This window comes from Pseudorasbora parva, chromosome 18, assembly GCF_024679245.1.
Source record: "Pseudorasbora parva isolate DD20220531a chromosome 18, ASM2467924v1, whole genome shotgun sequence".
In the NCBI taxonomy this organism is placed as follows: domain Eukaryota; kingdom Metazoa; phylum Chordata; class Actinopteri; order Cypriniformes; family Gobionidae; genus Pseudorasbora; species Pseudorasbora parva.
Window position 1 is genome coordinate 2078148 of NC_090189.1, and position 72089 is coordinate 2150236.

General features: G+C 40.3%; 4 long non-coding RNA genes across 8 annotated transcripts in view; all 4 read right to left on the bottom strand.

Moving 5' to 3' along the window:
- The window catches only part of LOC137045839 (uncharacterized), a 2010-nt gene extending 256 nt beyond the window's left edge, over positions 1-1754 (bottom strand). Inside the window, exons 1-2 of the long non-coding RNA XR_010898854.1 lie at positions 653-1754; positions 1-285 (exon numbers count right to left, since the gene is read on the bottom strand). The exon at positions 1-285 is cut by the window's left edge and continues 256 nt beyond it. This is a non-coding gene — a long non-coding RNA (uncharacterized lncRNA). The remainder of the gene's footprint in view (positions 286-652) is intronic.
- Positions 1755-4600: 2846 nt separating this feature from the next.
- Positions 4601-7111, bottom strand: LOC137046984 (uncharacterized). Its single transcript, XR_010899134.1, has 4 exons — positions 6867-7111; positions 5453-5506; positions 5207-5347; positions 4601-4876 (listed from the first exon to the last, which is right to left on the bottom strand). It is a non-coding gene; the product is annotated as an uncharacterized lncRNA (long non-coding RNA).
- A 25798-nt stretch (positions 7112-32909) lies between these two features.
- On the bottom strand, positions 32910-52527 carry LOC137045838 (uncharacterized). Of its 5 annotated transcripts, none has more exons than XR_010898850.1 (5): positions 52376-52524; positions 47214-47398; positions 39899-39923; positions 34367-34553; positions 32910-33046 (listed from the first exon to the last, which is right to left on the bottom strand). It is a non-coding gene; the product is annotated as an uncharacterized lncRNA (long non-coding RNA). The 5 variants fall into 5 exon arrangements; XR_010898851.1 differs by lacking the exon at positions 32910-33046 and adding an exon at positions 34145-34161 and having other exon boundaries at positions 52376-52527; XR_010898852.1 differs by lacking the exon at positions 39899-39923.
- A 16478-nt stretch (positions 52528-69005) lies between these two features.
- Positions 69006-72089, bottom strand: part of LOC137046247 (uncharacterized) — a 5419-nt gene continuing 2335 nt past the window's right edge. The window contains exons 3-4 of the long non-coding RNA XR_010898918.1: positions 70968-71017; positions 69006-69760 (exon numbers count right to left, since the gene is read on the bottom strand). This is a non-coding gene — a long non-coding RNA (uncharacterized lncRNA). The remainder of the gene's footprint in view (positions 69761-70967; positions 71018-72089) is intronic.

Here is a 72089-nt window from a genome sequence, read left to right on the forward strand (position 1 = left end):
TGCAACAAAATTTGAAATTATTCACATGTGAAATTCTTCTGTTTTACAAAAGAATAAGATCCTTTCATACACATTCATCTGATATACAGAGCCTGTTTTAATATTCATGATAAAAAAACATAATGATGAATATTTTGCAGGTTAGACAAATAGAATAAAAAAAGAGGAAACACTCTTTCAGAACTATAACACACACACGGCTCAATATAGCACCAGATTTCTGCATCAGCTGTACAGTTTTCAGTCTCTGTGAGTCTCACGTCTGAGTCTGTGACGCTTGAGAAACTGTGAATAAAGAACATGAACATCACATTATAGCATTCATGTGTGCCTCAAACAGCAGAACATATCAATGAGAACATCTGTCCAGCCGTGTTTAAAGGTACAGACACATTACAGAATCTGCTAAACGGGAACATGTTAAACAGAAATATAAGAGTAAGAATAACAGACTAGAACTGAATTCACACGCATAACAGATGTTAACATAATAACTAGATTATATGAAAGCTTTTGCGCACCGCTGTAAGTGTAAATGATGTTTTCCTTGAAAGTTATAGTTTATAATCTATTTCACACATTCATACACCAGACAACAGTCTGAAACACGATGAAATATAATAGTTTGATCTGAATCATCATAATTACTCACAGTTTGGTGTTCCACTATTAATGCTGCTGTGTCTGACTAGTCCAAGCCTCTTTTCCTGTTTTGGTTCATCAGATTGTAACTGTTTGTTCTTTTTTCTTGCCATTTTCTCTGTCTGTCTTCTCCATAACGTGTGTTTTATTATCTGCAGTCTGTCATATGTATTTGTTCTCCAGTGCATTAACCTGTACATTCTGCTATGGCATTGTCTGTTTCAGAAATGTGGAGGTGAGGTTTAACGTTACTTTTATACACTCAGTTGTAAACTCCTCCTCCTTTATTGTTTTGATGGATTGTGTACTTCTCTGTTATTGGTTTATTGGTTAAGAACTGTAGGGAAAAAGCAGAAACAACAGTGTGTGACATTGGATATTTCAACAGTAACCTCTCATAATCATAGCAACCATGATCGAAGTAAAATGTTATGTATGCTGACTATAATATAGGCATGCAAACATTATTTACAGGCATATCCACACTGACCAAAGTGTGCATGAGTGTTTACGGGCTGCTGAAGAAACCTAGTTCACGTTCACAACATTGTGTGACATGATGGTTGAAAACATCAGAACGGAGATCTTTTTAGGCACATCTGTGTAAAAATGATTGAGGCTGGTAACATCAGATAGACTTACCAAAGAGCTGATGAACAGATCCGTGTGCACTGGGGATGCAACAAACGGCTGTAGATATTACCTCAGTTATTGGAGAATAATTAGAATAATGAAAATTGTGTGTAAACGAGTCTGAGAGAAGAGGTTTGCTCATGTCGTAAATATCTTATTATAAATTTTGATTATAATTTTGCCCAGTTTATAGTGTGACCACTTTAATTAAAGTGGTAAATAAACTGATATGTTGTTGTTGTTGTTGTTGTTGTTGTTGTTGTTGTTGTTGTCCTCATGGTTGTGTGTTTTTGTGTGAGAATCAGGCTCCTGTGGTCATTGATACTCGTGTATTTCAACACACTCCTGTTAAACCCTCACACCGCAGTCTACTCAGTGTTGAAAGAGCAGTGTGTGTATGGATGTTTAAGTTGCTCTAGCAGCATGAGTTAGTGTTTTTCACAATATCAGCTGTGGCCATCACAAGATCAAGAATCACACAAAACACCAAGGACACTCCACAAGGAACTTTCCACAAAAAAAAAAAAAAAAAATGTTCTGTGTTTCTCATTTGCTCTTGCTTTTCTTCTAATCAGCTCTCTTATATTAGCCTCACGTGGTCGTACTCAGCTCTAGTCAGAATATAGCCCCGTTTCCACCGCAGGAACCCAGGATCTTTGGGTGGTACTCGGTGTGTTTAGACCGCAGGAACCAGGGTCTAAATGAAGTTCCGGGTAAATATTTCCCCCTCCAAACGGCCCTGCTCGCGAGCAGGGGCGTGTCTAGAGCATTTTCAGTGGGGGGGCCATGCTGGGGCACTGCCTCCAAACGGGGTGGCCGCCAGTGACCAAAAAAAAGGCTAAATTCTACAGTATATTATGTAAATCCTATTGATTTTATAATTTTTTTAACTTGAATAAAGTTAAACAAATGTAGTAATAAAGCACATTTTTGATTAATTTAGTTTTTTGTCATCCCTGTATCCATTAAGTTAAATTTGAGAGCCAGTGTTTATTTTTTTTTTTGTTTTCATAAAACTAACAAGTTTATAAAATAAAAGCAATTTTAATAATGAGCAATTTAAAAAACCCAGAGGCAGAAACGATGTTAACTTTTTCTTTTAATTAGTTTGGCCATTACAATATACAGTAGCAGTTTTATTCACAATCTCTCTCAAATAATAATAATACATAAATAAACAATTCCCCCCACTGTAATAATTCAAATGGTTTGGCCAAAACATCATTTAACATTTCTTTCAGATTAATTTACAAAGCTGAATAAAACAGTTAAAGTTTTAGCACTGTAACAGTTCAAATGAAAACACCACAGTTTAAAAATAAAATATGGAACCATTACATTGTGCTCTGCTAATACATTAAAGAGCAGTCTTTAGTTTAGAAACAATAAATACAGTAGCAGAAAGAGAGGAAAACAGTCGAAGAAGAAAGAAGGCAGACCTCAACTAGAAAAGCTGGATTCTTCTGTTTCGGTGGTGACTGGCAAACCGTCTAACAAAATCATCTAAGTCAAGACATTTGGCTCTCCTCACCTCAATGCTTAAGACTCCAAGATTACTGAGTCTGTCATCAGTCATGGTAGTGCGTAAGTGTGTTTTTATGAGCTTAAGTGCAGAGAAGCTGCGCTCACAACTTGCACTGCTGACTGGTAAGGCCACAGCTATGCAGCACAAACGAAAAAGCTGATAAAACACTTCTGAATGGCTCAAGGAAGATGGTAAACTCTAGGAGACTAGACAATTCAATTCCAGTCTGGAATTTCCTTTCTAACACCCTCCTCACTTGATGCAGTTCATGTTTTATGTCATTAGTATCACATTCATAAATCCCAGCAAAGCTAAAAATGGTCTCTTCATCCAAAAAGTTTCTGCTTTTAGGGTTCAGTGCTTGTATAACTTGCATTATACTGCAGTTTGACTTACTGAAACGCCTCTGCATCTCCCCACTCAGACAGTCCAGAATGGGGAAGAATATACCACTTCTGAACAGTTCCATGTCTCCTTCCTTACACCTCCGCTGTCCAACAGTGGATTCAACAATTGACCCGCTCAATCTAGAACTCATTTTTTGTGGTCTTTTCACCACAGTTTCTACAGCAACATTGGACTGCTTTCCAGTGTCTACAGTGTCTTTCCAGATTTCATCAAAAGATGAATCACTTCTTAGGTCTTGGAGGGTCTCTTGAAATGCTTCAACTAAGTCCACGGCCTTCGCTAAATCAAGAGACGTTGACTGAAGCATGTCTGCAAGGAATTTTGCCTCTCCAAGGACTTTTGAAAAGATGACAAGTGTTCCGATAAAGGTAAGATCAAGTTGGGCAAGTAAACCCCGTGCCTCCACAGAGCGTTCTCCTCTGTTCTCCACATCAATATCATGTAGCACACGCAATACAGCAGGCAGTCTGTCCTTAATGTTTTTGCAAGCCTGGTACCGACATGCCCACCTGGTGTCACTGAGCCTTTGTAGCTCTCTTGGGGCACCTTGATACATTTCCTTTTGTACAGAGAGCCATTTCTGGTGCACATAGGAGCCTGACATGTACACATACAATTTCTGTAGCAAAGAAAAGAAGGTTTCAGACTCAGGTACTGATTTTGTTGAGTCAACGAGAACAAGGTTAAGACAATGTGCGTTGCAGTGCACATAAAAAGCGTGATTTGTTTTAGCTTTAATCCTTGCTGCAACTCCAGAGTGTCTCCCTGACATGACTGAGGCCCCATCGTAACCTTGCCCCACTAGATTTGACCTGTACTCAAGTCCATACGTCTCCAGGCATTGTGTTATTTTTTGAGTGAGTCCCTCTGCATCAAGTTCAGTAGCTTGCTTGAAATCAAGGAAGCTTTCATGGACTGCACCATTATAATAGTACCTAAGTACTAATGACAGTTGCTCTTTCTTTTTTAAATCCTTTGTTTCATCAGCAATGATGGAAAAATATTTGTTTTCCTTGACTTCACTGATGATGCTTTCCCTTACCATATCTGACAGACATTCAAGAATTTCATTTTGGATAGTGTTACTTGTGTATTTTGCATTCCCCACAGCTTTTAATTTCTTGTCAATTAGTGGACTATGTTTAGCAATCAAATCCATAATGCCTAAAAAGTTTCCTTTTTTTGTAGATGCATCAGTCTCAAGGTGTCCCCTTTGTGAAATGTTTTGCGTTGCAGTAAACAAAAGTACCTCAGCAACTGTTTTAATGTAGGTACGATTTTGTTCGACTACTCCTTGGTGTTTCTTATCGAGGGCATTTAACATTTAAGTGTCTGTCAAGATTCTTTTTTTGTGTTCATTCCATGCTATCATGGCATTAACATGGTTTTCAGATTTTTCATGTCCCCTGAAACCTCCATCTTTATACATTGCCTTCTTCCAGTTAGAATAGCCCAGTGATGATGTGAATGAAGTCTCTTGAATACCAGGGAGAGAAAAGTGTCGACACGGAAAACAATATGCAGAGTCTCGGCTTACAGAATACTCCAGCCATTGGTGTTGTGTGTACCACATTTTGTTGAAAGCTCTTTTCCGGTCGCCCATCATGGTTCGAGGGAACACCTTCAAGTGCGGCTGTGTTGGTCCTGCTGCCCGAGACTGTGAAATGTCTGCAAATAAAGAGAATGGTCTTCTTATAGGGATGACTAGCCTACCAGGGGTCCTCAATCAATTTAAACAATGAGTAATAATAAAAATAATTATCAGTGCAGAAGGTGTAGTTTGTCAAATAAAATAAACCTATAATACATACAATTGATTCTGCAAATTAAGTTTAAATGAAAGTTAGTTACATAACCATAGACCCTCCAATAATATGAAGGAAATCAGTAATTTTTAAGGTTTTAGGAATTTAATTAAAATACACAAGCTCATCATTAACACCCATTTAGACAATACCTTCTAGAAATATGAACGTAAAAAAAAAAACTGGAGCATACCATGTGGTCCTGGCAGAATGCGATCTGTGGAGATGTTGCCATGTAGTGCCTGAGGTCTGTCACCATCACCCCCTGACCTATGCTGACAAAAATTGTCTTCATGGTCTTCAAATTCAGACAGGTCACTTACAGCTAAATTATCTGCAGATACAGTAAAATAATAATCAACAGAGTAGACATCAAACATCACTTTCTGAACATGTGCAAACAAAAGAACTTTCAGGTCTTAACTACAACTGTACATACCTTTGCATTCTATTGGGGATGAAGGTGCTTGTTTATCCCCACCAAACGTTGATCCTGAGAAATGATGAAATGTCACAAGTAAATATTGCATCAATGAGAAAAAAAAAACAAGCTCTGTGAGTACTATAGCAGAATAAATACACTCATGGTATTTTTAGGGCAAATTCATGTACATTCAATGATTACTACCATTTTAGTTTGTTTCATACAAATGAAATGTAATATTTCTCAAATATCCCTACAATTCCCTCTACACTTCACATACTTGAAGTTGAAGGAAGCACAGAGGAAAATGAAGGCCACTGCTGTCGGCTGGGTCCACTGGCATCACTGCCTGTCTGGCCTGTTGATTCCTTGCTGGCTGATTCTGTTACAGTGACTGTTTCTTGCTGCCTGACATTTCCTTCTTGGTGATGAGTAACATTTTCTTCAGTTGCTTCTGCCTCTACTACACTTGTTTTGTTTTGTTTTCTTTGAAAGAAACTCACTATATCTTTACTTCTTTTCATGGCTTGGCACTGCTCTCTTCCCTGCCTTCAAAAGAAACACTTATGTTTTATTCTCAATCTCAACAAAACAATTCTCAAATTGTGAATGAAATGCACAGAATGCATCCATGTCATTTCACGTGTAAATTACTAAGTTAGGCCTGACAATTTAACTGACTATCTATCTAACTGACTTACTGTCATGCATTAACAAGTAACGTGTCACCAGACAATTGTTATTATTATTATTATTATTATTTTTTTGGAACATTCTGTGCATATTGTCATTTGGTGCAATCTTGCTATGTGGTCACTGTCATAAAATAAACTGATACAAAATATGCAAATCACCATGACAGTGTTTATTGTTTGTTATTACATGGCTTGGTTGAATTCGAATGTAGAATGCGCTGCTTAGTATAACAGACCGTTGGCAAAAAAAACCAAAAAAAAAACAGCGCGTTGCTATGGACGCAGGATTCTAACCGCAGAGACGAAACGGACTATTTTCTTTAGCGGAAACAATACAAATCGTTTTTAAATGAATAAACTCCATTTTAAATCAATATTTTGTGTCAAATTATTGATTTATTTGGTAGGTTGCCATGTAATATGCGGTATAATGTATAGCGAGGCGGTTGTTATAGCGAATACAACCCCTTCAGGCTGATTAAGATCCCTCCGCTTCGCGTCGGGCTCCTAAACAGCCTGTCGGTGTTGTATTCGCTATAACAACCGCCTCGCTATACATTATACCTTACATAGCGCCCAGCGTATTTTACTTTTATTGTATTTTATTAAACGTTGACTGAACATTGACCACATCAACCACAACCAACGCGAGCAGAGCCTAACGGGGTAAAAACATTGATCTGAGTCTGAGAAAACCATACAAACATATTAAACCATACATAAAGGTTACCTACCAGCTCTTTGTTTGGTGTCTTGACTTCCTCACACTTAAATAAGCAAAAGTCCAAGTCCGCGACGTTGACGACCGTTGTTTCTCTGGCACTACACTTCTTTGAATCGCGAACTTCAGTAGAGTCTATAAACTGATTGGCTGTAAAATGAACCAATCGCAAGACATCTTGTAGGGGGGGCACCTGGGGTGGCCAATCGAATTTCGGGGGGGGCCGGTGCCCCCCCTGGCCACCACGTAGACACGCCCCTGCTCGCGAGGTACTACTTTTTCAAAGTTCAGGAACTTTCGAGGGCGGGACTTGGGCGCTGAACATGCTGATTGGTTGAGCTCACACAGCATTTTATTTCAACCGGCATTTTTAAAAGTCTTTTGCGAGGTTCGGTCTGCGTTCAGTAAATATCAGTCTTGCTCTCTGTCTGATGGCGCGCGTTCGTCTCAGCCATCTCACATTCAATGTCCGTAATAGCTGATAATAATATACATTGTCATTTTAAATCTAGCTTTACAAGCTTTCTGAATATGCTGCTGAATCTGCATATTAGTGCTCTTTTCTGTCGTTGTTAATTTCCTCTTTAGTAAACCTATACATAACCAGCAAAAGCAGCACAGCTTGAATCTCTTCCATACTCGTTATTACTTTTTTTTCACCATGTAAACGACCTGACCGATTACTTTTAAGTGTGCGTCCTTACATGACAAGACAGCATGCGCCGCGCCGCGCCCCGCTCATGTTGACAAGAGAGGAAAGCTCATTTTTCTGAGGGGTAAACTTTTTATTTCGTAAGTTATGAAGATAATGTTGGAGTAATGACACAGCGTATATTGCCCCGGCCAGTTTTTACTTTACCTGCGGCTGACAGAAGAATTTTTTTTTACTGAGATGATTATTACACTTTACAACAAATAGATAGCTTATATAATGCCATTAAGAGTTGCTATGGCCTCAGTTAACACATTCCAGCTGCTGTAGAAAACAGTGCGCAGTCCTACATCAGCGGACTAATCTGCCTAATCTTCTCGGAACTTTAGATCGCGGTCGAAACGCAGACAGCTGCAGGTCTGGGGGGGAGAATACGGGTAATTTTGGTGGAAACGGGGCTTATGAGTCTGATGCTCATTGGGCTGTGATTATGAGGCGTGTTTCAACCGAACCAGGAAAGACCTCAATTGGATAGACCTACAACCAATCAGAGCAACGAAGCGACACATTACGTTAGTTGTCAAATGTCAATATGGTTCAACTGCACTGTGTTGCCAAATCCAAAAACTGTGTTGGCCGTTTTTTTTCCCCACAGGTTGTGTTTCTATGTCTGCGGGTTGAAGGGACTGTTATGTGATATATAGACCCATGAGTGCGAATTTCAGCAGGCATCCTTGCTAAAATAACACACATTTTACACCCCAAATGCCATTTTCCCCCCGGAGAACCCCCCGAGAAGCTATTGTTTAGGGCTGGTAGTTGGTGGGTTTTGTTGTAAAAACTTGGCAACCCTGTCTGCACGCGCGCTGAAATCAGGCTGGAATTAACGATCTTTGCCGGTTTTGTAAAAAAAAAAAAACATTTAATGAAAAATAGAGTACTTACCCAACATGATCATCATTTCTGAGAGAAATAGTTAAGGTGATGCAGATACAAACAAGCTCTCCGTTTAGGATTCGAACAAATATAACCCAAGCCTCTTTGATGATGTGATGATTACGGTACTGTTGATCATCTGTCCGTCATCGGCTAAAGCCCGCCCTGATGATCTCATTGGTCAGAACAATTTCTGTTCGGGGATAATTACTCCTCAATGGTAGCCTGACAAGCCAGAGCCACATCCAGATGTTTGGTCTGGAAACTCTCCATTGACGGCTCAGTCCGAGGGGCGGATAAACGGCTGTCTGTCAAACTCCCTCTGCACGCGATAGGATAGCGCTACACCAACCAGAGCAACGAAGGTGAAGCAGAGCTCGCTGATAGATTAAACATTCGCCGTATCCGGTCGGCTAAACTCTGAACACATCTTCCCTTCTTCAGAATGACTTCAGTGCCGTTCTTTGTTCTTTTCTCAGAGAAAAGCTTAACTCCAAGTCTACCGGAGGCGCGGGCAGAACTGATTCGAAAGACCGCCTCCGTTCGCCAGTTTCTGTGTTTACTAGAAGCACGCAAACGCAACTCGGCCGTCGTCATTATGGCCCCGCCCGCCGACTCTATACACGATGTGATTGGGCCGTCCAGATTCTGAGGAATACAGCTCAGATAGGAATTGAGAGTTCCTAGACCACACTTGCGGGCAAATTAAATTTGCTGCCGCTAGGGTGCGTCTAGATTTCTAGGCTACCTCAATGGAGCAAAGCCAGACCGAACTGCCGACCTAAAAAATTTGTGGGCAAGGCTAAGTTCGTCTGGCATCCAGGCTACTCTTATATATGAATATTGTGGCTCTGTGACACATTGCTTGTGATATTCATTTTTAGTAGAGAAAAGCATCTGCTGAATTAATACGTAAATGTAAATCTCTTAGATTTGTATGTTAAATATCCTACATGTTTTTCATAGTGTTTATTTTATTCATAACCAAGTTTACTAGGCTATTTACTCAGTTGTTTCTCTTTTATCTGCAGGTCTGTGACTTAATTAACGTAATTCATTCAATTAATCCAATATTTGTTTTATTGATTATTATTATTTTATATGTCCCTGTTAAGAGGAGTTTTAGGAACTGTAGAAACTGCACAAACAATGAATCCGTTATAAACTTCCTCAAAGATCTTTCACTATCATTTCCCATTTCCTTTAAATGTGGTTTCTTTTATTATCACCAGAACATTGTCACTGTAGTCTGTAGTTTTGTAAATCTATTAAAGTTAAAGCTGTCTTTGTTCTGCATGACCTTTCAGTCGTTTTATCCAGTATTACAGTTTTTTTCAGACACTATAACCATTTCTCAATCCTTAGGTCACTTTTCCAAAACTCTTCACACAGTGAGCACAACAGAACTCTGTGGGCTAATCTGAGGATCAATCATCATTGCTTTGGCTCAAAATGCATTCAATAACTACATCTCTCAAATTTCATGAAATCTTTTCTCACTCAGACACAAAAACTGCCAGAAGTCTTTGTACATACAGGCCAAGTTGCACATGCTTACTGTTTTCAAAAGCTGTTCAAAACAATAACACAATACACAAATGAAGAAGACCGCCATTTTCTACATCTCTACTGTAATATTTTAATGAAATGTATTTTAAATCTTAATGCTATAAAGACAATTGGACCAACCACAGCTGATTCTCAGATGATCATCTACACAGGTGTTACTCTTTCAATTTCATTTCAAAAGGAGACAACTTCTGAATAGTTTTGTATCGTGATGCAAACATGGACCCAGCCAGAAATACAAGTGTCTGAAAGAGGAAGAAGTGTGTCTGAAAGAGGAAGAAGAGTGTCTGAAAGAGGAAGAAGAGTGGCTGGGAGGCAGGGATGGATCCGGAAGAGTCTTAGGTGTATTGCCCTAGATGACATAAGATGTGGATGAGAACCTGTGTCCAAATAGTGAAGACCGAGTAGATTAGCATTACTATTGTATCTGTATCAGTGGATGGCGTGTGTGTATATAAATTCTTGTATTTGGGAATTACTATAATAAAATAAATGAACAACATAAAATATTGACAAATTCTGCACCATGTCTGATTCCAGTAAAATATACTGCGGTTAATTACTACATAGATGTGTCCTTGTTTTACAGAAGAAAACACTGTAAAATGCTGCATGTTGTTAATGTTCTTAGGTCATTGTTTTGTGGGTGACAGTGTGTTTGACAGCTGTCAGCCTTTGCTAGTGTTCTGGAAGAATGAGTTGATTTGAGACCTGAATAAAGTGTTTTGGTAGTCGTAGTGCACTTTGAATGTGAATGTTGACAAGCTGAAAGTTGGTTAGGAGAACTGTGTGAAGAGTTTTGCAAAAGTGACCTTAGTATTGAGAAAAGTGTCGCATCTGTAAAAAAAAAAAACTGTAATCTCTGGTTTCATTACTGTTTTTTAAAGCTACATAAGTTTGCATTGTCTGCACTTTCATTTTCTCTAACGATAGCCTAACGTGCCTTACCTGTAAGTACACAATGCAACAACATAATCCTGTCCAAATCTGACCAAGCTCTAGCCTCTGCCATACGCTCAAATAAAATAAAGTATGTATCTGGATCTGACTCAAATTTAGGCAACAAATGGAGATTCTGTGAAACCTCAAACTGTGGTACTCCTTCTGGTCAACTGCCATTTCACAATCGCGCGATCTCCAACTGCATTTGCAACAGCTTCCTCTACAGCTCAGAAGTTAATGAAGGGCTGACCTGAAAACTTGCAGCCTTACTACTAGCTAACTGACCAAAACTCTCTTTAAATTTTTATCAACAATCTCAATCTGATAATGTTTTAGTATTTCAATTAACTGATCTTTAGTACACAAATCTAAGGCTAACTCTGAAGGAGCCTTAACAAAACTGCTCAGAATAGAAGACATTTTCCTCAACCCATACAACTACAAATGCCCAAAAAAACGAATCTGCCCAACTCGTCTGCTGCCAGTCTGGGCTTAAGGATAGGAGCCACACAGTGGCGCAACTGTTTAATGGAACAGCAAAATAGCTCCAGGGATTGTTTGCGCCGGAACACGCCTCCTTTTTTGCGCTGAACTGCCCAGGAAGCGCAAGTTCATTCACTAGTTTAGCGACGTGCTTCTGTGGAGGGAAAAGCGCGCTTTGCGCGGGTGCTAAATAGGAATGACACATGCGGCGGTGTACAAAGTCAATTACGCTGGGTGCAAGATAGGGCCCTTGGAGTTAAGCTTTTCTCTGAGAAAAGAACAAAGAATGGCACTGAAATAATTCTTAAGAAGGGAAGATGTGTTTTCTGTTTGACAGACGACCGTTTATCCGCCCCTCAGATTGAGCTGTCAATGGAGAGTTTCCAGACCAAACATCTTCATAAGGCTCTGGCCTGTCAGGAGATGGACTAGTGCCATTACAGTCCAATAAAGATGAATAAAAATGTGGTTTATTAAATTAAGCAAACATGGAATGCAAAAGAAACAGCATCAAAGAAACACGATACCGGACAATAAACAGAACAAACTGAGGGATTTTAACAGTAAAAGACTGTAAAAATGCTACAGTTAGAAACAGTGAACTGGTTAACAGAAAGTTTCCGTACTATATACAGTGAATAACTGTAATAGATCTAACCTTACCGTTAATGTACTTTTATGCCATTCAATTTACAGTTTTTGGAAGTGAAACATTTGTTGTGTAATGTACGGATTGGTTTTACTGCTTAGACAAAAGCAGAGCTGGACAGTCCCTCAGCTCATTTACTCGAGTCCTGTACTTAGGTTCACTTTTTGAGTCTCTGTGCTTTACTGGAGTATTATATTTTCTGTAAACGTATGACTTTAACTACATCTGAAAGACAAATATCGTCCTTTTTACTCCACTACATTTCTATCAAGGTCCTCGAAGTCGAAAGTCGTTTCTGTCGCAGCTTTGAAAGTCAGTGATGATTTTTTTCTTCTTTAAAAGGTGTTTGGGTTTTTGCAGAAAGCCTTTCAGGAATCACTCTTGTAGAGTCTCGTGAAGTTCAATGATTTCACAGCATTTATTAAACACTGATTTATAGTTTAGAGCAAAATGGAAGAAGACGGATGTCCAAATGCTCATTTAGTGGAGTATTCACATAAACAGGAGCCGTGCATTCGGCCTTAAAGTGACAGCAGCTTTATAAAGAGCTTTGTAACTTTTCTACAAGTATTTAAATGAGTTTAAGTTAGTCGTATGCTAGTATGTCAGATGGAGCGTCACTGACTGGCTTAAACCATGATGGCATAATGTGCATTTATACAACTATAATACAATAATGCAGCGACATAAAGATGGAAATTTACTTTTAATACTTAAGTACTTTTGAAAACAAATACTTCTGCACTTTTACTTAAGTAAAAATCAGTTTTTACAACTTTCACTTGTAACAGAAAGTTTCACTCTCACTCAAATAATGAAGTTGTTTACTTTGTTCAGCTCTGGACAAAATCTGAGATCCAAAACCCTGAAGTAAAACAACAAAACTGGAGGGAGAGTAGATCTCACAGAGAACTAGAGGTTATCGCCCGGACCAAACCTTCTCCTTCCTTCCTCCTCTTCCTTCCTTTGATTCAAGCCATGTAATGTGTAAACTTTTTTTTTTGTGTGTAATTAGATTTATTTTTGGAATCTATAGACCATTTCAGAATGTTTGTAAACAATCGCCTCAAGATACTTCTGGGTGACAGAACGCGAGCGGCTTCAACTGACACACTGAAGAGCTACTGTAGACAGTTATATAGTTAAGAACATTGACAGTTATATAGTTAAGAACATTGACAGTTATATAGTTAAGAACATTGACAGTTATATAGTTAAGAACATTGACAGTTATATAGTTAAGAACATTGACAGTTATATAGTTAAGAACATTGACAGTTATATAGTTAAGAACATTGACAGTTATATAGTTAAGAACATTGACAGTTATATAGTTAAGAACATTGACAGTTATATAGTTAAGAACATTGACAGTTATATAGTTAAGAACATTGACAGTTATATAGTTAAGAACATTGACAGTTATATAGTTAAGAACAGTGTTGATTAAATTTGAAACTATGACGAAAACGTGTTGTGTTTGGGGTTGTGCCGTCAGATATTCAGCAAAAGGTGTAGGATTGTATCGATTTCCTTCAGAAAAAAAGTAAATATATCCAGCAAAACTTGTGGATGAGGAGGCTAAAGCGAGTGGACGGCGTCAAAAGAGGCGCTACAGAGAAGTATTCTCAAAACGGTCCATCGACAAAATCACAGCAGAGCATAATTATCTTCAGCTGGGGAAATTCGAGACTAATATTAGTAAACTTTAGATCTCTTTTAAAGATCAAACTCATTGCCAGTCACTGCCTGAAGTAAAAGTAGGAAGAGACTGAACTTCTAGTGTCATGTAGGCTACTGATCGAATGTCAGTGGAAGAAATAGGAAAAGCAGAACATAGATGTAGGCTGATGGGTGATTGATGCGTGTGATTGATGATTGATGATTGAAACTGGCTTCATCATCACCGTGAGTTTAGTCTGAGTGAATGCCTAACGTTAGCGGAGTAGCGCTAGTCTACCGCACGCTATCCTTTACACCGTCAGAAGCTCACGTCTGTGCCATCTGATCCGACCCCGACCGAGCAACAGAAAGCCATCATAGCATTTTTTAGTCAGATAACACGGAATAGACCAACTACGATAGCCTTACATATTGTAATTCAAACAGCAACAGTCACTAAAATAACTACTCAATGTAGGCTGAGGCTCATTTAAAAATGATGGTAATAGACTAGCGCTACATCTACTGGAGCAAGGTATTGCTATCTCCTGAATTAATTAATCAGTCCCTCAATCATGTTAACTTTGTCTGAATCCCAAGCAGTTTACTAGCGTTGCCATAGGAACACTTCGGCTTCTGCCACCCGGAATAACGTTTATTACTGTTGTGACGTCACGGTGAACTGTCGTATTGTCTCAGTGTGATGGGTAAAATGGTCTCAATTTCACTGCAATCCCTGATAGGATGAGAAAGACTGAAGCGTTTGAGAACTGTTCTCCTGTTTGAGTGTTCTCTGGACGAGATCCAAGACCTCTCCCTCTAAACCTGGTGCTGTGCTGCAAATATTTACAATCCTTTGTTATGGTCTGAGTGTTTAAGGAAGGGAAGCAGATCTGAACATTGGGGAACATTCTGTAGACAGAAACCCCAACACAGTGCTGTCTCACACACACACACACACACACACACACACACACACACATATTTTTATGGCGACAGTTGTGTACCATGGATGTTGTGTTAAATTATGTTATTTAAAGGGGGGGTGAAACACTCAGTTTCAGTCAATCTCATGTCAATCTTGAGTACCTATAGAGTAGTATTGCATCCTTCATATCTCCGAAAAGTCTTTAGTTTTATCATATTTATAAAAGAAATATGGGCTGTACCGAGTCTTTCCGGAAAAAACCGAGCGCCTGGAGGCGTATCGAGTGGGCGGAGCTAAAGAATGACGAGCGCGCAAAGCGGTGACGTCCTCAAGTGTGGAGAAACCCATCTATCTCAGCTAATACAGATAATGATCCACAATCAAATCTGAGGGAGAAATAAATTGAACAGGAGAAACGGCAACATCAGGATGTCCGTCTCTGTGGTATGTACTGTATTTAGGGGCCTTTGTGTGTCTTTACGCGCAGTTTATGAGGACATGATTCGGTTTATGGACTATTGTATGTGACTAACGTTAGACCTTAGAGGTAGCAAGCAAAACGGTTTTGCACGTCAGAGTCAGAATAGTGTAACGTTATACAGAACAACAATGGAGTAACCGTTAGCGCATTTGAATGACGAAGCACGCGATCGTATCGTTTACTGATGTTTACTCACGCGACGGTAGCCAATAGCAGAGACATTTGATGTTGATTTACTCACCGGCTGCTTCCAAGGACCGAACCTTTATCACTGGGACCGCTCTGTCAAAAACACACTTCTTTGGTATGATTTGGTGAAGTCCTGTGACAGCAGTGACCGTGGAAATCCGCTTTGCGACGCGACTGAAGCGATGCCTTGAAGCTTCCCGTCATTTCTGCGTTCAAATCGGTTCAAATGCAGCGCTGCCTTCCCGGAATGCTGTGCTGAAGCGTTGAAGTCGCTCGACGTCACCCATAGGAATAAAGTGGAGCGCGGTGCGACAGAAGTGTTCACGGACGACTGGATCTGCAGCTGAGAGTGTTTATGCCGTGCATTTCCTCTCTCGCTCTAGTCGCGCGCGCACCCTTCCGGGAGAAGAGCCCGTACGGCCCATACAAGGACCTTTCGCTCTATTAACGTCAAGCCGACCCATACTCGAAAAAAACTCTCCGAAACTTGTGAGAAACCGGAAGGAGTATTTTTAACACAGAAATACTCCATCAAACGTCCAACATTAGTTTTTGAAACTTTGTCTATGTTTAGGATGGGAATCCAAGTCTTTAAAGGTGTAAAAAGCTCAGTATGCATGAAACAGCATTTCACCCCCCCTTTAAGTTCTGTTCCGGGACAGGTCATTTTTTGCCTCTTACCCTGATTTCGTGCTGCATGTAAACGCATGAACCTGCTTTCTGTCGGCTTATTGAAGAGCGCATGTGTGATGGGTGACAAAAACACAAACTTACAGCAGATTTAAGATTTAAACGCATCCAGACAGAGCGAGTTGGCGTTTTACATGAAATAAGGACATATATCACAAACGGAGACTCTTAAAGACCCAGAGCATTGTAAAGATGTGTTCTCATCTCATGAGGCAGAAGTAGAAGAGGTTCAGTCTAAACGCTGCATCTGGAGCTGATGAGGGATAATATGAGCCGTAAATCTCCAGCTCACGCTTTATTAACATCACAACTGACCAAACATTGTTGCTGGACCCAAACTCTGGAATAGCCTTCCTCCCTATATTAGAGTCGCTCCTTCTCTCAATACGTTTAAATCTTCTCTTAAGACATATTTATTTTCATTGGCTTTTAACACGGCTTAGTTTGCTATCTTGGCTCTCCTTGTTTATTATTGATTGGTTATTTGTGTGCATGTTCTTGTTCTTTTACTTCTTGTTTTTCTTGCTTTACTTCGTTTTCTTTTAAACCTTGTACAGCACTTTGGTCAACCTTGGTTGTGTTTAAATGTGCTCTATAAATAAACATTGATTGATTGATTGATTGATTGATTGATTGATTGATTGATTGATTGATTGATTGATTGTTTGATTGATTGGGAATACTCTGAGTCAGATACAGACATTATTATTATTTTTGACGTCACTACAAGGAAATAACCCGGTTTATTAATTAAGTCATGTAAACGCGGTTTACTTGCATTGTCAGTTTACTGGTTTGCATATAAACGGGGAAAACTGGTTATTTCAATAAGCTGATAAAATAAACTAAATAAACTTATGATCAGCTGTTAAGTTACAAACATAATGTATTTAATAAAGTCACATATATTTGGAGTCATATAACATGTATTCATGGAGCCAGATTTGAAATTCGATATCAATAAATGAAGTGAATTTAACAGAAATGCTGAAACGTCTTAAAGTCCTTCGACCAGGCCGTTAGATTCTGTGTTTGGGCTAACAGATGGACCTTACAGTAATTTACAGTGAAATAAAATGTAATTTGATATTCCTGGGTTTCCACTTCACATCTGATGTATTTTTGTTAAAATAACAGTTTCTTCTTAGTTTTTTCTAATCACTTATATACATTAGGGTTTTATTAGGGGTGTCCTCGACTAAGGATTCAGACATTCGAATCAGAATTGTCAAATCTCTCTGTTTGACTGATAGTCGAATCATCTCTGTGTGTGTGTGTGTGTGTGTGTGTGTGTGTGTGTGTGTGTGTGTGAATGGGTTGGGAGGGGCACGACACTGTCAGCAGAAGGGTAAAACTATTTTTATTTTCCTTTACACACTGCACACAGCAACAACTTTTAATAAAGCGACCAAAACTGCCTGCCAACTGACAGACGAACTGAGAGACGAACTGACAATGGCTTTCTTATTTAGGTTTAAATAGAAGATAATGTGGTGGATAAACATTCATAAACTGTTTTCTCATAACAACTAAAGACGCGATCGAAATACAGAACATTACACAAATATATAAAAGAACATTTTGATAAATAAACCTAAAAAAATACCTGCCTAGAGAGGGAATGAGCACTGAGTGGGTTTATATGCACGTTCTTAAGCCGATTGTGCCTAAAGGGGGTCTCACACCGGACTGAAGCTCAGCGCCGTCTCTCACACCAGACGTGCACATAATACACGCAAGCTCAATTTTGAATCGACCTCTGACAGAAGAGCTGCACGATGTGTGTATCTTGTAGCACAGGGGGAAATCAGTACATTCATGATTTGAGGGAAATATTGGCTAATATAAATTTAATCGCCGCGGACATGTGTGTGTTCAAATTTTAAAGGCGCGGTGCGTCCGGTGCGAAGCTCAGCGCCCTTAAAGGGATCGCTCAGCGCTGCACCACATGTTTTCAACACTGCCTGCGTCTCAATCAGCTCGTTCACTAGTCAGGGCACTGATCAGGACATAAGTCAATGGGCTGACTCCCTGATCAGTGCCCTGACTACTGAACTAGGGAGCTGATTGAGACGCACCCCATTAATATTGAGCACCCTCATATTGCAAAATGGTATGATCCTCGTTTCATAACACCCGCGAAGATTCGACCGTGAGATCGGTGGTCGAATCCGGTCTCGCACATCGATGCATCGAATCTTCGACTATTAGAGGTCACCCCTAGGTTTTATGTTACATTTAATTTAAATTAACGTTAATTGGATGCTTAAAATGTGTTACCGTGATGGTGTTTAGACACTGAGCACCTCCAGTATACGAGTACTGTCCTCCTGAGCTTTGATTCATCATGTGACTCTCATCTCCACTGTGATTGGTGGTTGTCAGTATATATCAAAGATACATAACAGATATTAGTATTTCAATAGGTTGGTAATTAAACATAATTTCCGTACATTAATTACGGTTATTTACTATAAATTTAACCTAGTTCTGTAAAAACTAAAATATTGCTACCCTATTGTTTTTTTTTTACTGTAAAGTGTCAACCACAGCTGCCGGTATTTTACAGTGAATTTTACGGGGTTTTTAACAATACAAACAGATTTGTTTATTGATGAAATTATGAATAACCACAGATATAGAACGACAAATGGTGACAAACAGAACAGGAAAAATAGATGAGCAAACTAAAAGTCCATGAGAGTGAAACCAAAACAGAGAATAATTGTGATGACTACAAAAGAGAAAAACACACACAAAACACATTGTATTTATGCAAAACCTGTTTTTGTGGATAAATAGTGTTTGTTTAGAAAAAACTATATGGACTGTGTCCCCCATCTCCTGTTATCTGTTATCACACAGATCATCATCACATGGAGAATTTCCAAAAACAGGAGTTACAAGTCAAGTCAGGACATGATTCGCATTCCCAGACGTGTTTAAAACTGAAAATGAAATGATACTGTTGACCTTATTCCTATGCCCTATGATTAGCATGAATTATGGTTGTAACTCCCGTTGTTGCTGTTAACAATCAGTGAAACTTTATGAACACGATAATACATTACTTTGAAACTGGGTATACAATAAGATGGCATTATTCCACTCACCCTTCAACCATTAAAGGACATTTAAAACCTGTGTAAAACCATCAACAGGGCACTTTCAACAGAACATAAATTACCCACAAGCATGATTCTTTCCACAGCAATATTACAGACGTGTAAAATATCACTTTATATAAATATATGTATATATATATATATATATATATATATATATATATATATATATATATATATATATAAAGTGATATTTTACATGTCTGTAATATTGCTGAACATTAAGAACATTATTATAAGCAACATATATATATATATATATATATATATATATATATATATATATATATATATATATATATATATATATATATATAATGTTGCTTATAATAATGTTTATTAGCTTTAGCATTGTGTGATACTGTTTCAAAGTGTCTATCTGTACTGTATGTTAGGCTCTTTCTGTGGGACTGTGTGCTACTGTACTCTTACCGTAAGTGTTTGTGTTCAGATTATGTTAAACCGCTGCGGAGGAGCACAGAGCACGCGTGACTCAGCATAGACTTAAAGGGGGGGGTGAAACACTCAAGTCAATCTCATGTCAATCTTGAGTACCTATAGAGTAGTATTGCATCCTTCATATCTCCGAAAAGTCTTTAGTTTTATCATATTTATAAAAGAAATATAGGCTGTACCGAGTCTTTCCGGAAAAAACCGAGCGCCTGGAGGCGTATCGTGTGGGCGGAGCTAAAGAATGACAAGCGCACAAAGCGGTGACGTCCTCAAGCGTGGAGAAACCCATGCTATCTCAGCTAATACAGATAATGATCCACAATCAAATCTGAGGGAGAAATAAATTGAACAGGAGAAACGGCAACATCAGGACGTCCGTCTCTGTGGTATGGACTGTATTTAGGGGCCTTTGTGTGTCTTTACGCGCAGTGTATGAGGACATGATTCGGTTTATGGACTATTGTATGTGACTAGACCTTAGAGGTAGCAAGCAAAACGGTTTTGCACGTCAGAGTCAGAATAGTGTAACGTTATACAGAACAACAATGGAGTAACCGTTAGCGCATTTGAATGACGAAGCACGCGATCGTATCGTTTACTGATGTTTACTCACGCGACGGTAGCCAATAGCAGAGACATTTGAAGTTGATTTACTCACCGGCATCTTCCAAAGCAGGACCGCTCTGTCAAAAACACACTTCTTTGGTATGATTTGGTGAAGTCCTGTGACAGCAGTGACCGTGGAGATCCACTTTGCGACGCGACTGAAGCGATGTTGTGAAGCTTCCCGTCATTTCTGCGTTCAAATCGGGTCAAATGCAGCGCTGCCTTCCCAGAATGCTGTGCTGAAGCGTTGAAGTCGCTCGACGTCACCCATAGGAATAAAGTGGAGCGCGGCGCGTCATAAGTGTTCACGGACGACTGGATCTGCAGCTGAGAGAGTGTTTATGGGCGTGCGTTTCCTCTCTCGCTCTAGTCACGCGCGCGCGCACCCTACCGGGAGAAGAGCCCGTACGGCCCATACAAGGACCTTCCGCTCTATTAACGTCAAGCCGACCCATACTCGAAAAAAACTCTCCGAAACTTGTGAGAAACCGGAAGGAGTATTTTTAACACAGAAATACTCCATCAAACGTCCAACATTAGTTTTTGAAACTTTGTCTATGTTTAGGATGGGAATCCAAGTCTTTAACAGTGGAAAAGCTCAGTATGCATGAAACAGCATTTCACCGCCCCTTTAAAGGATTAGTTCAATTCAAAAAAAAAATGTCCTGAAAATGTACTCGCCCCATCTCATCCAAGATGTTAATGTCTTTCTTTCTTCAGTGGAAAAGAAATACAGTTTTTGAGGAAAACATTACAGGAGTTTTCTCCACATATACCCCTTTTCCACCAGAATGAACCGGGTGCTAGTTCGGAGCCAGTGCTAGTGTCAGTTCTAAGTTGGTTCGACTTGAGAGCCTTCTAAGAACCGTTTTCTTTTCCACATGCTAAGAGCCACAACAGAGCCAGGTCTTACGTCATACCAGAGTCCTGCACGGGTCCATCCCAGACCCGTTAATATTTGCCCGTTACCCGATCCCTGCCCGCAATAAATCACACACACTAAAATCATTCCAATTAAAATGCTTTATTTTTTTTAATATTGCACTTCTCTCAACATCAACAGCATCATGAATGGGCTAAAGAAACAGGCTAAAGTGCCTTTATAGACTCGTTGTCAACAATTTTATATACTTCACTCACCAACTTTACTTTTACTTCATCCATTGCTTATCCTGCAACGCTCGCTCCATCTGGGCTACGAGTGGCATCAACAAAAGTCACAGTGGTGGTGACGTGATGGATCAAATGGCAAATAGTTGTTGCGTGTATGTGTAATGGTAAATTGGACCTAGAAATTGTAATACAGTATGTTTGGGGGGGAAGAAGGACGACCGGATCGTTTTGATCGTTTTTTCGAGAACCGGCGAACATTTAAAAGACTTAACCAAACAAAGCGAAAGTAACGCGGCCCCTCACGGACATCTGCCACGCACACACATAATAAAACAAACACAACTCAACGTAAAATCCAGGTCTGGTGATCTCTCGTCCTTAAATGCCGCCGAGCTCCCTCGTGAGAGGATTTGAGACCGGTGTGGCACACAGGTGACACTCATTCGCCATCACGCCCCGGTCTCGCTCGCTCCTCCGCCTTGCCACAGCACAGAAAAATATTGCACATATTTTTCATCCGCGCTTCTACCCGCTCGCACGGAATTAATTATCCGCCCGCACCCCGCCCGTGTATTTTATAATTTGTCACAATCCACCTGTTTAAGCCACTTTTATGCCCGCGGGTACCCGACCCGTTGCAGAACTCTTCTGCTAGCGAGGCAGCGGGAAACACACACACACACAATTTCCAGGCGTGTTCTATCTAATGCATTGACGCTGCGCAGACCATCCCACATATGATATCCAAATACTGCGCGAGCGATTCAAAAGCATAAGGGGTCGTTGGCGCTCGCTCTACTTTGATGTCATACGCAATCAGTCTGCACAGCGCGCCGATGCATCTCGAACAAGCCTTCCCTCAGTGGCTCATGGCTTTATGATCCTACATCAGCATTAAAACGCCGCAAATCCAACGCATTTGTGTAGCTCTCCATGATTTGTATAGACGGAGATTACAATCCAGCAGCTGTTAGCTTGATTAGCTGCTATTGAAAAAATGGCGGTCACAGGTTTGTGTTCATCTTGTTGATCACGGTAACGCCGCCCCCAGCCGGTGACGCAAGCGGTTCTTACTTCTAGCCCAGCAATGTTTTGGTGTTACTTAAGAACCACTTTTCCTGGCTCGGAGCTGGTGCTTTGGCTGTGGAAACACAAAGAACCGATTTGAAACTAGGCTCTGGCTCCGATTTAGCACCAGCACTGCCTTGTTGGAAAAGGGGTAATAATGGACTTCAATGGGAACCAGTGATGCTCGGGTCAATGTATCAACAGCCCTCACCCGACTGACGTCTTCAACTAATCCACCTGCAACTCGGGCCGCAAAAAAAAACAAGAAAATATTGAACCCGGCCCGCTTCCTGACCCGCATTTTTTAAATGTAGTAGATGCTCATCGTAGCGTCAATTTATTAATTTTTATCTTTACAATGTAGATGCTGCATGTGTTTATCCACCTCCGACTTTCCCAACAAAAATCCCACCCCTTTCAACTAATACATAAAACAGACATTACTGAGCTCTATGTGTTTAAAGTAGCGTATTAAAATGGTACAATGGCATTGCCCAGTTCAATGTGTTGGGAAATCGCCAATCGGTCATTTTGTCCCACGTCAGGAAAGGTTAAAAGGGCTATCAGTAATGGCCTAAAACAGATTAGCCTACTTTTGTTTAGCTTTCCTTGCACTGTTTAGAAATAATATTGAATTGACCGTCCCTGGGTTGAGCCGGTTTGATTCTCGCCTCTATGCCTCGACCTGCGGAGCTGAATGAGTGTCACCGACGTGCTGAATGCAGAGGATCCTCATGCCAATGGATTTCATGGGTAATTGTGTCTGGTACTATATAAATCCCAAAGGTTTAATTGGCATCTTTATTTCAAACGACCCAACCGACCGCAGGTGACGCTCATTTTGGATCAACCCGTGCATCACTGATGGGAACCAGCGGTTGAAGGTCCAAATCAATGCAGTTTCAGAGCTCTGATGATCCCAGAGGAATAGAGACTGATCCAGACAAACCATCACACATTTTCAACAAAAAAACAAACAAGAAAAAAGTATATACTTTTAACCACAAATTGCTCATCGTCTGCTCGGCGACGGCCATGGAGTGTGGAAGAGCCATCCTAAGTGCTCGTGTGAAGACTAATACAAACACCTTTACCAAAAAAACCTCCATCTTCAACTTTAAAATGGTTCCTGTATCAGTCTTCACATGAGCACTTTGTAAACCCAATCCCTCTGGGACCATCAGCGTTAAGTCAACATTATACATTAACAGTTAGAACCATGTGTTAATGTCCCCTAGGTTAATTTTTCACAGGAGTTGTCCTTTAAAGCTAAAAGTAAAATAAATAAGGAAACTTCTCACATCTGTAAATATACATACCCTTAAAAGACGTTCATTCAAGTGTGCTATTAGTAATACTTCCTTTAAACTAGTATAGTTTCAGTCTACTTTGTATGTATTTCTCAGAAATAAACTTTCTCTTCTCTACACAGTTCTTTCCAGGAGGCCCCAAATTAATTCATACTATTCCTGTAAACAGGAATGTTTAAACACAGTTTAAGCAGCTACTTGGAAAATGTAGTGAGCTAAGCTACCAGTTACTCTACATTAAATTAAGCTTCACTACACTGAAGCTAACCCCCTGGGAAATGTAGCACGCTAAGCTACAGCAACTTGACAAAAGTAGTTTACTACATCTAAGCTACTTTTTTTTTATTTAATTTTATATTGAACCCACTTCATTCCAATCAATGCTATTTCAGTGATCAATAAAACAACAAGACACACATTTTTTTTTTGTTATTCAAAAACTGTCCGAAATCAATTCGGCAACAAAAACATTTGATCCAAAATATTAACAAAACTAGGATATGGGATTAAGCCGTGATATCTTGGTGATATTGTCATTTTTATGCAAATTTTAGTACACAGCTGTAATGTAAACATACCCTGAAGGCAAACTCATACCAAGAACGATAATGAAAGATAACTGCATATTAGTGGATAAATTGAGCCAGGATCACCAAAATATCCCAGCTTCATCCCTTATCCTAGTATTGTGCAATCTACCCCTGGTGTCGAGAGAGAGAGAGAGAGAGAGAGAGAGAGAGAGAGAGAGAGAGAGAGAGAGAGAGAGAGAGAGAGAGAGAGAGAGAGAGAGAGAGAGAGAGAGAGAGAGAGAGAGAGTGAGAGAGTGAGAGAGTGAGAGAGTGAGTGTGTGTGTCTCCCACACACATGAAACAAGTTTCATTCATTCATTCATATCCAGAGGTGTCCAGGCTGGACCCCGATACTTTTAACAAGAGGTGTTCTCAAGAGACACAATAGATTCTAAAACTTTGCCGTTTCTATCTTGTCACCGCGTGGACGATGCACGTGCAACAGCGAATTGAGCGCTAGGGGAAAAAAACGTCAACTAGATGCGAATGTGAACACGCCTATCACGTCTTTACGCGCTCACTGCCAAATGAGTACTTTGAAAGGCTCGCGCGCGCATCTGTGCACGTCTGCGCGAGGCAGAAAGGGATGTAGAAAGTAAAGTATATCCGCGTTCTTATCAGTTGTGTTTCCAATTTGAGCTTGATCCTCAGAAATGCTTGGGAAAATGTAACGTTAGCCTGTGTGGACGCTACTGCGTGAAGCTACCACCACACTACTGAAAAATGTAGTTAAGCTAGTAGCGTCACTACTTGTAGCGATGCTGCTGCCCAACACTGGACGTGTTGCGCTGAGCCCCCAAAAGGCCTCAGGTGTCAGCATAAACTATCCTCTTTCTTTGGGGATTACAATGTGGATCCTCATCTGTTAATCAGTCGTATAGTTGCAATACAAGGTACTTTTGTAGGGTGATTAGATCACCCCAGGATACGGATTATCGGAGCTCTGGTCATCCGGTCATATGGTTAAATATTAACAGAATTAGTTAACCATCCGCCATTATCGCTACACTTGAATGAATGTCTTTTTAAGGGTATGTATATTTACAGATGTCAGAACTTCACCACTTTCAGTCATACGGTACTAATCCCGGTTTGCATGACTAAAGATAAACTGTGGAAAATAAAAGTGAAATAAGTCAATAGAGCGGTTATCTTCTCTCCATGCACAATGTGTAGTTTTTTTATTTAAAGTGCCTTAATTCTATTTCTGTACAGTTGATATTCTCGCCCATATAGACCTAAATCTACTGTAAACGCTAAAGATACAATGCTTTTATTTGTATAACTTTTTATTTTTTATTTAAAGGTGCTCCAAGCGATCCTGGGTGGAGTTACTTAACTGTTGATGTCTGAAGTGTTGTCAAACCAAACAGAGGCTAGACGACCCCCCCTCCCCTCCGTGCTTCCTGAAACGGTCACAAACAACAATCCTGAATGTTGCATAAGAAGCCCATCTGCCGCCCGTTCTCGCCACCTTTCAAAGGCTTTTCCGGTGTAAATGCGGGACATTGTGAATTTCTTCTCATTTTCCCTTTTCGTTGCAAGGTGTTCATCAGAATGTCGTTTCGCTGACTGCAGAAGTTTATTTTTGTTGCGGTTTGTGGAGCCTGTGCTGACTACAGAGACTGTGTTTTTTTACAGTGTGTTCAGCGGACAGACAGCTAGCGGATAGTGAGGAGATGTTGCTGTATGTGACAAATGTTTTGGCCTAAAAAACATGATATCGCTTACAGCACCTTAAACCCCTTTCGTGTCAAAGATCACAGACAGCCCCAGATTACTATTGTTTAAAGCTCCACTGTGTGATATTTTCCCCCATCTAGCGGTGTAAAGGTTTATGACCATCCAGTTAATATTAGTTTCTGTTCCTCTCAATTCTGATTCGTTTTAACTCCTACGGTGGCTGATTTAGACCAAGATTAACACGGCAATCCCCCTCTTCACATTCGACACGGTGCCATCGAGTGTTAAAACGGGAAAGGCGAAGCTTGAATTTACGGGTATGTCCCTCTTTGGCTACTGTACTTTCAAGATGGAGGGGCAACATGGCGACCGGCATTCAAACCCCTCACCCGTATGTATTTTCAATGGCATATTATAAACTTACGAGAATACTTTATTACTTGAAAGAAGTAAATATACTTTAATCAGCACATATATTATATAAAGAACTAAGTGTTTTTAGCTAAGAATAAACTAAAAAAGTTACACAGTGTAGCTTTAACAATCATTGCTCATTAAAACTTATATATTAAGACTATATTAAGACATTAAAACAGTATTGCCGAATCTTTCTATAGTCGACTGATAGTTGAACCGTTTGTGTGTGTGTGTGTGAATGGGTTGGGATTATAAGTGATAATGGCTTATTTAGGTTTAAATAAAAGATAATGTGTTGGATAAACATTCCTAAACTGTTTTCTCATAATATGTTAAAGCTGCGATCGAAATACAGAACATCACACAAATATATAAAAGAACATTTTGATTAAAGCTGCTGTCCGTAACTTTTTTTGTGTTCAAGATTTACAAAAAGGATTTAATGAGAATGTACAACATGAATCCATTTTCCAAACCGTGTTTTTGTCTTACCCTGAATCATTATGGTACACTTATGCTAAGTGTTTATATTGGGACTATTTCAGGCCAGTCCCTGCGTGATCCGCCATAGACATAAACAGAGAGAAGTAGCTCCGGCTGCACAGTTCTTCCACAAGATGCATGCAGTTCTGTTTATTGACCACTAGAGTACAAAAAGTTACGGACTGCAGCTTTAATAAACCTAAAAAAATACCTGCCTAGAGAGGAAAAGAACACTTTGAGTGCGTTTACATGCAGGTTTTTAAGCCGATTGTGAAGCTCAGTGCCGTCTCAGGATCTCAAACCAGACGCACACATTATATTCACATGAGCTCAATTTGGAATCGACTTCTGACAGAAGAGCTGCACGATGAGGGTGAAATCAGTATATGTACATTGACGATTTAAGGGAAATATAATATACATTTAATATAAAACCTTGAAATGGTGCACTGTGACGCAGCAGGATTTTAAACAACTTTCTGAGTCGCCGCGGACAGGCACCGAACGCTGCCGCTGGTGTGTGTACACTCATTGAAAACAATGTGTTCGAATTTTAAAGCACGTCTTTAAAATATTGAGCACCCCCATATTGCCAAAATGGTATGATCCTCGTTTCATAACACACACGACGATTCGACTGTGAGATCGGTGGTCAAATCCAGCTCCGCATATCGATGCATCGAATCTTCGACTATTAGGGGTCACCCCTACATCACACTCTTACTTTATCTGGACAAACTCGATATCATTAGAGAGATTAAAGACTCCAGCGTCGATATTTGAACAGTTTATGATAAAACTGGATTGCAGTGACATTAATTTCATGTCAGGAGTGCAAAATAATCTATCTGTTATGAACGATATTTTGAATGGAATATCACACACATTAATTCTCTCTCTTCTGCACTGGCTCAGTTGTGTTCACACAGCTCGCAAAGAACAGCGTTCAGTTTAGCTCTTAGTTCAAAAGTGCTCATATTTGGAGAAATATCGATTTATTATCACATGTATAATTCATTACATTTATATAGCGCTTTTCTAGACACCCAAAGCGCTATACACAGAAAGGGGGAATCTCCTCAACCACCACCAATGTGCAGCACCACCTGGATGATGCGACGGCAGCCATATTGCGCCAGAACGCTCACCACACACCAGCTGATTGGTGGAGAGGAGACAGAGTGATGAAGCCAATCAGGATATGGGGATTATTAGGAGGCCATGATGGACAGAGGCCAAATGTTGCCAGGATGCCGGGGTTACACCCCTACTCTTTATCGAAGGACATCCTGGGATTTTTGACGACCACAGAGAGTCAGGACCTCGGTTTAACGTCTCATCCGAAAGACGGTGCTCTTTGTCAGTATAGTGTCCCCATCACTATACTGGGGCGTTAGGACCCACACAGACCACAGGGTGAGCGCCCCCTGCTGGCCTCACTAACACCATCACTATACTGGGGCGTTAGGACCCACACAGACCACAGGGTGAGCGCCCCCTGCTGGCCTCACTAACACCATCACTATACTGGGGCGTTAGGACACACACAGACCACAGGGTGAGCGCCCTGCTGCTGGCCTCACTAACACCATCACTATACTGGGGCGTTAGGACCCACACTGACCACAGGGTGAGCGCCCCCTGCTGGCCTCACTAACACCATCACTATACTGGGGCGTTAGGACCCACACAGACCTCAGGGTGAGCGCCCCCTGCTGGCCTCACTAACACCATCACTATACTGGGGCATTAGGACCCACACAGACCTCAGGGTGAGCGCCCCCTGCTGGCCTCACTAACACCATCACTATACTGGGGCGTTAGGACCCACACAGACCACAGGGTGAGCGCCCCCTGATGGCCTCACTAACACCATCACTATACTGGGGCGTTAGGACCCACACAGACCACAGGGTGAGCGCCCCCTGATGGCCTCACTAACACCATCACTATACTGGGGCGTTAGGACCCACACAGACCACAGGGTGAGCGCCCCCTGCTGGCCTCACTAACACCATCACTATACTGGGGCGTTAGGACACACACAGACCACAGGGTAAGCGCCCCCTGCTGGCCTCACTAACACCATCACTATACTGGGGCATTAGGACCTACACAGACCACAGGGTGAGCGCCCCCTGCTGGCCTCACTAACACCATCGCTATACTGGGGCGTTAGGACCCACACAGACCACAGGGTGAGCGCCCCCTGCTGGCCTCACTAACACCTCTACCAGCAGCTCCTGGTTTTCTCAGTTGGTCTCCCATCCAGGTACTGACCTGGCTCAGCCCTGCTTAGCTTCAGTGGGAAACCAGTCTTAGGCTACAGGGTGATATGGCTGCTGGCAAAATATTTCGTCATACAGAATACCATCTATTCATTTCTCACTGAATTATCCGATCTAAAAGAGCTGAAACCTGTACAGAGATCTCTCCGTGTCTCCTCTTCCTGATTTGTGTCTGATATGAGTCTTCATGTGTTCATCTGCCCACTGAGCTGTCAATAATCTTACGTTCTCAACAGGGGTGTTCGATTCCAGGTTTGGAGGTTGGAGTAGACTCAGATTCCGGACTCCCAATGTAGGAGTCTATCGAATCAATTCCTCGACTCCATTTACTTTACATCAAAACAGGGTTAGAAATAAGACAAAATTGCTGTTGTTACACACTTAATTTATTTCCCCCTGACACAAAGCCCTTATTAAAACAGCACACTTTCAGCGTGATCGTCCAAATTAGTCCAATTAGCGATGACTTGAGTCTATCAACGTTTCTACCTATCAGTTGCCAATACATAATTTTACAGAAGGAACCGTCACGAAAAAAGCTGTTGTCGAGTGATGGTGCTAAACGCACATGATTGTGGTCTTAAAAGGTGAGTTAAAGATATTAGAGCCTACATAAAATAATGTACACTTATTGATTGATTTAACGTACATTAAAGTATTTAATTATGATTTATGGTTAGTTGAATGATTATGATCACAAGGTTAACCATGGGAAACCGAATCTATATTTATTTGATCTCCATAGACGTGTCAATTGTTGACGGAATTAGCCTCGTAGTGACCTTTCAGATCTGGCACCAGCTTACCCAGAACAACAAGTCCAGCCATTCTTAGGGAGTCCATTGTACACCATTCTCAACCCTGACCTGTGACACAGAATACTGCGCACATACACAGATACACAGTCTCTCCAAGGTTGGAGTTGGTTGAGCTCTGGCTCGAAACAGAAAGTTATATATAATATACACAGTATATACTACTACTACTAATAATAATAATAGATTTTATTTACAACGCACTTCATTATGAAGAATCTCAAAGTGTAACAATGGAAAAAGGGAAAAACAACAAAAATGAATAAAAAGTAAAAATATAGACCCCTTCAATGTTTGTAAACATCGTAGTTGCGCGCGCATCATGGGGTCAGAAAAGCAACGCAATCTACTGTAATCATAGTGAAAGCGCTAATGTAAAGACAGTGTGCAGCATGCCACAGGTCAAGATGCCAGATATCAAACTTCACCTAACTATTGAATCAGTCTATAGTTTACAGAAAACATTTTGTTTACTTACCAGGGCTTAACTCTACCATCGTTGTCACAATGTTGGCGCTAGCCTGCGGCTAACTACTAACGTTAAATTACCACTTTTTTTTTTCTACCTTGGCTAAAGTCAGGTAATGGACCAGCTGGTTCACTACAAAGGGCAAGTATTTATAATGCACATATAAAACACAGAAAATGACTATAAACGTACCAATTTATATTGTTTGTGCTAGATTAAATGAATATACAAAAGCATCGCTAGCCAAAAGCATTATTAGTTTCATTGTTATCAACATACTTCGAGACTGTTTCCCGAAATCATCGTTCGAACGAACAACCATAAACATCATCGCAAACTTGTGTGGTTGCAACGAGCTCTCGACCTGTCCAGCAGATTGTCTTGTTTGCAAGACATATGTGGACTAGACATAAAAAGATCTTATCTTGAGCAAAATAAAGCAAGCTGACATTCAGTACGATCATATATTTTATTTTGAATACATACAAATGTCATTTATGTCTTTTAGTTTGTCAATGCATCTTTTTTGAAGAGTCCATGTGCGTACATTAATTACGAGCTTAAACGAATCTGGAAATAAAGCAAAATAACGGAGAAAAAAAAAGAATTAGTCCTCAGATGCCATGTCTATAATTTATAGCAAAAAAATCTAGCATGAATTCGATCTCAAGCTAATTCATTAAAAGCAGTTATTACTCCACCACCTGCGTGACATCATTAACACACCCCAGCTCGTTATAGCTTGCAGCCACATATCTCGTTAATGTTAACGGATGAGATCCTGTGGAAAACCTGAAAAACTTGAATCCACAACTGGTGCGATTTTCACAGTTCACGATGCAAGTAGGCATTTTGTTCTTGATGAGAAATTCTCTGGTTACCATACAATTCAATGGGATGGAACGAACTTTCTGACCCCGACATGCGCACTGCGAACTGTGAATTTTCCTGTGACGTCACCCGTGAAGGGGTCTATAGAATAATACAAACAATAAACACATAAAAGCCTTTCTGAACAGAAAAGTCTTCAGTTCAGGTTTAAACTGGTCCAGGCTCGTACTCCTCTCAGCTCACTGGGAAGGCGGTTCAAAAGCTGCGGTGCAGCCGAGCAGAAAGCTCGGTCCCCCATCACACACACACACATGAAACGAAGCCTGGTGGTGGGGACTTGAAGAAGCAGGTGGCCTGAAGATCTGAGGGTGCAGGTGGAGGATTTTAAAGTGATGAGTTCCTGTAGATATGGAGGTTCATGTCCGGTGATGCATTTATGTGTGAGCAGGAGCACTGTTCTGGATCTATTGAAGCATCTGGATATTTCTGCCAGAAAGCCCACAGAAAAGTCTGTTGCAGTAGTCCAGCCTGGTGGAGACAAAGGCATGGGCAAGTTTCTCTGCATCTGGAAAGGTTAAAATGGGACAGAGTTTGGAGATGTTTCGAAGGTGGTGGAAGGAAGTTTTACAAATGAGCTTAATGTGGTCATTGAAGGTCAGCTGTGGGTCAAACCGAACCCCTAGATTAGTGACTGAGGAGGAGAAAGTGAGGAGAATGAACAGTCATTGTGATCCTGAATCAGCTGTCATTAGAAGGTCCTTTGTCACCCTAAGCAGAGCTGTTTCGGTGCTGTGGGTCGAGCGAAAGCCTGATTGAAAAATCTCAAATAAGATGGTTGTGGAGCTGAGAGGCGGCTTCCTTCTCTAGAGCCTTTGAAGGAAGGTGAGGTTGGAGATGGTCTATAATTAGCAAGGGTTTCTTAAGTATAGGACGGATGACAGCAGCTTTAAGGGCAAGAGGGACGTGTCTAGCTTTGAGAGAGAGATGAACAAACTGGGTGATGATTGCGCTGACAATGGGAATGAACGGCTTGAGCACAACAGTCGGGATGGGATCCAAGGTACAGGTGGACGGCTTCATTTTTTTGATGGTTTCCTCAACGTGGCTCTGCTGAACCTCAGTAAAGTGTGGAAGGGATGGCAATCTACTAGGCAAGTGGTTGGAGGACGGTGGAGACAGGGAGGAAGAGCCAGATATTGAAGAGCGAATGCTATTGACTTTAGATCTAAAAAAGTCTATGAAGCTCCATCGCTCCACTGTGGTTTCAATGGATGAAGATGACTTCAGCTTCAGGAGATTATTTACTGTGGGAAAAAGCTGCTTAGAGTTTCCAGTGTTTTTATTGATGAGGTTGGAATAGAATTGAGAACGCACCCTTCAAGGACTTAAGATAAGCTTTATGATGGTCACGGAAGGCAAGCTTGTGGACAGTTAGACCAGACTGTTTACAGCGGCGTTCCAGGATACGGCCCTTCCTGTGTGATCCACCCGTCTGTCCGCTGTTGCAGATACTGGGCAGTTGATGTTTTGTTGAAGGTCTATGTAATGGTCAATTTGTTTCCATTTCGGAAAGATATTTGGCGCTTGGGTCAAATAACTGGTGCCGAAAATGTAATGGCCATAGAGACCAACTTGTGGTCAGACACACCCAGATCGTTTACCTCCAGGCTGTTTATGGGGGCCGCGTCGGTGATGACCAAATCTAGGGTGTGGCCCTTGATGTGCACGTGGGAGCCTTCACATGTTGCTGGAGACCAAGACGGTCAGTCAAACTCAGGAACTCTGTTGCAAGATGACAGTAGGGTTTGTCAATATGGATATTAAAATCACCAAGAATAACAAGTCTGGTTGACATGGAATAAAGTGATGTGAGAAGATCATGAATTTCAGGGAGAAATGAGGAGTTTGGTTTGGGGGGACGGTATATGAGAAGCACTGTAATGGAGTATGGGGTTAACATTTGAAGGCTAAACATTACAGTGAGGTAAGATCAGGCAGTGGAAAAAGTTTGAGTTCATCCCGATGAAGGACAGCCAAACCACCCCTATGACCAGAGCTACGGGCTTTTCCATGTAGCCATAACCCTGGGCCTTCATTGAGCATTGAGTGATCTCCTGCTGTGTGCCAAGTTTCCATTAGGCACATAAAGTCCAGTCCTCAATGGGTGAGCAGAGATTTATTGGTGAGGGATTGTGTGTTGAATAAATCAATAGTGTCAGGAGACAGAGCTGATGGTGGAAGTCTCTGTAAGCTCCTCAGTACACTGTGGTCCGCTCCATGTTGTTATTTATGTATATATATATATATAATATAGGCGGCAGTGGATTTCAGAATCCCCCTTTCAGTCGGGTCACAAAGGCCACAAAACATCTCTGTCAGACATGTATAAAGTTAATGAAGAGAGTAAAGCATGAAGGTTATCTGGACGGGAAATGCCAAACTCATGTGAGATTCACTCTAGAAAACATATTTTATACTGTAGTTCACTTTTATTATTAAAATGACATTTATTACTTTCAGAACATAATTTACAGAAATATTGACTTCATAAAATCATAACAGCTTTACATCTTCACACAGTGATTCCTGTACAACTAACTGTAAACATGTCGTATATTACATGTTCATCTTTCATATTATTTACTGCAACACTGCCTGTCTTAACTATGTTTTATGTTAATATTGCATAACTTTACATAAGGAAACTAATATTATGAATATATACATGGTAGATAATAAGAACTATAAAGCACTGGAGAATATTTGAAAGGAGCCACTGCGTTCTGGAAGAAGGAGAAAAGAAAACACTTTCAACATGAGATCTGTGCATCAAATTTACACCGTTTCTATTTCATAATGATCAAAATCTCACCTCAAACCGCAGTCTTCATGAGAGACTGATGAACACACACACACACACACACACACACACACACACACACACACACACACACACACACACACACACACACACACACACACACACACACACACACACACACACACACACATTACTGTCATATTAAATAAGACGAAACATACAGAAGATGAAACTGTTGATGATGAAATGTATATTTAATATGAAACATCATATCTACTCACAGTTGGGTGTGCCACTATTAATGCTGCTCTGTCTAACTAGTGTCTTCTTCATTTTTGCCTCATAAGGTTGTATCATGTCCTTTTTGCTGACATGTTTCTCCTTCTTTCTTGTCTGTTGTAGTTTGTGATGGTCCAGAAATATTCCTGCCCTGCATTCAGTCATTTTATATTCTGCTTCTCCATATATCTGTTGAAAACACAGATAATCTGAGTGAAATGTTACATTTGATTGTTCTTGTACAGATTTATCTGTCAGTTTCACTATAATACTGTACACTAACATCACTGCTCAAAATTAATAATACAAATATTCTTTATGCAAAAGATCAAAATGTTTTATTTCCTGGAGATGAGCAGGAATGAGGGAATCTCCACTGCTTAAAATTGAGATGTGATATTTATAATATTAGGATGTTGTCCAGACTTGCTTTATATTTATAGCCGGTGGCGTAGGCAGAATTTATTTTTGGCCGGGCCTGGGCAAAAGCGAGCGGGCCCTTTCACGTAGGGTCGCGACTCCCTAACCGACACATTACTTAGTGCCGAAACAAACCCAAAAGCAAACTAACAGTTATACGAAATCGATAAGATTACTTTAGTGTTTTTATATTTTATTTTTTATCATTATTGTTGTATTATATAAACTTCAGTAGAACACACAGTAGCCTACAAAAAAAAAAAAAAAAAAAAAAAAACACGATCGCGTCTCCATCAGAAACTCGTTTTAATAAGTAAAATAAGCATTTCACGTATATTGCATTGATATGGACTTTTTAAATCAATTATAATGCATTTTACCTAAAAATGGAAAATTTAAATTTGATTAAATAACACTTATTTAATTAATTAGTTCAATACACATAAAAAAAAACATTTATCGCCAATGAGGCAGTTTTCACAACACGATTGTTCGGAAAAATTTTAATATTTAATCAATTGGTTTATCAAAGTTATCCATAATCAACATTCAAATGTTTAACAAATTTAAATCACACATAAGGCAGGTTTTATATCAAGTTTTTTATAGAAACATTTATGGAAATACGAAAATAGCGATTATTTAATCAATTAGTTAAGCAAATTAATGATTAATCAACACAAATAAAACTTAGCAAAATTAATGACATAAGACAGTTTCATATCAAGTTTTTAATAATAGTGTCGTGTCTGCCGGCAGATAATAATCAAGTCTACAGTGTGACTCACGTTATTCTTTTATTGAACTGGAACTGAACTTGATTTCCTGTGCAATACTACAGGTCACCACAAGAGGACAGGCTTATCACAAACTATGATCCCCAATAGAACATGCATTACAAATAGTTAGTACAAATAGGCTGTTTCTACACCATTCAACCTTTTAAATGATGGCTGCTTTTGTTAGCCTATTTAAACAGACTACAGGCTATTACATAACGAAGACATCATACAGTTTAGATTTAAAAAAGAAATTGTGTGTGTCTTTATAGCTAACAAGGACGTATTAGAAATTGTTTTATTGACGTCTTTTGTTTGAAACACGGATTGAATTTCAGTCCTCATAATGTTAGGACGTATTAAAGGGAACCAAATTGAAAACCATATGTTGTTAACTTATTAATCATATATTTTTTTTACAATAAAAATATTCTGAGATTTAAGAATCCATATTTATTTTATTTAGGCTTATTTCTGTAGCCTATATATTTTTCATGCATCACAGTTAAACCATTTAATATGTACATCAGACAGCTACTGTACCTGTCCAGCCTCCACAAGATCCACATACAGCCGTAAAGAAAGAACTGATTTCCACAGCGGACATAATTTTCATTGACATGGTTTTCAAGCTATTGTTATCTAATTTTTTGGCCTTCAGATCATCTTAAAATACACATATGTAGATCATAGAAATCAAACTTTTCTCGGGGGAGCACGCCCCACAACCCCCCTAACAACCTGGCTACATTATTGTATTAATGCATGTACAATATGGCCATGAAATAAGGAAGTCATATTTGCTTTATAAGTTATAGTTTAAAAAAAGAGAAGGGGGGAGCAAGATATAAATCTTGCCTAGGGTGCCAGAAAGGCTAGAGATAGCCCTGCTCCAAGTTCACGTTCCATGGATTATAGCGAAAGGTTGTTGTGCCTGATCGAGCGTGGACATCTACGACCTTAAGCTTAATGATTCGGATCGCGTGTCAAACGGCTGAAATCACGTGACATTGGCGATCCGAATCATGAATCGATTCGCTGATTCATAACCGTTTGAATCTTTATCTGAGGATTGAACACAAACCCGGAAGAGAAGCCAATGCTGAATAAAGTCGTAGTTTTTGTTATTTTTGGACCCAAATGTATTTTGGATGCTTCAAGAGACTCTAATTAACCCACTGATGTCTCATATGGACTACTGTGATGATGTTTTTATTCCCTTTCTGGACATGGACAGTATAGTGTGCATACACTTGCATACGCTCTCGGACTAAATATAAAATATCTTAAACTGTGTGTGAAGATGAACGGAGGTCTTACGGGTGTGGAGCGACATTAGGGAGAGGAGTTAATGACAGACATTACATTATTGGCTGAACTGAACCCTTTAACTGCGGGCTGGTAGATGAGTTCTTTCCCGGGTCAATGCGAGTTTTTTAAAAATAATTTTAAATAGAATTTTGTTTAGACATCGCTGCTAGTTATAGTACAACATAACCGCAAAGTACAATGGGAGGCGTGAAAAACTCACAGGCGCAGAATAAACAAGCTAACAGAAATGTCAATCAAGTTCAAGCATCAGCCAAAACCACATTTTTTATTTTAAGAATTGAGACATGTTTTTAATTATATTAAACGGGATAAAATAATAATAAAATATTATACTTTATAATATTTGATTCAAATGTCTGTGTTTTTTTAGTCCGCTTGCTGTCTACACAAACCACGCGTAAACACACAAACACACGTGCACAACTGCACTTCCCACATGTACACCTTCAAAGACAAAAATACGACGATATAATTCAAGTATAAATATGTAAATAACACAAGCCGCTAAGCATATTATATAGTTAGTGTATAACTTGTACCACATAGAGACGTCCTGCTCTAGTCGTTTTTGCTGCTGCTCCTGTTCAACTGCAGCCTCTGGGTCTGATTCCGGATCATAGATGTAGGGCTGTATCTGATTAAAAGCCATATTTTTATTTTGAATAAAGTTTTTTCCCGCTGTTAGGGATGACACAGCTTTACGACGCACTCGACTCAACACAATAGCAGCAGCAAGCACACGTCATTATTTAGCTCCGCTCACACGATACGCCCCCACCCGCTCGGCTTTTTTCGGAAAGACTCGGAACAGCGCATCTTTCTTATATAATTATAAAAAAATAAAGACTTTTCGGAGATATGCAGGATGCAATGCTACTCTATAGGTACTCAAGATTGACATGACACTGACTGAAACTGAGTGTTTCACCCCCCCTTTAACATGAAGTGTTTCTATCTGATTAAAACTCCAGTATGAGTTTTTGCCGTGTTTTCAGCGGACAGGCAGCTAGCAGACAGTGAGATGTTTGCTGTATGTGGCAATGTTTTGGTCTAAATGTTTTTGCTCACAAAGGCCACAAAACATCACTGTCAAAATGTATAAAGTTAATGAAGAGAATAACACATGCAGGTTATCTAGTTGGAAATGCAAAACTTGTGTGAGATTCACACTAGAAAACATATTTCATAGTTCACTTTTATTATTAGTTTCAGAACATCATTTACAGAAATAATGACTGCATAAAATCATAACATCACAGCAGTAAAACCATGAATCTTACAGTGATTCCTGTAAAACTACACTACTAAACAAAAGTCATATTTTAGCTACATTTTCATCCTTTAGTGCCTGATTTACTGTAATGCTACCTGTCCTACCGCAAGATTTTTTTTTTATATAACATAACTTGGTAATATTATAAATATATTAGGGCCGGGACTCGATTAAAAAAATTAATCTAATTAATTAGAGGCTTTGTTATTAATTAATCGAAATTAATCGCATTTTAATTGCATATAAATATTTGACCTGAGAACAATGAGAAGTAATTTTTCACATGTATTTTTAGTATACCATTGAATAATGGCTGAATACATAAGCTTAATCAACAAAATATTGTTTATTTATTTCAGTCCAGCAGACCAGCGCAATGTTTGCCATTAAGTGTAGCAGAAGCATATTTGTGATATTTGAGGCTCAATGTGCTGCGCTGATACGCGAATTCCTTGTTGTATAGCTTGCACACAACCCTGCTCTTGACGACGCTTCCATTCTTTCGTTTTTTAAAACAAAATTTCCCATCCACGGGGCCAAGCAGAGCAGTCTCATCAGCTTCTTCGTTCATGTTCACTCATGCCCTGCGTCTCAATCAGCTCCCTAGTTCAGTAGTCAGGGCACTGATCAGGACATAAGTCAATGGGCTGACTCCCTGATCAGTGCCCTGACTACTGAACTAGGGAGCTGATTGAGACGCACCCATGATTTGTTGTTGTCGTGACTCCGGAGCGCTAGTTGGTGTTCCAGTATAATCGGTCCGTCGAAACTCATTCATTGAAAAACGTTCCGCGGTGCAAAAATAAGTGTGGTTAAATCTGTTTTTTTTTTTTTTTTTTTTTTTGCGTAATTAATTAACGCGTTAAAGTCACGTAAGTAATTAATCTTAATTAACGCGTTAAAGTCCCGGCCCTAAAATATATACATAGTAGATAATAGCTGTGTCTCATTTCAGAAGGCTGCGTCCTCCGGAGGTCGCATTTGAAGGCTGCATACGTCATAAGGCCGTCTCATTTCAAAAAAGTGAGTAGGACTCTCCAAATGCGACCTTCGAATGTGTCCTTCTTTCACAGGAATTCGGAGTGTGCTGAGGTGCAGCCTTCACGGCTGGAGATAACCCACAATTCTTTGCGTCTCCGTTAACAACCGTCATTTTTTTTTGTATTATATGAAAAAACGCCACCACCGCCAGATATACATGCGAGTGTAGGTGTGGTGTTTAAATTAAGTAGTTCAAGCTTTTTGTTTTGTTTTTTTAAGCTCTATTACCTCAAACAGATAATAGTGGTTAACAGGATTACAACACTTTAGTGCTTTTTAAACGTTTAGAACAGTACATTGCTGTCAAGACAAGAAACATTTCAGTCATTTTCAAGTTATAAATAATTTTCATTCATATAACTGGCGTGAGAGCGCAGAGGCTGAACTTGTTGGCATAGCAGCGTGATACTTCCTGCCTGTGTGTCCTACGAAGGACGTTTCGTTTAATTCTGACTGAGGACGCTCCGTATACTGCATCCTACACAGGACGTGTCCTCCGGAGGACGCAGCCTTCGAAATTTAACGAAATGAGACACAGCTTATGAGTATTAAAGATATAATGTATTAAGATGCATAGAGTATTTGAAAGGAACTGCTGCGTTCTGAAAGAAAGAGAAGAAAATGCTTTCAAAATGAGATCTGTGCATCATTTTTACACCATTTCTATTTCATAATGATCAGAATCTCACCTCAAACCGCCATCTTCATGAGAGACTGAGGAAAACAAACACACAGATATCATTACTGTCATATTAAATGAGTTGACACACTCATGCATCATAGGAGAAAAAGTCCTATTCTGATTGGTGTTGCCTCATGACGGCATATCCAGAAGGTACAAAGGGACGCCGGCACATAGCACAGATAGCTTTCTGCGATTAAGTGAGTGCTCTGTACCCGATAGGTGTGGCGACGAGACGCAATAACTTGTTCCTTTCTCGGGGAACATGGATTATGGTCATAACCCGAGATGTTCCCCTTCCAAGGGAACTCGCACTGCTTCATTGTGATGACAGTTTTGGGAACGAGTACCCACTATGCCGCACCGATTGCCCCCTCCTAGTGTGAAGCTGGAACCCAGGCACACTTAGGAGGTGAGCACTCTGGCCCCGGCATCACAGGAAGGTGCAGACTGTAGTATCTTATGAAGTTGTGCGGGGATGCCCACCTGGTAGATCTCCTGGACTGAGGCTTCTTAAAGGAGCCCCTGGTGGAATGAGCCCTCACGGATATCGGTGAAGTCAAATGATAAGCACCTGATAAGCCGTGGCTATAGCCTGGACAATCCAATTACTTATTGTCTGCTTTGAAGCAGGCAGCCCTTTCCTGGGTGTACCAAAACACACCAATAACTGGTCTGTCTTCCTCCACTGCACAGACATCTTCAAGTAGATCCTCAATGTGTCAGGGTTCTGTCACTTCGGTCTAGCTTTCTCTTGGTTTGGTGACAGAGTCCTGACACTCCTGTATTTTGTCTTGTCTGAGCACGCGGCTTTGAGCATGCTCAAGCTGCGTGCTCTTCTGTGTGGTCATTTTCTGTCATTTTTTGTGTGGGGCGTGGTGTTCGGGTCCCAGCACTTCTGTCTAGTTGGGTTTCGGTTTTGTTTTGGGATTCGGACATTCATGCTCCTTGTGTTTTGTCTTATGTTGTGAGTGCACGGGATGAGCATTTGCTCATTCTTGTGCACTCTGTGTTGTTGTGTGTGTGCGCTGTCCTGTCTGTGTGTTTTGTGTTGTGTAGCATGCAGCTGGTGTTTTACTTGCTGGATGCTTTCTTGTTGTCATGTTTCGTGTGAACATGCAGTTTGAGTTTTCATTAACTGCATGTTCATGTCACGTTTGGTGTGAGCAAATGTTCATGTGTTTCTTTGTCCCATGTGCTCTCATGTCAATTGTCTAACCCCACCCACCTTGTTTCCTGATTATTGGTTCATTTGCCCCACCTGTCTTCTCCCATTACCCTCGTTTGTTTGCTCCCTATTTAATCTCCTTGTGTTTGCAGTCCTGTGCTGGATCGTTGTCAAACCTTCCTCCTCAAACATTCCTCTTGTTTTCCTGCTCCTGAAGTCTAGTCAAGCCAAGCGAAGTCAAGTCTTATTTTTCCCCCTTGGGGTAGTTTTTGTTTGTCTTTATTTATTTTTATGAAATAAAGCCCATTCTGCCTGCAAATGAGTCCTCGCTCCTTTTCCACACTACAAACCCTGACACAATGCCTGAACTGGGCAGAGGAGGTGAAGTCTGCTCTCTTCTGCCATCACGTGAGGTGGAGGTTGGAAGCCCTGAAGAACCCTGGAGACTGTTGCCAGTATGGACTTGATACAGTAGGGGGAAAGTTATGCCTGCATCAATGTCGAGTCCCATACAACCCCCAGGAACTTGGTCCGCCGCTCTTTTTTTTTGTGTTGAGTCTCAGCCCCAAGCACCTTATGTGGGCTAGAATGCCATCTCAATGCCGAACTGCCATCTCGTACGACTTGGCCAGAATGAGCCATTTTTTGATATAATTGAGTATGTGGATGCCCTGGAGTCTCAACAGAGACAGTGCTGCATCCATGCATAAAGGTTCGAGGGGAAAGAGCCAGGCCGAAGGGAAGAACCCGATATTGGAACACTTCGCCCCTGAAAGTGAACCTCAGGAACTTCCTTTAACATGGAAGGATGGAGATGTGGAAGTATGCATCCTTCAGATCTATCGTGACAAACCAGTCCTTGAAAAGGATCTGGCTCATGATGGCTGGAATAGTGAGCATCTTGAACCTGTATCTCCTCAGGGACCGGTTCAGATACCTGAGATCTGTTATAGGATGCAACCGTCCATCCTTCTTGGGAACTATGAAGTACTGGCGGTAGAACCCAGACTCCCTGTCTGGCGTAGGAATATGTTCTATAGTCCTTCAGATGAGACGTTAAACCAAAGTCCTGACTCTCTGTGGTCACTAAAAATCCAAGACTACACCCCTACTCTTGGATAAAGAGTAGGGGTGTAACCCCAGCATCCTGGCTAAATTTGCCCATTGGCCGCTGTCCATCATGGCCTCCTAATCTTCCACCTCTCCTGATTGGCTTCATCATTCTGTCTCCTCTCCACCAATCAGCTGGTGTGTGGTGAGCGTTCTGGCACAATATGGCTGCCGTCGCATCATCCAGGTGATGCTGCACATTGGTGGTGGTTGAGGAGATCCCCCCTTCTATATGTAAAAGCGCTTGGAGTGCCTAGAAAAACGCTATATAAATGTAACTAATTATTATTATAGGCTCCTTGAATTATTATTGTTGGCTCCTTGACCAACAGGGAGTGTACTTCCTGTTCCATTACCCACACCTGCTCGGGGCCGACTACCGTCCAGACCACCAAATTAAATTTTGGGGGTGGAGAACTGAACTGTAGCCTGTAAACCCATTCTACAGTACGCAGGGCCCATGCAAATATATTCGGAAGGCATGACCATGTGCGGAGATTTCGGTGTGTCTCTAGCAAGATCTGGTTCGCTGCTCCACCGCAGGTCTTGCTAGAGGCGGCTGGAGCAGCCTGGTACGCAGGAGCTCCGGGGGAAAACAACCTCAGCCGTTCTGCCCCATGGGGGACAGCTCTCAGTGGTCATACCACAGCTAGGAACGTTTGGAAGCCTTCTTAGCCTGAATGACTTTCCTCAGGTTCTTCCCACGAGAGCACCGTCTCTTTTGCCAGGCTCCCTCAGGAGGGGTGAGAGAGGCAACCCTCTGCTTTTGCACCTCACGGTGCAAGAAGCTGGACCACCTGAAGCCACCCACTCAGGGCAGCTTCTTCCCTCTTCCTGATCCCTGACAGGTTTAACCAGAGGTGTCTCTCAACGCCATGGCGCGGCCGATGGCATGGGCCGTCTCCTTGGTTATGCAGAGAGACAAGTCGTTAGCCTTCCTGATTTCCTTTCCACCTTCGTCCAGCTCCTTGAGGAGGTCGGCTTGGTAGGCCTGCAGTACCACTATGGTGTGCAGTAAACCTGCCAAACCATAAGCCTTGCCCACCAGCCTTGATGTCTCACGACATGGCTTTGTGGGCAGTGCTGGGGCCTTCAGTGATGTGTTGGCCTCGGGCAAGAGGTAGCTCGCAAGCGCCTCTTCAACCCGCTGCAACGCCGTATAACCCGACTCAGCCGCCCTTAGCACATTAGCAAAATCAAGCACTGGCGGATTGGACAGGAGAAATAACTTATTGTGCAAGTCAGGAAAGAAGGGGAGGCCCCAATGTGGAGGTTGAGCCAGGCACTTGTAAAGGCGTTCATCCAGCTTATTGGGGGACTGGATGTCAACCTTCTCATGTGGCCAGTCTAAACTAAGCTTGGCCACAGCACGGGACAAAACCTCCATCAGCTCCTCTAGAGCGGGCGTGTTGAGTGGCGACTGCCCCACATCAACCGCCTCGATGCTCATAGCGATCCACTCCTCAGAGACAGATAACCTGAGCACCGGATCCTACGCCTTCGTGGGCTTCCACACGGATATCTGGATCGTCAGACGAGGACGAGTAAGATGCTTCGGCATTCCCCAGTACAGCGGACAGATCAATCTGCGAGCCACACGATCTGCGGCGCCGCACTGCCTCAGCATCCTCAGCGGCAGCAGGTTACATATGAATGCCACTACACACACCACTTGAACCGCTTGCTTGCCATTTCTTTGATAAAATGCTTGTGAAAACAACGTTGGTAGATGAACAACACCAAATAAGACTCACAAACACAGAGCACTAACGCTGAAGAGCAGAAAGCTATCTGTGCTATGTGCCGACGTCCCTTTGTACCTTCCAGGTATGCCGTCACACTACATCATGACGCAGCACCAATCAAGATTGGACTTTTTTCATTAACGCTTCAGGCGTGCTACGCTGGGGGCGTCTCCCAAAAAAATCATCACGATGACACAGTGCGAGTTCCCTTGGAAGGGTGTTAATGATGAAATACATATTTAAAGAGTTAGTTCACCAAAAAAATAAAATTAGCCCATGATTTAATCGCCCTCAAGCCATCCTAGGTGTGTATGACATTCTTCTTTCAGACGAACACAATCAGAGTTATATTAATAAAGTCCTGGCTCTTCCAAGCTTTATATCGACAGCGATTGGTGCTCTGTTTTTGAAGTATATAAAAATGCATCTGTCCATCATCTAACTGCTTTACAAAAAATATCCATATTTACAATTTTTTTAAACTAAAGTGTTGAAAGTGTCTCTCATGATTCAAAATGCGTATGCTAAGTCAGACGAGCGTAACTGGTCGCTTAAGCCTTTGAACTGCAGAGGCACTTTCAACACTTTTCCTATACATTGAATATGGAACACAATCAGCCGAAACTTTTACTTTTAAATATGTATATTTTATTAACCCCCAGAGCCGTGTGGAGCAGTTATATGACTGACAGATGCCTTTTCATAAGCAGAGCAACAATCACTTTCAATATAAAGCTTGGAAGAGCCAGGACTTTATTAATATAACTTTGATTGTGTTCGTCTTAAAGGGGGGTTGAAACACTCAGTTTCAGTCAGTGTCATGTCAAACTTGAGTACCTATAGAGTAGCATTGCATCCTGCATATCTCCGAAAAGTCTTTATTTTTTTTATAATTATATAAGAAAGATGCGCTGTTCTGAGTCTTTCCGAAAAAAGCCGAGCGGGTGGGGGCGTATCGTGTGGGCGGAGCTAAATAATGACGTGTGCGCGCCGCTGTTATTGTGTTGAGTGCGTCGTAAAGCTGTGTCATCCCTAACAGCGGGAAAAAACTTTATTCAAAATAAAAATATGGCTTTTAATCAGATACAGCCATACATCTATGATCCGGAATCAGACCCAGAGGCTGCAGTTGAACAGGAGCAGCAGCAAAAACGACTAGAGCAGGACGTCTCTATGTGGTACAAGTTATACACTAACTATATAATATGCTTAGCGGCTTGTGTTATTAACATATTTATACTTGAATTATATCGTCGTATTTTTGTCTTTGAAGGTGTACATGTGGGAAGTTATGTTGCTAGGCAACGTTGGGAGAGGACGCTGGCGTTGTCTGTTCGCCGCTTCTCCACCCACAAATCATGTTACTGTACTATTAGATTTAGATTTTATTTTATTTTCTTGTGTTTGTGACTAGTCTAACAGTCAGAGCTACAATTGGGACTGTTGCTGATTGCTGGCAGCCACTGAGAGGACGTTGTTCGCCGTTCACCGTTTTCCACCGCTTCTCTGATGTTTATGTTTGAATTGCTGCGGTTGGTTCTGGTTTGGAGGACATTTGATGTTGCTCGCCGCGGCTGCTCACTGGTGGTCTACTTCGGGCTTGAGCTGCATGGTGGCTGAAGTTTGCACCGGGCTAGCGTCATCCGGGCCAGCGTCATCGGCGTCCGGCATGATGTTGGGATGTTCGGCTTCTCGGCTGCGCCGCTGTTCCGTCTTGCATTGTGGCCGTGGAGCGGCTTGGACTTCTGCGCCGACCCAGGTGTGTCCACAGAAGTGCCCGGAAAAATGTTCTGCCTCCTGCATGGTGCTGCGGCGATCCCCATCGTCTGAATCGTCATGAAGACCCATCATCTGGTCTTCAGCTCTCATGCCTTGACAACATCATCAGGACACTGCCGCTGGGAGAAATTTAAAACATGGAGTGGACCACAGTGTGCTGCGGAGCTAACAGAGACTTCCACCATCAGCTCTGTTTTCTGTTCACCATCAGCTCTGTTTCTGTTCTGTTTTCTGTGTTGGTTGTTGTAGTATTCTATATTTTTACATGTTATTCATTTATTTTTTTGTTATTTTTTTCCCTTTGTTGCACTTTGAGATTCTTTGGAATGAAAAGTGCATTATAAATAAAATCTATTATTATTATTATTAAGTGCAGTTGTGCACGTGTGTGTGTGTGTTTACGCGTGGTTTGTGTAGACAGTAAGCGGACTGGTTTTGCACGGCAGGCTAAGTTAGTGTTTACATAGAAAGACACGGAATAGTAGCGCATTTGAATGAAGAAGCGCGCTTATTTAGTTCAACATATTTCCCCACTCTTTGTGTATTGTTGTTTGGAGTGCTTTTACAATACACAAACATAAAGTTACACATATAGTGGCCAGCTAAACAAATGTACACGCACTACACATCGCATGCTCCATTGATCAATTAACTATACGTGATCATGTTTGGGCTACTTGATGAGCATAGGCAAAAACACAGACATTTGAAGCAGTCTCACTCACCGCCTGCGGTTCTAACGTTGGGACCTTTATCGTTGGGAGTGCTCCATCCTTCAGCATTAGGCGATCGGAAAATCCGGCGTCGAGCAGGGCCTTGTTTATGAAACAGTCGGCACCGAAATGCAGTGAACAGATATAAACCTTTGCGGAACTCAGTTGCTGATCCGGAAAAGCAAATCCCATCCACTGTTGCCTTAACGCAGGGTTTTTTGGCAATCTGTACAGGACTGTCTTGGTCTGGCAACCAAAAACGCACTTTTTAGGTGACATTTTTAATTTCTTGAAGTCACATCACCTGTGCAGCGCATCCTACGAGCCAGCGCTTTGATGGGCGTAGCCTGTTGCTTTCGCTCTCCCCCTCTCCCCCTCTCCCCCTCTCCCCCTCTCTCCCTCTCCCTCTCCCTCTCCCTCTCTCTCTCTCTCTCTCTCTCTCTCTCTCTCTCACGCTCTTCCGGTAGAATTGTCCGTACGGCCCATACAAGGAAATTCCGCCCCCATTAACGTCAAGTGGACCCATGATCGAAAAAAACTTGCCGAAACTTATGACTAACCGGAAGTAGTATTTTTGACAAAGAAATACTCCCATCAAACGTCCACCTTAACTTTTGAAACTTTGTCTATGTTTAGTATGGGATTCCAAGTCTTTAACAGTGTAAAAAGATCAGTATGCATGAAACAGCATTTCACCGCCCCTTTAAAGAAGAACATCATATACACCGAGGATGACTTGAGGGAAAGTAAATCAATTTTATTTTTGTGTGAACTAACTCTGTAATATGAAAGATCATATCTACTCACAGTTGGGTGTGCCACTATTAATGCTGCTCCGTCTAACTAGTGTCTTCTTCATTTTTGCCTCATAAGGTTGTATCATGTCCTTTTTGCTGACGTGTTTCTCCTTCTTTCTTGTCTTTTGTAGTTTGTGATGGTCCAGAAATATTCCTGCCCTGCATTCAGTCATTTTATATTCTGCTTCTCCATATCTGTTAAAAAAAATAAAGGCAAGGCAAGGCAAGTTTATTTGTATAGCACATTTCATGCCCAATGGCAATTCAAAGTGCTTTACATAGAAATTAATTAAAACAGTGGTAACAAATGCATGAGAAAAAAAGAATACCATATGGACGAATAAAGAATTAAAAACAAGCATAGTTAAAACAGTCGTAAAGATATAGTAATTAAAAAATAATAATAAAAATAAAAAAATAAAAATAAAATAAAAAAATAAGATAAAATAAAATAAAATGGTCAGATCCACAATAATGGTCTGATATAAAAATAAACATTCTTCAGTTTACAGCCTACATACATGTACCATCTTTATTAGAACACCTCTCATTCATTTCTTTCTCAAACACGTTCATAACATCCATTTTAATCTCTATTCCCTGATTTTTACTCAGAAACCTTCTTGTTAAACCCATACTCACTCATCATACCCTCCACAGATTTACACACACTCAAACCTTATTGTCAAACTTACTATTTCCATCAAACCCAGTTTTCACTCGTCATATTTAACTCAAAAGAACATATAAAATAACAATAACCAAAGATAAGAACAAAGGTAAACTAAAACAATTATAAAAAGAATAAAGAGATAAGATAGGGTGCAATCAGTCGGACGTACAGTGCTCAGAGCTCATTCAGTAAATGCTCAGCTGAACAGAAGTGTTCTGAGTCTGGATTTGAATGTGGCTACTGTTGGAGCACATCTGATCTGTTCAGGAAGCTGGTTCAGCTGCGGCTGGCATAATAGCTAAAGGCAGACTCTCCTTGCTTTGAGTGAACTCTTGGTATTTCTAACTGACTTGATCCTGCTGATCTGAGTGATCTGTTGGGTTTATATTTAATCAGCATATCTGCGATGTATTGAGGTCCTAGCTCATTGAATGATTTATAAACAAGTAATAGTACTTTAAAGTCGATCCTAAATTTAACTGGAAGCCAGTGTAAAGACCTGAGGACTGGTGTGATATGGTCATATTTTCTGGTTCTGCTCAGCGTTCTGTATGAGCTGCAGCTGTCTAATGGTCTTTTTGGGAAGGCCGGTGAGAAGGCCATTACAATAGTCCACCCTACTGGTGATGAAAGCATGAACGAGTTTCTCTAAGTCTTGCCTGGAGACAAAACATCTAATCCTTGCAATATTTTTCAGATGATAGTATGCTGATTTAGTTATTGCTTTGACATGACTACTGAAACTCAGGTCGGACTGTAAAATCACTCCAAGATTCCTGACTTGATTTTTTGTTATCAGGCCTTTAGCCTCAAGATATGCGTTCACCTTGAGAATTTCATCTTTGTTTCCAAATGTAGTGATTTCAGTTTTGTCTTTGTTTAACTGAAGATAGTTTTGGCACATCCAGTTGTTAACTTCATCAATGCATTGGCACAGGGAGTCAATGGGGCTGTAGTCATTAGGTGACAGTGCTATGTAGAGCTGGGTATCGTCAGCATAGCTGTGGTAAGCAATATTGTTCTTCTTCATTATTTGGCTCAGTGGCAGCATATACAGGTTAAACAGGAGTGGTGCAAGAATGGACCCTTGTGGGACTCCGCATGTCATGGATGTCCACTCAGACTTATGGTCTCCTATACTCACATAATAACCTCTCCCTTCTAAGTATGACCTGAACCATTTGAGGACCATTCCAGAAAGCCCAACCCAGTTTTCCAGCCTGTCTAGAAGTATGTTGTGGTCAACAGTGTCGAATGCAGCACTGAGATCCAGTTGTACCAGAATTGATGTTTTGCCTGTATCAGTATTTAAGCGAATATCATTTATAATCTTTATGAGCGCTGTCTCTGTACTGTGATGTGGACGGAAACCAGATTGAAAATTGTCAAAGTATCCATTTGAGCGTAAGAATTTGTTCAACTGATTGAAAACAACTTTTTCAATGATTTTGTAATGAAGGGGAGATTTGAGATTGGTCTGTAGTTGCTCAGTATGGAGTTATCCAGATTTCTCTTTTTCAGAAGAGGCTTAACTATTGCAGTTTTAAGGGCGGTTGGAAAAGTCCCATAGAGAAGTGAGGAGTTTACCACTTCTAGGAGATCTGCTTCTAAACAGTTAAACACACTTTTGAAGAAAGAAGTGGGGAGTGTGTCAAGGGCACAGGTTGATGTTTTAAGATGCTGTTCTGTGTCTTCTAAAATTTTGCAGTCAATAGCGTCGAAATCTGACATGGTAATTTTCCGAGGGTTTGGTATGATCTGACTGACCCCAGAGCAACTAGAGGATGTGCTGATCGCCTTTCTGATATTATTGATTTTCTCTGAGAAGTAGGAAGCAAACTCACTGCATTTACTGTCTGAGAGCATTTCTCTAGGAGTCTGACTCGGGGGGTTTGTTAGTCTCTCGACAGTAGCAAAAAGAGTGCGCGTGTTGTTTATGTTTCTGTTTATAATATTTGAGAAGAAGGTCTGTCTAGCTTTGCCTAGTTCAACATTGAAAGCATGAAGGGTGTCTTTATAGATGTTATAATGGACTACAAGTTTTGTCTTCCGCCACATGCGTTCAGATTTTCTGCATTGTCTTTTCATTATTTGAACTGCTGTTGAGTTTCTCCAAGGTGCTTTTTGTTTGGTACTCTTTTTCCTGACTTTTAGAGGAGCAATATCATCAATTACACTCTTAACTTTTGAGTTAAAGGAGTCAAGGAGAAAATCAACAGAGTCTGCAGATATGCTTGGTGTTAGAGATAAAGCCTTCATAAACAGCACATTAGTGTTCTCATTTAAGCATCTCTTTTTGACAGAGACAGATCTAGCTTCAATGGCAGGAGAGATTGATATATCAAAGAAAATACAGAAATGATCAGACAGTGCCACATCCTTAATAACAATTGATGAAATGTTTAGACCCTTACTGATAAGTAAATCTAGAGTGTGTCCACGATTGTGTGTGGGTCCATTTACATGCTGTGTCAAATCAAAAGTGTTAAGAACAGTCATGAGCTCTTTTGTTGTACTGGATTCAATATTATCTATGTGAATGTTAAAATCCCCAGCAATAGCAAAACAGTCAAACTCTGAGGAAATTATTGATAACAGTTCTGTAAAGTCCTCAGTGAAGCCTGCAGAGTATTTCGGAGGCCTATTAATAATGATAAGCAGGATGCGTGGAGAACCTTTTAACACAATACCCAGATATTCTAGAGACAAATAGTCACCAAATGATACTTGCTTACATTGATAGAAATCTTTAAAAAGAGCAGCAACACCTCCACCTCTCCTAACAGATCTGCAAACACTCATAAAAGTAAAGTTAGGAGGGGCTGCTTCATTGAGGACTGTTGCACTACAGTTTTCTTCTAGCCACGTTTCATTTAGAAGCAAAAAATCAAGGTTGTTAGTGGTTTTTAAGTCATTGACTAGAAATGATTTTTTCTTAAGTGAACGGATGTTTAAAAGCGCTAACTTAACAGTAATAATTTTTTTCTCCACATTAATCCTATTTTGGCAGGTAACAGGCAGCAGATTATATTGGTTTGTTAAACGGCCTGACAAGGCCTTAGACTTTCTTTCACGTAACAGAACAGAGATAGAGAAAGAGGCAGGCACACTGGGTTCCCACTTGTTTTGTAAACATTTGATAAAGTTACTGTTATCATAGCGGGGACCCAAAACACACCACTGAGAGCTGGAATCAGTTGTTTTTGGTTCACCTACAACAGATGGAGGAGGGTGTGGGCCCTGACGTTGTGACCGAAGAAATCTCACAGGAGGAGGGCGAGGACGAGCTGGGCCCACAGGCTTTGGTGTTTGTGGGGCTCCACGATTTTTGGTCGATATTTGGGGGCTCATAGCGATCGAGTGTGATAGTCTGATTCCAGCATGAACCAAGTCCTCCATTTTCTCTGAGAAGCTCAGATGCGGGGATGCTGGAGAGAGGAATGACATGTCCGGTGAGAGGGGCTGTTTCTCTGGTGTTATCGGAAGTTGAAATATGTTGTCCTGGCTTTGCTGTCCATTTTCCAGAAAATCATCCTTGGGTGCTGAATCTTGGAGCAGATCTAATCCTTCACAGTCAGTCTGTGGTGAGCTCTGTGGGCAGGGCTCAGCTCGGAGTGTGTCCGTGAGCAATTGTTGTTGTGGGGGCGTGGTCTTATCATTGTCCTTGTGGGATGTGTCAGCCACATGTCCATTCAGCTGCTGAAAAGAAGTCCTGTGGTCGTCCATATTCTGTATCAGGTTGAGCGGATTAGAACACACAGCTGAAGGATGATGAAGGGAAAAATAAATATTGTCCTTTAGCACTCTTGCACCAAGTTTGTTTGGGTGGTGGCCATTTGATGTAAACAATTGTCTCTGGCTCCAGAAGAGATTAAAGTTGTCGATGAAATTCACTCCCTTCATCATGCAGGTTTTTTGCAGCCATGTATTAAGCCCAAGCAACCGTGAGAATCTATTTGTTCCTCTTGCTGGCAGTGGTCCACTGATGAACGACTGAACTTTCAGTTTTCTAAGTGTTTCAAAAAGTTCATTGAAATCCCTTTTAATGAGTTCTGACTGCTCTCTCTGAATATCGTTCTTTCCTACATGAATGATAAGTCGATTTGCGGTCTTATGTTTTATCAGAATGTTCTGAATTTCCCTGTTTACATCAGAAATGGTTGCTTGTGGAAGGCAGCATGTAGTTGTATCTCTGCTGCTAATGTTTCTGACTGTAGAGTCACCCACTATCAGAGTCCTTGGCTCGGCTGCGCTCTGAGCTGACCGACGCTGTCTGCTCGACCTTGAGCGCCTGTTAGCATTAGTGTTAGCTGTGGGCTGATGCAATCTGTGTTCGATCACATTCAAAAAATATACAGATAATCTGAGTGAAATGTTACATTTGATTGTTCTTGTACAGATTTATCTGTCAGTTTCACTGTAATACTGTACACTAACATCACTGCTCAAAATTAATAATACAAATATGCTTTATGCAAAAGATACAAATGTTTTATTACCTTGAGATGAGCAGGAATGAGGGAATCTCCACTGCTTACTGTAGCATTGAGATGAGTTATATTTAAAATCATTTATAATCTCATAGTTATCAATGTTAGCATGATATCCAGACTTGTTCAAACTCTGAGTTTGGTAGACGTGCTTCATATTTATAGCCTTTGAAACGAAACGATCTCAGTCACGCCTCTCAGAGTCAGGACAAGCCCATTCCTGTTGTTTGCACAATGTGTTTATTTTCTTATTGAACAAACATTGCTCTGTTTGGATGTAATTTGAAATGTGTAATACAGAAAACAAACAACACCATCACCACCACCACCAGTTTTTTTTGTTTGTTTTTTAGTATATAATATCAGTGTTTTCACCACTAGTTTCCGATGAGTAATGGCTAATTGTGTTTTGTCCCCCTTTTTTATTTAGTGATAATTCAAATAACAAATGCACAAAATATACCCAATATAGTAACACTTTAGAATACTGTTCTAAATAAGTTGAAATGTCTTCTGGTTTGGTAATACTGTGTCCTTGTTAATCGGTTACACCAGGATCTTCACTTTATACTTAACACATTTAGTGTGTCTCCCTCATCTATCACACCTGATTTAACTCATGAGCTCATTAGACTGCAAGACCTGTGTGTGTCAGATATCGAGAGACATACAAAATCTGAAGGGCTAGGTTCTTCAAGACAGGTTTGACACCATAACCATGACCATGACCGTATTTTGCAACACATCCTCTTGTGATTCTTATTAAGTGGGTGATGTTTTTTTTAAGGTATTATTAAGCTAACTGAAGTCTTTGAGATCCTGACAGCTTCACTTCTGGAGACTCCAGGTAGGTTGCAGCTAGAGACTAAAGGGTTTCTAATGTTGGAGCTCTTTCAAAGGAGCTGGTCTGTTTTTATGTATGTGTATGTATATGAAGAGATGTATTTTCTTGTTTAAATGTACTGCAATATGCAGTTTCTTTCCAAACCGTTATAAGCGCCGAGCCTCTTTTTAGCCTGAATAATGTGATAGATCCTCTCATCTCGTCTTGAGCCCCCCTTTGAAAGCTGCAGTGTCCCCGCGAACGCGATCCCGGCCGGGCAATCTATGACACCACCACCCCGTACCAGGAGGCGACTGTAACCGGCAACCTTTTTGACCCATGATGTCATATGCTTTGTGTGACATTGCTGCTTATCAGCCCATGTGCAACCCCCTTTGGCCCCACATGAGTGTGTTGACTGAGTAATTATTTATGTGTACAGCATCAGCAGCTTCTCAAAAAAAGCATGCAATTAATGCTTGCGGCTATTTTTTAACTAAGTTTATGCTGTGCAGTATTCAGGAAGTACTGTCATAAGTGCTCCGTTCACAGATGTGACGCATACATTCTGTAAAGAACAGGTTATGACATGATGCATAATTCATGATGAGGAAAAGATCCACACCAGTGAATGACTGCAGTTATGACTGATCCATCATTTGATCTATTTTCATATGAAACATTAACCCCCTTTTCTACTAACTGAAGAATCATGAAAGATGTCTGAGTAGAGCCTCAATTATGAAAATCAAATGTTTCCAGTTTCTGAATGTATCAAACACACAGAACGGGACACAAATTGAAACTGAAATAAAAGTATGGGATACAAAGTTGAATCGACTTAGAATGAAAGCCACAAAAATCCAAACTATTATTAATGTTATTATTACCTTAAAAATGAAACTATGAAACATTTAAATAATATTATGGGTCATACACTTATGGTTTGTCAGAGGGACAGACAACATGAGATTGATTAAAAAGGTTATAATAGTATTACTGTAATCTAAAAATATGCTCATGCCATTGTCTGAAACCAGTAGACAGTGCATTGTTATCCGGTCAGCGATTGTTTCGATCTGTTTTCAGACGTAGAGAAACACACCCTGTGCTCAGCAGTTTCTGTTAATGTGCTGTATTTATAGCTATTCGTTATTTTTAGGGATATGGATCTGGTTTTCTCAGTAGAAGTAACAGAGTCCACTCCAGGGCCGTGAGGGACAGTGGCCCAAACCAAAAAAGGGGCGCTATAAGGAGTTTGAATATCATCTTAATATAGAGAATGAATAACAAACCTTTTAACAGCATACTGTAAATAGAATTATTAGGCTTTAGTGCTAATTCAATTTATGTTTTTGTAATTATGCTTCCAAAAAGTTGATTCGGTAAATATCATATATTAAGACGGGGGTCCATCTTAGAGATAATTTATAAAAATATGATAATAATCATATCAAATATATTAAGTTGTTACTACTGTAAAACTTTATTAAATTATGGGATCTCATTCCTTCAGTGTTTTCAGATTATTTACTTAAAAATAGTGTCTGTATTTTAGAAATATTTTTATATTAACATTTTAATATTTACTGAACAATAATGAATTATTTTATTCATCAAAATAAACAGAAAATACTCCGAAATAATAATAATAAAAATTTGCTGCATGAACTTAGAGATGATTTAAAGCACATTTGTCTTAGGGTGTGGGGTTCCTGTAGCCCCTTTGTACCCTAATACAACTCATTTATATTTATAATAGCCTTTATTATACCTCTTATTTAAATTGTGTATACGATTAATATGGTCTTAATAAAATTTCACAAATATGACCTATGTTATAGATACTAGTATTAACTCATAAAATGTATTATAATCAGAAATATATTTTACAGGAGTTAAAGAGTGTCAAACTGTCAGCTAAATATTCAGTAAACAGTATATGACGATGCTGGAGCTTTGAATCCATGTTTGCAATGTTGAAACAAACAAACCAAACTAATTCCGCGGATCAACCACTGTCTGTAATGTGGATTATAGCTTGTAATATAATTTACCTGTTAATGGGACGGCATTCTGGAACTGTAGTCTCCACAGAAAGTGGCCGAGCGAGCGGAAAAACACGGAACGGATTGGTGGAATTACGCCTGTTTCTCACGTACACTCAGTGTTGGGCAGTAGCGAGCTACAAGTAGCGACACTACTTAACTACATTTTTCAGTAGCTTGTCAGTAGCTCAAGCAGTGTCGCTTTTCCAGTAGCTAACTACATTATACAGCAAGTAGCGGCGTAGTGCGACCAAAAGCTACATTGCGTTTTTGGGCTCTGAATCTGACGACCGACGAGAACGAGCGGAGCTGAACGGTGTGACAGAAGCTCAGCTGGCAGACGCGCTTCACTCATATGAGCTGCTCAGCGGTTAAACAACATTGTAAATAAACCACAACTCAGCAGGCTATACTTGCCTCACAGACATGAGATATATCATGTGTAGGCTATAGAAAGCTTGAAATGTACACTTTTAAACGAAACCATTAAAAATGAAAATAAATATGCTGGCAAAGCGCCTGCACCGTTCACGCGAGCAGCTCATGATACTCAAAGCGCGGTTCTGTTCATAATGATACGCTCCATCACTGCATGTGCTGTGAGTTTAACCTGCATTTAGACTAATCCTTAGGGTGACACCCGTCCCGCTTTGCGTGTACCGTAGGCTACAGCAGTTCCACCTCTTGTCCCGCACGTCGCATATGGAGAAAATGTCCCATATTTCCATCAGTCTGTTCGTTTTTAATTATCATATTAATAAATGCACCTGTTCAGAAAACTACTGGATAATTCGGTACATTGGTTATATTGTTAATATATAAAATAAATGAATATATAACTGTCAGTGAACTAATTTCATGTTGATTTATATTTTATTTGTTCATATTTATAACGTATGCTGTAACGTATGTTTTAATCTAAAGTACTAGGCTATATAAATATGAATTAATGAATTTAATAAAATGATGTTTAAATGTAGTAGCTTACGTTAACCTGACTTCGAGTAAAAAAAGAGAATTGCAATTCTGACGAGCCATGTTCAGTGACAACCTTTGGATTTTAAACAATAATAATGAATCAATGCTTTGTTTGTGGTATGCAACAGCGGATCAGTTGCGGACTGCAAACGCAGCATATGTGAACGCACAACAGGGTGTATGGCTCCTGCACCGCACACACACTACGCACACCGCTGACACACTGCAGATGGAGTGTGTTTTAGCAGAACAGAGGCTTTTGTGGGAATCTTCTGGGGGTGAGTAGAGGAATGGACAAGAGGGGCATTGGCTCCGGGACACCCCCCTGTGCATGAAATGTTTCACTTTCTATCCTAATTAAAACCCCAGTCTCATCTCTTACTCATCTGTTATGAACACTATCTCTGAGATCACAGATGTTGGGGGGTTCGGGGGCATGCTCCCCCGAGAAAAATTTGATTTCTATGATCTACATATGTGTATTTTAAGATGTTCTGAAGGCCAAAAAATTAGATAACAATAGCTTGAAAACCATGTCACTCAGCGCCGCTGCAGATTGAAGAACACAGTGACACAAAGACTAAAAGACGGGACGAAGCAGTAGCCGAAGCCTTGCGCCAGTTTCATGTTTTAAAGGTTAATCACATATTTTTTTAGGGGGGGCTGATGCATAAGTTCATAAAAAAGGGCCTAGTGATGCCCATGGTTATGACAGTATTAGCCTACTTGATCAATTTACACTAAACAGCTATCTCTGATGTAAAAATACAATTATTCAAATTAACTGCTATAATGTTCTGCACCTGAAATGAGCATGGCGTGTGGTCCGTCCAGTACTAATATTCAGTGTAATGTTTTGCTCAACGTTATGATAGAGGGACCAGCTTAGTAGAGAACAAGTAACCAATAAGTAGGCTATACCTGTATATTTCGCTTTCTTTTTACGATACTGAGCCCCTGATGGCTTAGACCTTTTCATGATGATGAAACTAAAGCACGCTGTAACGAGTAGAAATATAGTGTGGCCCCTTTAAGAGTTGCGCGCGCTCCCTGCAAACGAAGTCTGCATTTTGTGTATGTGCGCACTGAGTCTTGAGCTCCCATGTGTGGGGATTATTTTCTGTTTTCTGTTGCTAACAGTTTTCTGTTGCTAACAGTTATTTTGTTTTATTAAGTAATGCTGTGGACGGAAAGGGAGTTTGTGATGAGAGTTCAGCGGGGAATAAAGTGCGATCTGTTTGATGTTAATCGCCTCTGTGTTTGCATCCACTCCAGTTACATTAAAGGGGCGGTGAAATGCTGTTTCATGCATACTGAGCTTTTTCCACTGTTAAAGACTTGGATTCCCATCCTAAACATAGACAAAGTTTCAAAAACTAATGTTGGACGTTTGATGGAGTATTTCTGTGTCAAAAATACTCCTTCCGGTTTCTCACAAGTTTCGGCGAGTTTTTTTCGAGTATGGGTCTATTTGACGTTAATAAGAGCGGAAGGTCCTTGTATGGGCCGTACGGGCTCTTCTCCCGGTAGGGTGCGCGCGCGCGCGCGTGACTAGAGCGAGAGAGGAAACGCACGCCCATAAACACTCTCAGCTGCAGATCCAGTCGTCTGTGAACGGCGCCGTGCTCCACTTTATTCCTATGGGTGACGTCGAGCGACTTCAACTCTTCAGCACAGCATTCCGGGAAGGCAGCGCTGCATTTGAACCGATTTGAACGCAGAAATGACGGGAAGCTTGACAACATCGTTTCAGTTGCGTCTCAAAATGGATTTACACGCCACTGCTGTCACAGGACTTTACCAAATCATACCAAAGAAGTGTGTTTCTGACGGAGCGGTCCCAGCGATAAAGCTTCGACGGTGAGTTTACTTAAACTGCTTCAAATGTCTCTGCTATTGGCTACCGTCGCATGAGTAAACATCAGTAAACGACACGATCGCGTGCTTCGTCATTTAAATGCGCTAACGGTTACTCCATTGTTGTTCTCTGTATAATGTTACAGTATTCTGACGTGCAAAACCGTTTTGCTGGCTACTTCTAAGGTCTAGTCGCATACAATAGTCCATAAACCGAATCATGTCCTCATACTCTGCGAGTAAACACACAGAAATGTGGAGAGGCCATTAAATACAGTAACTTACATACCACAGAGACGGACGTCCTGATGTTGCCGTTTCTCCTGTTCAATTTATTTCTCCCTCAGATTTGATTGTGGATCATTATCTGTATTAGCTGAGATAGATGGGTTTCTCCACGCTTGAGGACGTCACCGCTTTGTTTGCACTAATCATTCTTTAGCTCCGCCCACACGATACGCCTCCAGGCGCTCGGTTTTTTCCGGAAAGACTCGGTACAGCCTATATTTCTTTTATAAATATGATAAAACTAAAGACTTTTCGGAGATATGAAGGATGCAATACTACTCTATAGGTACTCAAGATTGACATGAGATTGACTGAAACTGAGTGTTTCACCCCCCCTTTAAGTGAGCTATCCGCATTTTTCACTCGGACACAAGCGTTACAACGCCACGGATGACGACGTTCCCTGCCGCCCTCTACATGATCTCATTTCATTACAGCAGCGCCACTATCACCATGGCGACTTCACTCCAATAATCGCAACTAATCATAATGCCTTGAAATAGCAAAAGTACGAAATATTAATAATAAAATATATATGAAATAACTAAAAAATCTTGTTGGGGCGGGGACTCATTGACGCCCCCCAGCTGTTGGCGCCCTAGGCGACCGCCTAGTTTGCCTATGCCTAGAAACGGCACTGCAGACCGGCTATTCGTAGCCCACTTTTAGTCAAAAGACTAAACTGATTAATTGTAGTTTTTGGCAATGTAGCATATGATATGGTTAATATTACATCATGTTCGCATTGTCAATAATATCTGCAAGATGTGTCATTTAATGTCACGGTCTATCTATAGCCACGGTTTAGCTCTGAATTGGACGGGCTATGTGTAGTCTGCTTTTAGCCCACCCATTTGTAAACATTTGAATTAGTTTTAGCTTTGCTGTCCCGCATAACATTCACTTAAAATGTAAGACAGTCAAAGAAAATCGTAAGCTAGATATATTTGGAAAAAAAAAAAAAAAAAAATGAAAAAAAAAAAATACAACTCTCAACCGCTAGATGGCAACTGTAGCCTGTGCTACTGGCAACGGCAGATATCGCGAAAAACATTTCTGTCGGTTGGAGTGAATTGTTTTTTACACAAGAGGAGGAGGAGAACGGAGAACAACAACGGGCAACAGCAAACGTTAAAGGACATTATTTGGCCTTGTAAGTATCTGTGTTTTCATCTTGACATATGCTCATTATATACATTATTTGTTATCGTGTATGAACGGTGAGATTTTAGCTAGGTAATATTGTAGAATAAAGCCATGTGGTTAGCATGCTACATGTACACCTTCAAGGGGATGAACATGAAACATGTGCAACCTATAATAATTTGTCATGAAAGCCACAAATATCCTTTTACTCTTTGGATCATTATATGAAAATATGAGTCTTTTTGAAATGGCAAGGCAAATTTGAATTGCACATTTCACCAAGCCAATAAGTCAGTGCTTTACATAAAGCAAGCAACATTGGGGAATTTAAAAAGTCAAATATAAGAAGACATTGTTCTATAAAAAAATAAAAATAAAATAAAAATCATGATAACAGGAGAGTAAAACTTACAGTGCAGTGTAAGAAATGTATCATTATTCCTTTCCAGTTAATAAAAGGCAGTGGCAAACAGTAAACCTTGATTTAAAATAAATGAAGAGTTGCCACAGGACTGCAGGTTTTCTTTGAGTTTGTTCAAGATATGTTATGTATAAAAACTGAATTCTGCTTCTCCATGTTTAGTTTTGACTCGGGGGACAGAAAGCAGACCTGACCCAGATGACCTGAGAGGATGGTTCATAATGCGACAGATGATCAGAAATTCACTTTGGCCTTAAACCATTCAATGCTTTCCCAATCATGTGCCTCATTGTTCTAATGCAACATAACGGCTAAAACATCTTTAAACCCAAAAATTTAAATTCTGTCATTTACTCGCCTTCAAGTTGTTTCTTTTTGTCTGTTGAACACAAAAGAAGATATTTTGAAGAACCTGGGTAATCAAAAGCTTTATGGGCCCCATTGACTTCCATTGTATTTATTTTCCTACAGTGAAACCATCTGATCAAATGATCAACCATCAAATGTCTGGTTACCAACATTCTTCAAAATATATATTTTTGTGTGTGTTCAACAGAAGAAAGAATCCCATACAGGTTTGGAACAACTTGAGGGTGAGTAAATGATGACTCTCTCTTTAAACATGTCACACATGTATCTTAACCTTTTATTGCCCAGCTCTAGTGCGCATCCAAGCAAAAGAGAATGACTTCATCACAATTACTTTAAATAAAGTAAACAATTATGATGTCAACATTGCTTTTCTTGTGCAACGTTTTGTTTCTTATTTGGCAGATGCCATGATGACCGACTTCCCAGCAGCAACGGTTTGTTAAATATATATATATATATATATATATATTTTTTTTTATATATATATATATTACATTGTTAGTATTCCATATTTCTTATCCTAATTTTATATTTAATTTTATTTTTGACATATTATTTGGTCATTTTTATGTTTTAATCTTTTTGTATTATCTTAAGTTGTCTCTGTTGTTAATATTCTCTTTCTAAATAAAACCTTTATATTTAATGTGTTTTGTTGATTGATTGTTATTTTTTTAGAACCTGTTATATTTGAGTGAAAAGAATCCTTTAGCCATTTTATTGTCTATTAAATGTATAGATTAGTCATGTGTTAGCTGTCTATTTAATGACTAGTCTATCCTTGGGCTAGGGTTAGACGTCTATTAGATTTTCACTGACAGCCCAAGTTTAGACTTGATTTAGCCTAGATCCATATTTGCTGTCTATTAGACATATAGATGTAGCCATTCAGTAGACGTCTAATTTTGGGCTAGGGTTAGACGTCTATTAGATTTTCACTGACAGCCCAAGTTTAGCCTTGATTTAGCCTAGACCCATATTTGCTGTCTATTAGACGTATAGATGTAGCCATTCAGTAGCCGTCTAATCTTGGGCTATGATTAGACGTCTATTAGATTTTCACTGACAGCCCAAGTTTAGCCTTGTTTAGACGGTTATTAGACGTCTTTTAGACGCAAAATTGCTTGCTGGGTAACCACTAAATGATGAAATGCATAAGATACAGTCTCTGTTTCGAAATAGTTTTGCTGTTGAAACTTCACTGAAAATGAGGATGTGTTTCATTCTTTGGACAGTATTTCATATATCAATAAACAGGCGATTTCTGCATTTAGTGTGACAACATATTAAATGAACTCTTCCTCCCAAGTCAAGACAATATCTGAAAATCATATTTACAAGAGATTAATTACAGTAAATCAAAATGTTAATCAAGTTTCTCCAGATATTGTTCAGTTTATGTCAGTTGTTCGGTTGTGTGTGTGTGTTGCTGTCCTGTGGTTGAAGTGGTTTTTGATGAATTAACTTTGAGTTTATTCTATTTTTATTTGTTATTAGTAATATTTTACTCTGTACATTTTCAGTAACGCTTGTGCTAACACAGAACATCTAGGTTATGATCTATAATCATATCACTATAAACACTTTTGGAGAAAGGGATCAAGTAATCAGCAACCCAAGCTTTATCATTGTTCATTATTGTTAATCTGTATTATATATGTTATCTGTTTGTTGGAATTACATTTTCAATTCAATTACCTTTTTACTGTTGAATGGTTTTGATGATTTTTTTGTGTTTACTAATTTGGAGAACAGACGCCATCTATGTGATATCTAGGTGAAAGAGTCTCTATGTGCTGGGATATGTGCTGAAATGAGTTCAGTTCAGCTATAAAGAAGCTCTGGAGAAACAGTTCAGTTCTTATCTGATACTATGTCACATAAGCTTTAAATATACACAGGGGTGCAAACTTGTCACCTTTTCGATTTTGATCCGAAATAAGTCCTCATTTAGCCTGACAAGCCAGAGCCACATCCAGATGTTTGGTCTGGAAACTCTCCATTGACGGCTCAATCTGAGGGGCGGATAAACGGCTGTCTGTCAAACTCCCTCTGCACGCGATAGGATAGCGCTACACCAACCAGAGCAACGAAGGTGAAGCAGAGCTGACTGATTAAACATTCGCCGTATCCGGTCGGCTAAACTCTGAACACATCTTCCCTTCTTCAGAATGACTTCAGTGCCGTTCTTTGTTCTTTTCTCAGAGAAAAGCTGAACTCAAGTCTTCCAGAGTCGCGGTCAAAGCTGATTTGAAAGACCGCCGTTTGCCAGTTTCTGTGTTTACTAGAAGCACGCAAACGTAACTCGACCGTCGTCATTATGGCCCCGCCCACCGCCTCTATACACGATGTGATTGGCCCGTCCAGATTGTGAGGAATACAGCTCAGAAGGGTATTGAGAGTTGCTAGACGACACTTGAAATTTAAAGATTAAATTTACTGCCGCTAGGGTGCGTCTAGATCATAAACTTGATATTTGTTGAAAGAGGATCATGATGGAGAATATTTAGCCGGTTGGATGAATAGCACAGCTGATTTCTAAAGGAGAAGAACAGAAACATAACACACAGATTAATACTTCATATTACAGCATCAGTTTGAGCTCTCTTCATTATCTGTGATTTGTGTCTCACCTCTTCTGTGACTCTAGAGCTTCAGAGTGAATCTGTGAAGCTTGAGAAACTGTGAATGAAGAATATATATATATAATATAGGCGGCAGTGGATTTCAGAATCCCCCTTTCAGTCGGGTCACAAAGGCCACAAAACATCTCTGTCAGACATGTATAAAGTTAATGAAGAGAGTAAAGCATGAAGGTTATCTGGACGGGAAATGCCAAACTCATGTGAGATTCACACTAGAAAACATATTTTATACTGTAGTTCACTTTTATTATTAAAATAACATTTATTAGTTTCAGAACATAATTTACAGAAATATTGACTTCATAATATATATATATTACATGTTCATCTTTCATATTATTTACTGCAACACTGCCTGTCTTATCTATGTTTTATGTTAATATTACATAACTTAACATAACATAACTAATATTATAAATATATACATAGTAGATAATAAGAAATATAAAGCACTGGAGAATATTTGAAAGGAGCCACTGCATTCTGGAAGAAGGAGAAAAGAAAACGTACTCGGTTACTTTCGTAACCTCGGTTCCCTGAGAGAGAGGTTCCTCGTATTACGTATGGGGAAAACTCCTTTTCTCGAGAATGTGAAGCAAAACTTTTAATAAAGGTATCTATGTAAAGCGCAGTGAGCTGCACGGCCATAGCCCAGCGCGAGGAGCGCTCTGATTGGCCGGGCCGCGGGAACTGCAGGAACCTATGGTGAGGCGGCTGAGAGGAACGAACCAATGGGGGGCGTTCCAGAAAGCCCGCCGAAAAAGGTGCTTATATTTGCATACAGGAGGCTATATAAGACCCTGATTCGCCATAGGTGTCAGGTTTTAAGATCGACTGAAGCGATACCTGAGAAGCATAAACACGGCACGGAACGTAATACTCGTTCCTCTCTCTCAGGGAACCGAGGTTACGAAAGTAACCGAGTACGTTCCCTTTCGAGAGAGGTTCCTCGTATTACGTATGGGAACACAATGTAAAGCGCCGTGTGTGCTGACTGACCCAGTATACCCAAAGCACATGTTAATAAACCCCCGATAAACCGACAGAGGCGGCTTATAAGGGGAATGAAGAACCGGAAGAGTCGGTTCGTTTGAACAGCTGATCGGACATAGTCGGATCTTATGATGAATGAATAAGTGCTTGAGGGCTAATGTGTACAGGCCAAAACGTAAGGCAATCTGTTTGCCAGGGTCAAGATAGAGCCTAGATGGAGAGAAGCCCTGCTTGCAGAGCTGGAACCTCCAATTTGTAGAATCTGATAAAAGTGGACGGAGAGGCCCAGCCTGCCGCCGCACAGATATCTTCCAAAGAAACGTCACACGACCAAGCCCACCAGATCTTCCCCTTCGCCTGCGTGAGGAGGTCTTTCCTCAGCGGAATAGGCCATGGGGCTGTGTCTGACAGCTGGATCAGATCGGAGAACCACATTCGGTTCCTCCAGAGCGGGGCTATCAAAGCACCGCGGATGCTGTCTCCCTGATTTTCTTGATGGTTTGTGGTAGCATCGCGATCGGGGGGAAAGCATATAGCGGGAGACTGGGCCAGACATGGGCCAGGGCGTCCCTGCGTTTGGAGAAAAATATTGGGCAGTGAGTATTGTCTTCTGAGGCGAAGAGATCCACCTTCGCTCTGCCGAAGGTGTTCCAAATTAAGAGAACTGTTTGCGGGTGAAGAGACCATTCCCCTGGGGGAATGGTTCCCCTGGATAACATATCCGGACCCACATTCAGAATACCTGGCACGTGAGCCGCCCTCAGGGAGCTCAGGTTGTGCTCTGCCCATAAAAGGAGATGCTTCGCCATGCGGTGAAGGGAATATGATCTCAGGCCGCCCTGGCGATTTATATACGCTACCACCGACATGTTGTCTGAACGAACCAAGACGTGGTGGTTCTTTATATGTGGAAGGAAAGCTCTCAGCGATAAGGCGACCGCTTTCATCTCTAGACAGTTTATGTGCAGCCGTTTCTCTGGTTCTGTCCACAGGCCAGAGATCGGCTTGCCCTCGTGCAGGGCTCCCCACCCTCGAGTGGAGGCATCTGTCGAGACTACTTTCAACTTCGTAACCGTGCCCATAAGCACGCCCCTCCGATACCACTCTGTCCCCGTCCAAGGAGCCAAAGCTTTGACAACGCTGTGGTTCACTTTGATGGGAAGACGGCCCCATTTCCATGCGTAAGGACCTGGGCCGCATTAATGCACAGGCTTACTTGGGCTTAAGCCCAGGGCCCCGGGCTGAGGGAAGGCCCCGATGATGCCGGAAAATTTTGTAACCGGATTTTATAATATGTTGGCTGTCCCTTTAAAATTACGCTTTATCGCGTTGAATGGACATGCGGGCTTTGCAAGTCCTGCTCGAGAAATGTCAGTCAAACCCTCTCACTCAATAAACCCTGCAATCAACAGTCACAGTTAGAGCGTAGAGCTAAAAAAAATCAAGCCCGACCCTTCCGAGCCCCTTATTTTGTCCGAGCCTGGCCCTGCCCGACACATTGTCAACTGTAATTATGAGCCTGATTGAAACCCGACCATTTGTCAATACAAGGGTGTTATGACGAGAAAGATCGAGCCTGTAATGAGCGCAACGGACCGGTGTGACTCCGCTCAATAATCCGCAATCATCATGATCCCTCACGGGTAAAATTATGTTCGCTCAAAAGACGTATGAAAACTGGTGACACTTCTGTTCGATTTCGAGAGAAGAGCACTCTTGAATATCACGCGAAAATGTGGCGCTTTCAGCCGCGCTGTATATCATTTCAAATAAAGCACAAAAGAAACTACCAACTTGCAAAATCGTAGTATTTCTGTAATCTATCAGTAATCAAAACTGCAAACTATAATAAAACTAAAATATACTGACATGTAATAGCAATATAGCCTAAGGCATAAGCTGATAATATGATTTTTTTTAATGCACAAAAAATGTGAGCACTGTGCATGTATACTGAAATATAGGCGCTTATTTTGCTTTAACTTGTAAAGTAGCCTATACAAACAACAATGGATAATATTTAAATGCATCAAATAAAATGTTGACTTCTGTCCTTATTATATAATTTAAATAAATTCATATTCTTGCATATGGATTCAATAGAGAACACCCTTTTTTATTTTACTGAGTTAAATTTTTGACAGAACTGTTGCTATTATTTATTTTGACAACTAATATAGAAAGTCTTTACTTTACTAACATTCAGTCTTTACTTTTTCAGTTGCAAGGTTTAGAAACAGTCCTCAGACTAACTCAGAACTGTTGAAGAGTTCATTGATTATATAAAATTCAAAGAAGATTGAATAATTTAGGCTGACTGAGCAAGTTAACCTTTAGCTATAATGTAAGCCCCTTGCCTGGAGGTGGGGAATAACAAGAAAAAAATGGTCAAATTCACTCTATATTCCATGATCTAATTCACTATACTATCTCAATTACAATCGAGTACAAATTAACTGTATTCATTTGTGTTGTAGTCACTAAAACAGTCCAGTATATAATAGTCAAACTAATTTTTATGTTGAAATAAAGATTTGTGTGCCACCGCAGAATGGTTGCTGGCCCCTGCCCGGCCACCCCTATAAAAAAAATCCTGGCTCCGCCACTGTGTGACAGCAATGTCCCGTAATATAAAAGTAGTGCGCAAAACAGAAAAACAGCGCAAGATAAAGTAGAACATCAGAAAAGGAACCACACACACACACACACACATGTTGGTCTATGTGGTTTACAGGGACTCTCCATAGGCGTTATGGTTTTTATACTGTACAAACCGTATTTTCTATCCCCTTACACTGCCCCGGCCCCTAAACCTACCCATCACACACACACACACACACACACACACACACACACCTAAACCTACCCATCACAGGAAACATTCTGCATTTTTACTTTCTCAAAAATCATCATTTAGTGTGTTTTTAAGGCCATTTGAATTATGAGGACATTTGATATGTCCTCATAAACCACATTTATAGTGTAATACCAGTGTAATACCCATGTAGTTATACAAATTTGTGTCCTCATAAACCACATAAACAGGCTCACACACACACACACAAACACACACACACACACACACACACACGGTTCAGTGTCTCTCTCTACTGGAGATCATCAGTATATCAGTAGATACACACACACACACACACACACACACACGCTTCAGGGTCTCTCTCTACTGGAGATCATCAGTATTACAGCAGATCCACACACACACACACACACACACACACACACACACACACACACACACACACACACACACACACACACACACACACACACACACACACACACACACACACACACACAGGTTTGTTTCACTATATTAGTGAGGACATTACATAGACTTCCATTGATTTTATATCAGGTTAATGATATTTTCTATCCCCTAACCCAACCCTTATCCCTAAACCTACCCATCACAGAAACATGTGCAGATCAACAGATTTCAATAAAAACATGTTTTGGCCGATTTATAAGCCTTTTTAACCAGTGAGGACCAGTCCAATGTCAAACTAGTGGGTTGTTTTCATGTTTTACTATATAAGTGAGGACATTTGTGTCCTCACAAGTATTGCCAAACAAGGAACACACACACTCTTTCAGGGTAGAGAGAGAAACTGAACAGTGTGTGTGTGAGAGTGTGAGTGTGTGAGAGTGTGAGAGTGTGAGAGTGTGAGAGTGTGTGAGAGTGTGAGAGTGTGTGAGAGTGTGAGAGTGTGTGAGAGAGTGAGAGTGAGTGTGAGAGTGAGAGTGAGAGTGAGTGTGTGAGTGTGTGAGTGTGTGAGAGTGTGAGAGTGTGAGAGTGTGAGAGTGTGTGAGAGTGTGTGAGAGTGTGTGAGAGTGTGAGAGTGTGTGAGAGTGTGTGAGAGAGTGAGTGTGAGAGTGAGAGTGAGAGTGAGAGTGAGTGTGAGAGAATGTGTGAGAGTGTGTGAGAGTGTGTGTCCAGATTAGTAATCTTTATTGTGCAGGGGGTTGATTCTCAGCTTTTGTCTTAGCAGTACATTAATCCTTACACTAGGTGTTTCTCAATGTCAAGGATGCTTCCTTGGAAGGACTGATCCTTCAAAGTCACTTCCTTCAGAGGCTCGGCGAGGCTCCTCTTTAGCATTCGGAGAACACGTAAATGGAACAGGCTAGCAAGTGCACGTCATTGCGTCATTACGTCAGTGAAAAGGTCCGTTGGCCATCAATAACGTCATGTGTAACGTTATTTGTATATTTTTTTTATATCAATACAGTAGTCATTTGTAAACTTTTCTTATATTTACTACAGTTATAACAAACGTAAATAAAAGCATTGTGGAAAGCAGGGAGGTGAGGGACCGTGAGAGCGGGCCGGTGGAGTGATAATGAGCGGCAGCTGATCGCCACACCGGTCTCGGCTCACGGCGGAGTGACGGGAGTATAATTGGAGGAGCGTGGAAGGACTAGACCTGGACTTTATGTTATGGTTTGTTTATGTTTTATTATGTGTGTGCGGGCAGTCGCCCGCGTTACTTTCGTTTTGTTTATTATTTATTATAAAGTTGTTGAATGTTTGCCGGTTCCCGCCTCCTTCCTTCCCATCGACAAACCCCGATAAAAGCATATTTGCCCCGTTCACGCTCCGAGTCCGACTCCGAGAACGTCTGATAGCAAAGCTGCGCGCATAGGATTGTGGGTGATTTGAGAACGCGAAGTGCGCGAAGGCTACTCATATGCATCCTTTCCTGTATATGACATATTTTTCGAACGAAGGACTCAGTCCTTGGTTGAAATTCGAGGATCCTCGACATTGGAACAGCCCTTCGACGAGTGTTGATGACGTGGCATCCTCGGAATTCTGGCTTCCGAGGATCCTTCCTTGACATTGAGAAACGCCTTCTGTCTTTACAAAGTTCATTTATCTCTAGGATCAGTGATATATGAACTGCTGTAGAACTTTATGAAGATGTTTGTGTAGTTACGGTAATATTTCATTGTGATCAACTGAAACGTTTTCACTTTCAATCTGCTGTGACGGTCAGAATGATGATTATTGCACATTAACACAGACACACATCTGATCATTGTTTAATAGATTTTATTACAATAACAAGTGTGTCTCAATCTTCAAGATACACTTTTAATGGACTCTTTTCAGACTGTGATGACACATTTAATATCATCAGCATTGTAAAGTGCTTTAATGTATGTCCATGTATAACAGTATTCTTTTTTATTATATTATTACCTTTGCATCAAAAGACAAGAAACTAGTTAACACTGCTGTGAGTGTGTTTCTAATACAGCGGCTGATGGTAAAGTCGACATCTTTCTCTCTTCTGACTGCTGTTATTAATCTCTCTCTTCACCACAACCGAAGTTTCCCTTCACTTTATAAAGACTTCCGCTTCTGAGAAACCCAGAAATGTGAAAACGGTCTATAGTGTGCATCATTTAGTACACATTTTAAGCAGCATATTTAGAAAAAGTAATCAAATCATTATAGAACAAATTATTAAGAAGAATTTCAGAAAATAGCAGCAACAACACACTTCAGTTCTACACTGTATTGCGCTAAACTTCACATAAAACAAAATACTGTAACAAATGTAAATGGATTGAAGTAACTACGGTATGTGATGCAAAATATCATTTCAAATAACATTTTAAATTTAGAACAAAAATATTATACAACAATTTAAGCAGCAATATGGGGTGAGAAAGACAGTAAATGGTGAAAGAACGACGAGTCCCTCATCTTTATCATTTGACTTCATGAGTGAAGATGCTGTCCGGAGCTTGAGAGTCTCGAAGAGATCGATGAATAAAGTCACACAGGAGTACAATCTGAAACCAAAAAAGAATAGAGTAATTGATATGTATGGTCAATTTCAACACATATGGTCAATTACAAGATTTTGTCACAAATACAGAGGGATTATATCAATCTGATTGTTCTACAAGGCTTTCCTGTAGCTCAACCAGTAGAGCATGGCGCTAGCAACGCCAAGGTCATGGGTTCGATTTCCAGGGAAAGCAAGAATTGACAATAATGTAAAAATGTGTACCTTGAATGCAATGTAAGTTGCTTTGGATAAAAGCGTCTGCCAAATGCTTAAATGTAAATGTAAATCTGATTGAGAGTTTCACAAGGTGTTAGTAACAAATAAATTCCCTTCCTTTTGAAATCAAACGACTGTGATTTGATTCTGCCTCAACAGATAGAGAATTACAATAATATTAACGAAGTGCAAGTACCAAAGATAACACTGATCCCCATAATGGTGACTTCAAACATAATCAGCATCAAGTTATGAAGTCAGCTTTTCTGAGTAAGCAATGCATAGTATGTACAAAACTGAAAAGGTACTAATACGTACCATTTAGGGGTGAGTAAGATACAAAGATGTACCTTTTCACTTTTGTACCTTATGGGTACCGCCTTTTTTTCTGACAGTGTAGGCTAAAGTATAACGTGTTTGTTAGAATCACTGTTACAATGATTGATTTACACAAATTATGTTCTTGCTCAGTATTTTCCTCTTATCCATACAAATATCAAAACATTGAAAATTAAGTGAGTTTATGATTAAAACAAGAACAAATATCTGCCAATGTAGTCAAAAAAATTAACTAATTTCAGAGAAAACGATCATTTTTCTGACCCCATGACATATGTTTGTTCTTGTTTTAATAAATTAATTTAGGTACAGTATTAAAAATAAAAATAAAAACACTTAATATCGCCAGTAAATATATCTTGATTTAATAATGTTTAGATGTTTGAGATGGAAAACAAGACAGAAACACTGAGGAAGAACATGATTTGGCAGCGACACTTTATTTCACTTCACATTTATTTGCGCTTTTCACAACACATATCATTTCAAAGCAGCAAAATGCATGTCTACATTAAACTTTAAAGTGATTTCTCATCTTAGACTTGTGTCTAAGTTATTGATCATCACACAGTTAAGCTGACAATGTATTCATTTAAGGCAGAAACAATGAGCTCACTGAAGTATTTTCTGCACATGATGTATCAATATCTTACCTGATATTTGGTTTTCTTTGATACATAAGACGGACACTTTACAGCAAAGACTGAGAATAAAAACACACGTCTGGTTATTTAAATGAATTCTACAAATCAAGTGCACATGCACAGATAACATTAGAACAAGGGAATAATAAAGAGGATGATTTTTAAGTTAATGATAGAAAGAAAATGTCCAATGCCTCTTCAGGAGATATGGTAAAGTTTTCAGTTATGCAGTTGATAAAGCCTATAATAAACGATAATAATAATAAAAAAATGAGATTGGTTTCAGGTAGGGTTTTATTCAGAATAACAAGAAATGAAGTTAAATGAGTGTCATGGGACTGTCCTCACATCAGGACACCAGGAATGAAAGGGTTGATCATAATGTTCATCACCAGGAGCAAAAAGTGGTTTCACTTTATTTCGATGCCCTCATTATTAGTCGACTGTTAGGTTAGGTTAGTAAGTTTACATGTACACTGTAAAAAGTGATAAGTTGACTTTACTTAGAAAAGCTGTGGAAACTGATTTTCTCAAAATTGTCAAGCAAATTAGGTCATCATTTTTGACTTGCTACTACTTTGTAGAGTTAACTTGTGTAATTGTAGAGGTTACCGTAATATTTGAGGACAAGTAATTCAATTTCAAAAGTTCAGCCAACTTACATGTATAAGTTGGGGTTTGTAAGCAGAACTCAACATAATTCTACCTGTGAGCTGAGGAAGTGTACTCCCAGAATGCATTGCAGCATGAATAAATTAATCACAGGGCAATCATAACTCCGTTTTATTAGTTTTGGCTTTATTATACCATTTTATTTGCTGTCTTTTGTCAGTATAACCCCAATAATGACAGCAAATGAAATTGTAATGGTCTTATTATTAAGTGTAAACATTTTTTTTACCATTGTTGTGTTTAGCATGCTGAATGTTGAAGTGTGTGCAGTTACTCAAGCATGGTCAATTGTGGCTATATAGAATATATCATCAACACAATTAAGTGTGTCATAAGTGCTAGCAATAAAATGTTAAAAGATCACTAATTGGCATTACAATTTTATACATACATGTATGTAATACGTATATATATATATATATATATAGGTGTGTGTGTGTGTGTGTGTGTGTGTGTGTG